This window comes from Molothrus ater, chromosome 2, assembly GCF_012460135.2.
Source record: "Molothrus ater isolate BHLD 08-10-18 breed brown headed cowbird chromosome 2, BPBGC_Mater_1.1, whole genome shotgun sequence".
NCBI lineage: Eukaryota > Metazoa > Chordata > Aves > Passeriformes > Icteridae > Molothrus > Molothrus ater.
This window is the reverse complement of record NC_050479.2, coordinates 11,510,854-11,582,942: the sequence shown is the minus strand read 5'-3', so window position 1 is coordinate 11,582,942 and position 72,089 is coordinate 11,510,854. Positions and strand designations below refer to the sequence as shown.

General features: G+C 39.2%; 2 protein-coding genes across 4 annotated transcripts in view; one reads left to right on the top strand and one right to left on the bottom strand.

Annotated features, from left to right (window-relative positions):
- The window catches only part of TASL (TLR adaptor interacting with endolysosomal SLC15A4), an 8,061-nt gene extending 5,287 nt beyond the window's left edge, over positions 1 to 2,774 (bottom strand). The window contains exon 1 of the mRNA XM_036388753.1: positions 2,716 to 2,774. The gene's annotated coding sequence lies outside the window, so the exon portion shown is untranslated. The remainder of the gene's footprint in view (positions 1 to 2,715) is intronic.
- A 20,685-nt stretch (positions 2,775 to 23,459) lies between these two features.
- GK (glycerol kinase) lies at positions 23,460 to 58,297 on the top strand. Of its 3 annotated transcripts, XM_036379431.1 has the most exons (21): positions 23,460 to 23,587; positions 31,172 to 31,245; positions 31,841 to 31,947; positions 32,495 to 32,572; positions 33,533 to 33,612; positions 34,585 to 34,722; positions 35,123 to 35,232; positions 35,941 to 36,007; positions 36,609 to 36,626; positions 38,469 to 38,504; positions 39,084 to 39,151; positions 40,488 to 40,530; positions 41,213 to 41,293; positions 43,150 to 43,228; positions 45,099 to 45,195; positions 46,754 to 46,838; positions 50,099 to 50,219; positions 50,407 to 50,550; positions 51,147 to 51,224; positions 52,642 to 52,728; positions 55,870 to 58,297. In XM_036379431.1, the coding sequence occupies exons 1-21, from the start codon at positions 23,522 to 23,524 to the stop codon at positions 55,875 to 55,877; spliced, it is 1,665 nt and encodes a 554-aa protein (XP_036235324.1). In that variant the 5' UTR covers positions 23,460 to 23,521; the 3' UTR covers positions 55,878 to 58,297. The 3 variants fall into 3 exon arrangements, with proteins under 3 accessions (XP_036235324.1, XP_036235335.1, XP_036235344.1); XM_036379442.1 differs by lacking the exon at positions 36,609 to 36,626; XM_036379451.1 differs by lacking the exon at positions 52,642 to 52,728.
- Positions 58,298 to 72,089: the final 13,792 nt, after the last annotated feature.

Genomic DNA, 72,089 nt, shown 5'->3' with positions numbered 1-72,089 from the left:
GGAAAGTTTGAAGGAGTTAGGACCCTTCTCCCTGGAGAAAAGAAGACGTGGGGAAGGGGACAGCTCATCATAGTATTCCAGTGTCTGCAACTGCAAAGAAGACAGAGGCTCTCTCTTCACAAGCAGCCACATGGAGAAGACAATGAGCACAAATTGCATTGGAATAGAATCACAGAATCACATATGTTGGAAAAGGCCCCTAAGATCATTAAGTCCAACCATTCATCCAGCGCCACCATGTTCACTGCTAAACCATGTCCCCAGTGCTCCCAGGGATAAGAGGTAAGAGAAGGAAATTTTTACAGTGAGAACAATCAATGACTGGAACAACCTCACCAGACACGTGGGGGAGTCCCCTTTGCTGGATGTTTTCAAGGTGGGATTGGACAAGGTTCTACATTGTGGATACCATGGACAGAGAGAAAGAAATAGCAAGCGTTTCTCACAGCAGCTTGTGAGAATTTTTAGGGAGTTGTAAGGATGTGATAACTTGTTAAGTATAAACAATCTGCAGGTGGTGTTTTTCTACTTCGTCTGTCTGCTCCGCTCAAGGACAGTGTGTGAGGAAGATGTTTTTGTTAGTTAGACAATCAAATAGAATCTATTGCATCACTCTGTATAAACCACACGGTTCTCTTGAATAAATCTTCTTTGGTCTTTCTACAATACTGCCTCCCGCCTGTTCCTGTGTCATTCTCAATGCATGAGTGACACTACATAATCTCATCTAGGCTTCCTCTCCCATGAAATGTTGGACCAGATGATATTTTGACGTCCTTTCCAACTTATGCTTCTCTCTGACTATAATTCTACAATAGCAGTGGCTGCTGTTTGATGTAGGAGTGGTTCACTTTGCCCACAGCAGAGGAGAAGATGAATAGCCAGAGGGTGGTTTTGCACAAGCATCCAAATGCTGCCCACTACATTTGTTATTTCCTCTCCCTGAGGCTGTTGCTCTGGAAGATCCAGGGAACAGGAGATGCACCAAGAGGCTCTTTAAGCAGTCATTGTGAGCCAAACCACTCTTGTCCCTCCCCACATCTCTCTTGACTCTCATCTTCTGTTCCTCCTGCAGGAGAAAATATAAGCCCTGTTCATCTTCTTTATTCACACGTCAACAGTTGAAGAGATGTAGAAAAGCTGGAGTACCTCACCCATGGGGGAATGTGAGCTGGTTCAAGGGGAACAAGTAGGTTTGAAAGAATAATAATCCTGTATATCAAGAGTATGAGGGAATCTGCTGGAAGGACAGGCTAAATGAAGCAAGAGGGGAGACATCTTCCCCAAGAAGTCTACTATACTGTTGAATGCTCTTGTTATACAAACGCCTACCAATTTTTGATCATGCTAAATGGATGGCAATGAGTTTCAGGAGCATTCAGCTTCTTTAATTTAGAAATAAATACATTCTCAGTGTATTTCTGAGTGCTGTTGTATCTTTAAATTGAGTTGGGGAGGACATACTTCCATTAAAATACAGTGAAAACTGTATTTACTGTTAGTAAATGTAGCTTCTTGAGCTCTCAAAGTTTTCCACCCAAGTTTTTTTTCCACCCAGTTCAAGTTCTTTAAAACATCATACAGACCAAGCCTGGTTCATAATTTTCCATACTTTTCTTCATCATCTATGTCTATACAAAGTTGGTTTAGGACCCCATCAATCTGGTTGGATAGCATTTTACATCTCATACCCACAGCTGTAAACAACAGCGTGAAATCTGAGGCAGGAAAGAATCAGGTTCTACATTGATAAGGAAGACTTGACTACATAATATTTCTACCCTGTGCTTTTATCATTTTCTTCCTGGTGTGGAAATAATTTCATGTCTCTGGATGTCTGTGTTAATTTTAATGAGTTGTTAGCTGTTATGACTGAACTACATGTACTGCAACATTTTGAATCTAAGCTTTTGAAGTAGAGAGGCAAAAAATTGACATGAACTCTTACAGAAGAGAACACACTTTCTAGAAATTAAAAGAATAAATGGTAAAGCAAGAAAGACAGAAAAGGATGAAAGTGTTTCCCAGAAGGAGGGAAGGAATGGAGGAGGCATGTTGTGCATGTATACCCTTGTCAAGCTGTGAATCTGCAGCAAACCAGGACATTCACAGGGAATTGGAAAAAATTAATTTCTTTGTTTATAATTTTAACATCATTGTGTTCTCAGACAAGTCTCATCTTTCTTCTTATGAACTTTTTTTTAAATATGATGCCCACAGTAATCTATTTTGGTGCCTGGTTTTATTTATAATCTACAAATAGAGTACTCCAGTTGGAGGACATTACTTAGTACAGTAACATGCACAGAAATTTCAATAACAACATCTTAATTATTATAAAAGAAACACAGCTAGTAAGACTCACTAGCTGAAAAACCAGTTTAGTCTGATTTTATGAAAGTCTTTAGAGTATCAGAGGAAAAATTTTGTTTTCATTTTGAAGTCTCATTGCAACCACAGTTGGTCATGGTTGTGAAGATGGCACCCTAGAAATGGCACCTTAGAAATGTTCTCATCATTTCTTAAGGCAGCAGTAAGTGTCTGTGGACAGAAGCTGAGACTCTGCAAACACATGTGCATTCAAAACAGAAAAAGTGCATTCTCATTCTACCAACGATCAACTGTGGTGCCACACAAACAGAACCAAGCCACTTTGATAAGCAAGGGCAACATTTTCATACATTTATATAATATGCAGAATATTTTAGTTCTTACCTCCAAAGATACAGCAGCTGGCCAGGTACAGAAAAATTGATGTCTTCTAACTAGTTTGAAGCTTCCTGTGGGTCTGTCCTACCCCAAAATGCAACGTTCTGTTTTTATTTCCTTTTTAATTGCACTTCGAAGATAACATCTGTTTTACTTCTAAACCTCTATAGCAAAGAAGTATAGAAAGAAAGTCCCTTAGGAAATGAGGGGGTTTTATAACTGACTGAACTGCAACACGCTGAACTTGCTTCCTCTTTTATGTCCAAATAAAACTTCATTGTGAAACTGTGTACTGTTAAAATAGCTGATTGCAAAACTGTCAGTCCAGGCAGATGGACTGTTGTAAGAAAAAAAAAGCCCTGGTGAGTCAAACACTCAGAACAATCTTAGAGAAACTGTTCATCTGTTGGCAGCTTACAGTGCACCCCATTTCAGCCATCACTCTCCTTTTAGCTGACATGGCGAGACATCTTGACAGGTCAAGATTGTCAGGCCAAATAGGTTGGAAGAGTGAGGTGCCAAAGCAAAAATGCATTGCACAGCAGACCTACTTTGTTGTCTGCAGACCCTTGTACATATAATTTTCCACCAAGCAGCACAGCACAGCGTCTTTCTCAGGTTTTGCTTTGGCAAACTTGACAACATTTGTCAGGACAAGTTAGATCTGAAAGTTAGGCCTTGTCTGTTTAAGCACTCAGTACCATAGCCAGGAAGTTTGTCTTGGGAGGGGCAGTGGATGAAAATACCTGGGGCAAGTAGGAATTCATCCAGCAAGTGTAAGGTGTGAGAACAGTGAATATGGCTTTGAGATTGGTGTTGGAGTATTCCTTATGGGCAGAAGACAAATACTGTTTGAAACACATAACTGGACTGTTTGAATTGATCCCAATAGGATAGACAGAATTTGCTTTAAAAGGCATCATTATGCATCCATACATTGCAATAATAAGAGAAATCTATTAGAAATATATTTTAATTCTCACTGAATTGTAACTTCCTCATTCAGTACCATGTGTTTTTCTCAGAAGCCTCCACCTCTGCCAGCCAGAAACAATACTTCTGTTAATGTCATTTTCCTAATTATTCACTATGATGCAACATACGATTGGGGATAATATCAGACTTCTTCCAAAGTCTTCTTAGACATAGGCATGAAAAAAATACAAGTGTCATTCTGTCCCTACCTACACATTTGTAGTTAATTCATAGAGCAGTTTAACAAGTGATATTGTACCCAGTCATATGCCATGCTAGGATCAACAGCATCTAAAACTGGACCAGCACAAAAACTGGACAACACTGGCAGTTTAATGCAAGTCTCATCAGCTATCTTTGCTGTAAAAGTTCTCCCTGTGTGGCCTAGACTGCAAGGCAATATGTATTCTATTTGCCATCTGTTAGAGGTCTGGCAGTTATCTTCTGTTAATTGGGCAGTTTTCTTTATATCTTCCACAAACCAATCCTCCCTCTGGAGAGACATCTTCTGTTAATAGGCCATCGACTGTCACTGAATGACTGATAAAATTAATCATCCCATGGGGAGAACCTCTGCCCAGAGGAAGGAACCAAGCATTCCTACCTGGATAATCTGAGATTTCAGGACACCAGAACAGCCTTTCCACTGAATTCTCAGAGGAACAGCTGCCTTTCCCACTGGATCTTCACAGGAAGAGTAAACCCTTCAACAGGATCACTGCTCCAACAGAACCACACCTGCCACTCCAGGAAGACTGCAGCCATCATTCCAATTGGACTGCTACCGAGACCCTGACCCCAAGGGTATCAGGCCATATTTTGACTCTGTCAGCGTTGGTTTGTATTACTGCATTGTTTGTTGTTGTTTTTTTTTTTTAATTTATTTTCTTCCCTAATAAAGAACTGTTATTCCTGCTCCCATATCTTTGCCTGAGAGCCCCTCTCAATTTCACATTTATAACACTTTGGAGGGAGGGGTTTTCAGTTTCCAGTTCAGGGGAGGCTCCTGCCTTCCTTAGCAGACACGTGTCTTTTCAAACCAAGACACAGTGGAAACAAAGCTACTGTCGTAACAGACCAACTCTTTTATGCTTAACATTAACATTAATACATTATTGTAATTTTTTCTCTGATCTCTCATTGGTACTATGGACCAATCTCAAGCCTTCTCACATTTATTCTGGCCCAATAATTTTTTCCCATGTTTCCTTACCTGGATGAAATGCATTGAGGAAAGTAAGAAATAAATCTCTGTGAGGTTTTACCTCTTTTGTAGATCCAGAGAGCTCTATATTCACTGAAGCTCAATATTTCTTATTAGACTGTTGGGGAAAAGCTTTGGTAGTATAAAAAAGCATTTCTGTAATGGTCCTCAGAGAGTTTTCAAAATATTTTTTTAATAATCTAAATCCATGCAAAACCAGGAAGATACAAATGGACAGATATTTTAAAGTGCTTCTATTGCCAGAATAGCACAGCTATCCAGAAGCACTGTAAAATCAATCTACTATCATAGATTTATCTAAGTATGGATTTAAGACTTATCTTCAGGCACTTAGATTTGCATAAAATAAGTGACCTTTTTTTGTCATGCATGTGGAATGTTTTCAGTTCTCTAGAAGAACTCAAACATTGTCTGCATTTCTGCACAGTAGCTTTGTGTACCTATGGAAGGGAGATATAAAACTGTAATTTCTTGTCGCTGAAATTGCACATTAACATCCTGACAGTCTAGGCTCTCAGGACACCCACGTATTCTAATAACCTTTTCCACATTCACTCCTGACATTGGAAGAGTTATCCTCAGCTAACAAGCACTGTCCTGTATGAATTTTTGCCATGTGGCTTATAAACTGCTCTGAGTGCAGCACTCTGAGGGCCAGATCCAGATCTGAATGGGCTGGGTACAACACACAAGCACCTGACCCCTTTTGCAAAGATCCCCACGTGGGCTGTGCCTCATGTGCCCAGTGAAACAGATGAGAGAGAGAAGGAAGCTTCAGCACCTTAGGGAATCTTTCAGTCAGTCTCTTCGTCCGTAAATGTAGCTCAGATTGTGAGGCCATGCCAAATTATTTTTGTCAGTGTAACTCACTACAGGAAACCCAATATATCAAGACTGTGTAACCCTATCCCCTCCCCCCACCAAAAAAAAAAAAAAAACCAAAAAATTTTCAAGTAAATTACCATGTTTCCTTCTCTCATTATTCTACTCATAAGGAATTTCCTTGAGGAAATTGCTTTAATTTTGATCCTAAGTAGTTCTGATCCTTAGTTTTTTTATTTCAGTTCAAGAGTTTATCTTCAAGACAAATGTGCCAGTTTTTTGCCCTCACTCTTCTTTGGCTGGCCTCTGCTTAGGCTGGGCCTGTTTGGTCAGAGAGTGCAAAGACAGCTGCCTGTCATTTGCAGGTGAAATGTTTATATTCTAGAAATGACAAATTGGGATCTTTTGATAAGACAATATTCCACAGCTTTTTGTTAAATTTAATAGTAGGAATAAGTGCATAAAATAAATCAGTTTGCCTGTACATATACTCAAGCAGGTATGTACACAGTAAGCTCTCTCTGGTTGTCAAACTATTTTAGCTCTACTCTTAATTGGTATGTCTGTACCTTTACCCACAAATTTTGAAATTTAAAAGGTTAAAGGTACCACCTTAAAATTATGACCTAGTTTATAAGTAGGTCCTATTTGTGCAATAGGACAAAGGGGATATTTTCAAACCTTTTGATCTTTGGAAGGAAAGATTTTATGGGAAGGAGATAAGCATGTTATCCAGTACTCCATCATAAAAACAATAATGAATTATTTCTATTCCTTACAGCAGCAAAATCAGACATATTTCAAGCTTTCCAGTGTATGTGGAAGTTTAACTTGATTTGAACTGAAAACCCAGTTTTCAAAGCATTCATTGCACCAGTAGAATCAATTATTTGAGTAAATCAGCAGTCTTTAAACAGGGAAGAACTTTCATCATATACAGTTATTTTTCATCTTTCTTTATTGCTGGTAGTAGGAAAAAGATCAGTAGAATTTTCTAGGTAAAATGTGAGGATTCCTATCTTACAAATGAGTGCCAGGCAAGTCTGGTTTTGAGATATCTCAGGCCAAAGGGAGTCTCCTGGATTAATTACTCCAGCCCTTTACTTGCTGTGTGGAAAAAAAAAAGTGGTTGTGACATCATTCTCTTGGCCATGCATTTCCAAGGAGGAAAAAAAGACCATGGATACACAGAGAGCCCTCCCATTCTAGAAAAGGTGAAAGAGTTTTGGTGCCCATCTGTATTTGCTTTTTCCATCTGTCCATGGCCAGTGATTGCCCGTGCAGCAATGAGAAGTCTGGCTGTCCTTGGGGCCCAGAGCCTTAACTCAGGAACTCAAGGAGCACAATACCTTCCATGTAGTTATATCCATCAAGGTCTGCACCCAGAGTATGATACTTCAAAATGAAGCAATTGTTTCATCACACAAAAGTGACCACTAAATCTTTTCATTAACTACAGAGGCATTTGTAATTCAAGTACAAATAGGGTAATAATAGGGAACATTTGTTGCTTTTCGTGCTCCTTCTAGTTCATTTAATATACAATTTATTCCTGTGTTAAATTCCTTTTCTCTTCTGTGGATCACATACATATTTAGTTATATGCAGACATTGCTACAGGTTCAATCTATGTACAAATCAAGGAAACAAAAGCAAGGCCTTTCATATGAGAAAATTATAAGCAAGAACATTGTACCCTCTGATAAAATCTCCAAGGCCAAGGGGAGTTTGCTTTGGGAGGAGATAACAGTATTGGATAAAGCATATTGAAGCTGATCTACATTATATTCCCAGCACTGATCTTTTGTAGTAACAAGTAGCCAATTACTGAAGTCTTTTCAGTTCATGTTCTTTTCTTCTCTCACTCATTTACATGAACTAGGAGATTGATCTTGCCACAGTTCAGAAATCTTTCCCTTCAGTCTCAACCTCTCTTCATTCATAGCCCCTTATTTACCTTGAGTAATCAAACTGTTCTGCCCATATCCTTTTGTTTTAATGGTCACAAATGGTCACAAATGATGTATCCTGAACAAAGCACATTATTGTACAAGTGATCCCACTGATGGCAGAGACTATCCTGAGGTTTCCATGCATAACCACACATGGGCACATAAGCCTTTAAGCCCTGCAGAGCGTGAATCATCCTGTAAAGTCAGAAGGCAGCAAGCTGGGCAAGCTGCTCTCTTTCCATTGTCTGTGTCTGGCCAGAAACCAAAAACTTCTCTTTTTTTTATTCTCTTATCTTTTTTTTTTTTTTTTGTCTCCTAACAAGTACCATGATAACTTAGAAATGGATGGTTTTAAACCAACCAAGAATATTTACATCTAAATGCCACCTACTTTTTAGCACCGTCAAATAACAACATGAATAAAAGGTGGTCTACAGTGTGCAGATACATAGAGCTGTATTTACTGAAATCCTGATGCACAGCACAGACACTGTGCATGGCTTGCTCTGTGCTGCTGGCTGAAATACCCCAGGGTCTGATGCACTTCAGTCAGCAGCAGAGAGGAGCCTGGCTCTCAGCACATTGTGCAGAGTGCAAACCACAACCACTCCTCAAGCAATGAAGCATTATTCCCCAGCTCAGCACCCAGCTCAGCAAAAGGCTTTATCAGCACCTATAACTCTCATGCTTGCACCTTCCAGGTCTTGTTATTCAGTACTCTGGGGTCACTTTTTAAGCTTCCCAGGATGCACACATTCGTTCTGATCCTTTCACAGAATTTGTGTTATGGTAGGCCTCATCATTCCTTCAGAAGTTGATTTTGGACAGGAAGTTTAGTAATTACCTTTTTTTTTGGGGGGTGATTTTTGCTCAAGATGTATTATTTCTCTGTAAGTATTTAAATTTTCAAATTATGTCCTTGTACACCAAGGGTTTGGTGGTTTATCTCAATTTTAGGTTTATTTAATGGTTTTTATACATTGAAAACTTCTTTAAATGCTTGAAATTAACATAAATCATTTCAGCAATGTAAAATAAACATTTTATAAACCTGAGTGTGCATAGCAAATAGAAATTATGAAAATTAGTGTTTCAGGTATCACACAAATAAAACAGCTGCCCCAAATCCCTGAACCCAAGGCATCTCCTGCAGAATAAAAAAGGTCTTGAGTTCCTGACTATGTCAGATCACTTCCTACCATAGGAAACCCACAGGGATGTTACACTGCATTCTTGGCTTCACAAGTCTGAAATGATCACTCACACATGCTCACTTAATTAAGTAGAAGCTAATTGCATCCTACTTATCAGATAGAAAGGTGTTAAATCTTTGGAAACCATTGACGACTGATAAAACTAACCTGTAGGTTGGGAAGGAAATATATTTGTTTCCTCCACCTTTTATTGAAGGAGTGCTTTTACAGCTGCAGCGTCTAAAGCAGAGATTCCAGCAGCCCACACCATCCCAGGGAGAGGGCAGCAGAGCTGAAGTGTTTTTACCAATTTTGACAGAACTTGAGTTCCTTTTCACAAGAATCTTTTTCTGCTTTCTTGCCTCTGGGTGAGCTCATGATTCCCTGCTCAGCAGGTCTCTAGATCTAATAAACTCTAAGCCTCAGCAAATCCCAGCTGATGAGAGGAGGAGCTTGTTCTTTCACCTGGCTGCACCTTGAGGACAAGGAAGACTATTCATCTCTGCAGGACAAGTGCACTACAGCACTTGCAGTGCTCTTCCTGGCTTTCTGTCAGATTCCCACTGAGGCTACACACACCCTCTAGGATAAAACAGGATATTCCTAAGGAAGAACTGGTAAATTATATTATAAAAGTTTCAAATGTCATTTCCAAGAACAATAAAGATTATCTGAAAGACTGCCTACCTGTACAGAATGCTGACATATGATACAATGCTTGCATTGGGTCTTTGTTAAAAATAAATCGTGCATCCAACTGCTAATGTACTTCTTGGTTCAGTGACAACTACCCACTAGTGGTCAGGCTTTACAGTCAGGCAAAGAGCTGTTATCTGTAAAACAGGACTGAGCAAGAGATAAGGGCTTTCTTTTTTAGTTTTTTTTTACTACATATCTGTGTAACAATAAAATTGAAGGCAGTCAGGCTACTAAGAAGGGAATTTTTTTTTTGTCAGTATATCAAAATACCACAAAAAAATTGCAGAAATCAAGAAGGGTAACAGTGGTCTGGTTTCTTTAGTTGCATTGGCACATGTCTGTAATTTCTAGGTAGAGCCATCCCATGATAATTGGGTGATTTTCATGGTTTTTTTTTTCTCAAGTACTGGCTCTTAAATTGACTCTGATTTCTACATTCCTCACTTTCTTACTCTTCCATCTTCCCAGCAGTTAACTTTTAGAGCTATTCTAAATTCTGTGTCAGTAACATTCATTTGAAAATTTTGTCAGAGAGTAGCAACAGAATAAGCAATTGATCTGCTGAGTACTTTTAACAAAATAATGATAGAAAACCCTCCTGCACTTTGGCCCATGCAAAGCAGAAGCCATCACTGCCCACAGTTTTTTTTTTTGAGTTAGGTAATCCTGGGCAACAATGCCATGAGTGAAGAAAAACAGGAAAAGCAGAAAATGTGAGGGTTTGGATCAAGTGTGGACAAATCACTAGTTCCATTTGCTAAGAAATGATGTTCAGCACAGTTTACTGCTGTTGAGCATTATCCAGGGGCATAAGACCTGCCAAAGGAAGTGAGAGGGAGGAATGTTTTAATGGAAAACTTTCTAAAAAGCAGATTGAAAGCAAAGGATCAGTGAGTTGATTTTTTTGAAAGAGATAGTTACAGGAAAAGGGCAGAAAAACATGAAATTGGGCAATTAGACGGGCATGGAGAACCAGGGAAGCTTTTTCAGATGGAGGCTGCAATTGAGATTTTGCAAGGAAGACTGGTAGGGAAAGGTTATTTAGTTACATGAATAAGAGCAAAACAATTTCAGAAAAATGGATCCAGCGTGGTTTCTGAAGAAAACAAACATGTTTACTTTAAGATGGAACTCAGTGAGTTAATGAAAAGTGTATATTTGGTGTGGTATTTAGGGGGTTTATGGAAGATATATATACATATTCAGGAAGACTGGGAGAAAAACAATACAAAGATTTAGAAATAAGAGCATTTAAAAATTTAAATTACAAGCCAGCAATGTGTCATTGTAGAAAGAAGGCCAATATTATCTTGTGCTGTATTAGGCAGAGCATTGTCTACAGTTTGAGAGAGCTGATCCTTCCACTCTGCCCCAGCCTTGAAGATACTCAAAACCAAATGAACACCATCCTGACCAATCTGCTCCCACAGACTCGTCTTTGAGCAGAAATTTGGACCAGATGATCTTCACAGATGCCTTCCTACCTCAGCTGGGCTGTGATCCTAAATAGGAAGGAGGCAGAAAATAAAGCATTTGGTACAACAATCAACAAATATTTCTCTGCAAATGTTTGCTGCTACTGCAGCATAAAAGAGCATTGATGTGTGAATACAATACAATGAAATACACAAATATGTGTGACAGTAAGCACAATGACACAATAGACAAAAGCTGGATACAAAACTAGACAAAGAGGTAGCAGAATAGCCACAAAGGAAGAAAATGGAAACGAAAGGTAAAGAAAGTTTTTTTCCTCAAAGCAACATTTGACATTTGAGAATTTGGGCTGTATTGGCAACACTGCCAAAATCCTCTGTTTCTGTATGAGATCTATAAATATTACATGACTAATTTTCTCAGCTGGTAAAATCACTTAATAGCAAGCACGGGTTTACATAACACTTCCAGGGAAAAAAGACAATCTCTTGGATTTGATTATACAAAAGGTGAAAAAATTCAAGTGATTTCAGTAACTACTAAGCAAAACACCAAAGACTGTGGCCATAGGCCATATAATTACATTTCCATAGTGAAAGGTATGAATGCTGGCATCAAGAATCCCAAAAAGCAGAGAAATTTCTGAAAACCAGTAAGAGGCAGGAAACATAGATCAGAACAACTGGATTACTCCTAAATCAGTATTAAGGAATGTTTGTATCTTTCTGGGCATTATAGAAATGTTGAAAAAATGTATGGCTGTAATGTCAAGTAAAATTGGTTATTTCCTTTTCTTTTTTTCCATTAAATTTTTTATCTTTTATTTCATCTTAGGTAGTTGGCATCTTTAATGACTTGGTAAAGCTACTGGTAAAGGGAAGAATGAGATAAATCATCAGAAATTAGAGATGTTCAGTATTTGTGTGATTTCTTCATTTTTTTTTAACCTCACTTTACATCAAGCTGCACAAACATCATTATTTACAGCACAGAAATTGTAACCTAAAAATTATAGTGATCTATCAGATATCTGTATCATCAAACTCGAGAGCCATTCATGCTAAGTCAGACAGGGCAAAGTAAAATAATACAGGAGGTCAATAAAATAATTATACATAGCAGATACCATGATAAGGAGCACTTACAGAGCATAATTCACATTTTGCTATGGATTTACTATTACCAGTAAGTGGGAAATATTTCACAATATCCTTGACTCACCCATGTGTGATACATGATGCAATCAATTTCCATGGAAATTTGTATCTAGCCTTTTACTAGAACAGTACTTTGAACTCCATATTATTATGCTTTGGCAAAATGCAGGATTAAGGCTGCTTGCTGTCAAAGGAGGCTGTTTAGCACCCACAGACTGGAGAGAAAAAAGGGCACATTACTGACAGTGTTCTGGTAACCCTGAGGAACTCTAAAATACAGCTGCTAAGGTCAGTGGTCCTGATCTCTGATGACTACCCTGATATGATGGTGTTTGAGGGAAGAGATGAGAATCTTGACTCATGTTTCAGAAGGCTGATTTATTATTCTATGATATATATTATAAGAAAATGATAATATATATGATGGTGTTTGAGGGAAGAGATGAGAATCTTGACTTATGGTTCAGAAGGCTGATTTATTATTCTATGATATATATTATAAGAAAACTATACTAAAGAAAGAGAAAGGAAACATCAGAAGGCTAGAAAGGAATGAGAATAAAAAACCCGTGACTGACCAGAGTCCCGACTCAGCTGGACCTGTGATTGGTCATCAAGTAAAAACAATTCACATGAGACCAATTAAAGATGCACCTATTGGTAAACCATCTCCAGACCACATTCCACAGCCATCAGATAGTTGTTGTTTACATTTCTTTTCTGAGGGTTCTCAGCTTCGCAGGAGAAAAATGCCAGCAAAAGGATTTTGATAAAATATGTCAGTGACACCCTGGAGGGTTGGGCTTTTTTTTACTGAAGTGTTTAAATCACTTAAGTCATTCTAAAGAGAAGACTGGACTCTGGATACCGTATCTGCACATCTCCCCAGTTACATCCCACAGCTTCTCTGCAGACCCAGCTGTACCCTCAGTGTGAAGCACAAGCTCCTAAAGAGCAGAGGCTGCTTGGTCACTGCCTTGCTGCCTTTCAGTTGGGGTTAAGGAGAGGACAGAGAGGAGACAATTTTGGCCATTCAGTTGTTGGCTTTGCTGCCAAGCCATGTGACCCCTGGGATGAACTGGGCAGGTCTGAGCAGCCCTGCACAGCAATGGATGGGCACTTCCCATGAACTCTGTGGGTTCTTAGAGCAGCCCAGGGAAAGGGACAAACTACGAGCACCTTGACTCACAGCCCTGGCAGCTGCGGAGGGCAGGGGAGGGGAGGAGAGAAAAAATAAAGCCCCTTTTGCTGTTTTAAGTGTTTAATTCAATTACTAGTGATTAGGACATACCTCTTACACGGTGGAATGTTTCTCAGTGCAATAAACATCAACTTGACATGAGGAACAGTGGGTATCTTTGTAGAGCAGGAAGGAAGGAGCTTTGTCCTGTCCTCTAAAAAATATATTCTTATGAAACCACTTGAGAATTGAGAAGTTGTTTTACCCAAAGACTGGAAAGACTTTTTTTCTTTTTTTCATTCCTTAATTCTCCAGCCCTCAGGCTCAAAATCACAGAATATTATTAGACTGACTGCTCCAGGTGACACTGTACATGTTTAAAGGCACAAAGGTCAGAAGGAGCATTTGAACCTGTTAACATTTGAATTAAGAGATAAGACTTAATTTATAAGATTTGGTAAGAAATGGACACTCCACCTTTGAACTGTTTCTATTGCAGAACACAGCCCAGTTCCTCATTCTTTGTCTTCTGAGGTAAATGAACTGTTCATGAAAGCGCAGAATGAACTTTTCACAACTGGTGAAATTCCCTATAAGCAAGACAGCCTGGGAACTTGAACCAACAAATGAGGGGCAGAGCAACTGTGGGAAAAGTACAGCATCCACTCACCTGCTGCTCTGTGTGTAAAAGGCCACAGCACATTCAAGGAAAGCATCTTCTTCCCTTTCTTCCTCAACAAACTCTTCCTTAGTGAGTGATTGTGTATCAAATTTACTCAGGAGGCTGATTGTTTAAAGTCTACCTGATGAGGGCTTCTCACACAGCAAAAAGATAGTGTGCTATTCTTAAATCCTCCCTCTCCTGCCCACAAAGCTCCCAGGAGAAATGTGCTTTGTTAGCTGGGACCACTTGTTTTACATACACTGTCTCTGTTGTCAAAATTACAAAAAAGTTACATCTTCTGCTGATGTGTATAAGGAAAACAGCATTTCAGCCACAGAAGAGTTCTGTGGTTTATATCAGGCTTCTAATTATTACAAAATTTTAAAGAGGAAGAGGCAAAAAGAAAATAGGAATCAGTCTTTTTGGAGAATATATAAAAAAAACCACCTTTTTTATTTGCATATTGTGTCATCTGGTAACTTAAGGCATAGAATAACTGAATGTCTAGGCAAAAAACAGATGGTCCTTTCCACCTTAGAAGAGGGTGATGGGGCGACTTTGTAAGTTCGCTCCCAACCTAAATTATTTTACTAAAATAATGACACTGAACTATTAGAAAGCCACTTACTACTTTATGCTATTTGATGTATATTGTGATGTTATTTTAATGTAATATCTGGAATTATTATATTATACAAAACTTTATCTCTGTTTTTATTACATATATATATATATATATAAGAAGACATTTACTCAATCATATCTATTATATCTATACCTATGTATATATCTATATCTATGTGTATTAACTATAATTATTTAGTGTACATACCTTTTCTTTTCAAAGTTTACATAATGAATTTATTGTGAATAAATAGAAATGTATTTCCTGATGTTTCATATGCCTCCAAGGTTTCTAATATCTTCAGTTCTTTTTTGTTTTAGCAGACTTGGGTGCTCCATCATCTGAGAAGTCTGTAGAAAATACACCATGGATGTAGGTCTTTTCTATTCACTGTTTTCATGTTGCTTACAACAACAAAACAAAACAGCAAGCAAAGATAGCAGAAAGAAACTCATTTTTATGTTAAAATTTTGGTCTTGTTTCTTTCTTAAGTAAGCAGTGCTAAAGCAAAGCAAACACACATCAAGCCTATTTTAGAGCATCCACAGGAGACGGGCACATCTCCTTGCCTTCTTAAATGCACTGCAAAAGCTTCCTTTGACTGCAGGGGGAGCAAGAATTTTCCTAAAGTATTTTTGAAGCATTTAGCTGTGGTGCACTCACTGTGCAGTGTCTTGCTCGTTAGCTAGATAATTATTTCTCCATAGAACAGGAAGAATGAACTACATACATAGCATATGAAATTTTTCTTGCCTAAGGCTGAGTCTCTGTAGAAACAAATGTATAAAAGAGGCTAAAGTCAGTAATTTAATTTCTTTGTATTATTATACCAAAAATATAATTTCATACAGAATGAACAGCCAGATATAAATTTATCTTGGAATAACAGGAAACTTATGTTGTTACAAAGTTAATTTTTCCACTTCTGCAATAAATAGATTAATTTTACCAGTGTTACACTGACATTCTTCACCTGCATGTGTAGCCTTATGATTTTATCTATGCCTCTATTATATTTTGTCCAAATATCCTCAATAAGGAGTATATATGGACAAATCATTCTTTTGTATTCATTATAATCTTATTAAACTACATAGAAGAATCAATGCAGCTTCTAGAAGTCAATGTACTCACAGGGATGACTCAGAAATAAGGCACCTGGAATAGTTTCCACCCCAGCTCTCCCTCTGTCCCTAAGAAGCTCCTGTTCCTGCAGAAAAGCACTGTAACCTCGAAAGAACCAAATGCTATGAGTAAGCTCTTCTGATAATGGACCAGGAGCATTACTGCAATTAGAAGTTGATAAGGAGTTGTAATATGAAGATTGACACACATTCTGTTAACAAACCACTGATAGGTAGATTGAAATGGCAAAGGCCCTGAGCCACAGTTATCAGGAGCTCACCTCAAGAAACCTGGGCAGGAAACTATGTTTTGAGGTACATTAAAGACAAACAGAAACCTGCTGTTGGGAAACCATTCAGACAATGTAAAAATTCAACATAATTTGACCATGTATAGAACTCCACAATAATCTATTGAAATAGCCATAAGTGATAGCAGAGGTGAAGCCATCTGCAAATATAAGCCTGTAAGAAATACCTCCTGCTGCACAAGTGTCTGTGCTTTAGAATCCAGAATGCAAACCTGAGCACTCAGCCTGCCTGCAATGCTCCCACTGAAGTGTTACCTTACGGTCACCCCAGGGAAAGTCACCTTATCTTCACCTCTGCTCCAGCATCCTGCCCAGCAGGCCTGGCTGTAAACCAGCTGGGTCTGACAAAGGCAGGTGTTAAGCCCAGCATTACCCTGGGTTTCCAGGACTGACACAGGCCTGGTGTCTGTGCTGGATCAGGACAGTAAGGTCAGCAGTTCATCCTCACCTTCCAGGACTGGGGCAAGAGAAGCTGAACTGGTCACTGTTTCAGAAAAGTGTCTTCTTTTTGTGTGTCAAGCTCCTCCACCAGTGCACCAGGAAAATGCATTCTTAGGTCAGCTTTCCTAAGTTTTGCTTAAAATACGTGGTCTCAGCAGATGCTCAGAAAGCAAGCAATAAATCATCAAAATGTCCAAACTCAGTCTTTGAAGATCATTCCACATATCCACTTTCTCTTTGGATGACAGGGCTTTCTGCCTTAATGATATCTACTAGATGTGTCACGGCTTTCTCATACCCTCCCCAGGATACTTTTGAGTTTACCTCACAAACTCAGTTATCCTCCACTACTAAAGAACCTTTTTCTCTTGGGCAGTTTCATTGATAGCTTAGTTATCTTCCTCTCTGTGTTTTGCTGAGAGTGTATTTTAGTGGATTACATCTGAGAGTTTCTTCTTTCTAGAGCAGGGTTGTTTCTTTCTCCATGAGCACAACTTTGAGGTTCTGCTTTCGCAACCACGGAAAGAAATATATGTAATATCTCTCAGATTCATTTCAAATGCAATTCAATTCTCAACAAAACACAGCAAGGCGTCTTTTATGAAGCTCGGCAAGGCTGGTGTTCATTTCAGTGTTCTTGGTGAGGTGTATTTTTCAGCTGTTATGGGTTAGGAATACTATTCCTCAATTTAGTATTCCCACTGTAAAGAAAACCACAAGATACTCCCTTCCCCCACTCCAGCAAGAGAGACAAAAGGCAGAGATTACAGGTTAAGATTTCCTGGGAACAGCAATGAGATAAGAAAATGAAAGTTAAAACAGCATTAATAACAAAAGCATACATAAAGTGGGTGATTTACATACGACAAGATGCTCACTGATATTCCAGGAGATCCATCTCCTCTATACTCTCCACTAGGCAAAGTTATAGGCAGCAGTGAGATGTCCCCTAGGTTTTCTCTTCCCAGGGCCAGGCAAACACATCTCTCTCAGCAGCTGTCTGTACATTACCTGTGAGTCCCCCAGAACTCCACCTGCAGGTAACGAACACCATTTTGCCTTCTGGTATAAGTGGAGCATAAAGAATCTCCAGAAGACCTCAGTGTAGCTGACCTCTCCCATCAGTTTTATGAGAGATACGCTTGTTTTGTGATGTAAAATTGAAAACATCAATGTATTAAAGCTGTTCTCAAAAGCAGACAGTACAGTCTAGTCTTCATGATAATAATGCAGCCATTAGCATCTCCAGAATTTCCTAATAGATGGCTAACATTTGATTTGATGATATGGAGGCTGAAGGTCTGTCAGCAGCTGAGGCAATCTAAGAGGTTGCAGCTGCTGAATATTTCATGCTGTCCCCAGTCTCCTCCAAATCATCTCCTACTTATTCTTAACCTTTCCCATGCTCCTTGCTGTGGTAAGCTCTGCTTTTCCACCAGCTCTGGCACTCATTACAGCAAGTGAGTCAATTCAGCTTCTTGGCAGAGAACAATCCACTTTTATTTTGTCTGGGTATGTTTTCTGCCATATTAATGAGCTCAGAGGACTCAAGAAATGATCCAGTAAAAACCAGACCCCTTGCACAACAAGCAGAAACTGCATGGCCAGGATCAGGATGGTAGTGGTAAAAACATCATCCTTTAGAATCTGTCTGAGGCTAGCTCTACTTACCCTGTGGAATCCTGCCTCTGCCAGTTATTACCAGTTTATTCTGTCCTGTCCTCTCTGAGGGCAACAGGAACAGTTACTGATTCCTGAGAAAGGCAGTGGCCAAGGAAAGCAATTGGACCTCAGAGAAAGCTGTGCTTTACCTCTGCTCTGCTAAGCACTTCCTAAGTGACCATTGGCCTGTAATTTAGCTGGCCCCACCTCCATATCTGTAAAAAAATGCCATAGGCATTACATTTTCACAAGAGGTTTCAAAGAGATAATACATAAAAACCCTTTGATGTTCATAGACAAATGTACAGTTCCTGAGGGCATCTAATTAGCTAGAGTAAATGACTAGGTCACTTTATAATAATTCGTACTGAATTCTCAGTTCCTGAGGATGTTGCACAGTAATTCAGTATGCCATCACCAAACTGAAACAGAAAACTAAAAAGATGGGATATATTTTCTTTACTAGATATGTAGATATGTATTTCCTTAGTAGAACATATATTTGACAGTATGCTTTAATAAAAACTGTCCTGTACTCCCTATAGACATGTGGCATCTTCCACTTGAAACTTTATATTCTACTCCTTTGCTTTAGCTCTTCTGCATGATGAAAGAGCTCAGCTTTGTGCAGGATTGAGCTCAGGTTTGTGGAGGATTAACGGAATTTAAACCCATTCTAGCAGCAGTCTCAGGTCTTCATGCAGTTCCACCGCTGCTTCTTGGTTTTAGTACCTTCATCACATATGAAAACCAGAGTCTGGAGCGTACACCACTAAATTTTCAACTTCCAACTAGGATGTAGAAGCAAAACTATCAAATATCAGCATTTAGAGCAATAGACAATCCTATTATTGTATGCAGCAATTTCACAAAAGCCTATTTTTGGAAATATCCACCGTGCAGTGCGGAAAAAAAAAAAAAAAAGTGAAAAGATGTCCTTTATGACCAGCAGTTGTCTTGCCTCTGCTAACTTAAGCTAAAGTACAGAATGAACCTATGAGAATCGGCCCTATCATCATCTTATGGATCACTAATTAGATTAGCTCTCTTGATTAAAAAAAAAAAAAAAACAACTAGCAAAGTACAGTTGTTATGAAAACAGTAGAAAACTAACTCATTTTTAATGTGTGTCTTCAATGCAGTGTATAGTTTCAGGAATAAATTTTGCAGTAAGTTGCCATAATTTTTTATGGAAGCATCTCAGTTAAGGATTTTGAAGCATGGAGTAGCTACTATACCACTAATGAACATTTATATTCTCTGAATTATTCATTTTAATTCTTATGAATATTTACTTTTATCTATATAAAATTCTTGTAGGGTGTTTTTTCTGATTTCCCCATTTTGATTTGAATAATAGGGCTTTGAGCAACCTGCTCTAGTGAAAGGTGTCCCTGGTCATTGGCAGTGAATTATCACTAGATGACCTTTGACATCCCTTCCAACCTAAGCCATTGTGTGATTCTGTGACTCTTGTAAAGACTTACTGGCTTAATAACTGCTTTTCAAAGGACTTAGCATTAGCTGTCTTCAAAATGTGAATTTATTTTTATGATTTATTTATTTTATTGTCCTCCAGAAGGGCAGAAACTGCAACAATGATTACTCGGGGTTTGAACACTGTGAGAGTGATTCTAAATATAAAATGTCATTCAGGGAAAACTATTGTCTAATACCAGGTCAGAAGTAAAACATACCCAGGGAAACATTCATTGCATCACTGCAGTCATGGCTTCACAATGAAATGGTTCTTGCCAAATGGTGACAGGGTATTGTCATGTACTCTTTGGCATGTGCCAAAACAAATGTAGGAGACAGAACACAGAATGGGTCACTGCAATCCTGCCCTCCTCGGGATCTACAGAAAGGTTTCCAGCACACAAAGGGTGCTGCAGATGACCTGTAGAAATGTGAGGGCACTGGCAGCCAAGGTCACAATCTGTTTGTGCTGGCTCCCTGCTCCAGAGCAACGGAGTTTATCCACTTGTGCAGGCACAGGCACCCTCGCTCATACCTCTCATCTTCCCAGTAGGCAAAAGGGTGCAAGGGGCAGCGTGACTCGTTAGCCTGGTGCCCTGGACACGTCACAACTCCACCTGTTCCAGCCTAGCTCCAAATACGTGCCTTCTGTCCCTGCTGGGGGAGCCCAAGGATCCCACATCTGTAAGGAAGTGCAGGATTTGACAGCCGAGCCCTCTCTGGCACTATGAGGCAGAAGGGAAAGACACGGACCTCTGGCATCCACTCTTTAATTCACACTGTATCACATGCTTGGAGTAGCCTGACACAGTCACATTTTGTCCTTAGCTTGAGGTCAGTAAAGAAGAATCAGCCAAGAAGAGCAGAACGTAATTGCCAACTTAACTCTGCTGAGATTAAAGACAAAAATCAAACTGAAACTAAAAAAACCTGAACCAAAAGCAAACAATTGGGTTTATGTGCTGTTGAAACTAGTTATTTAGGAACTAAATTATGTTGGCTCTGAAAAATGCACTGCAAATATTTATGTGCTTAATTAATGTCTTCCAATGTGTCCACTACCTTAAAAATATATTTAAAAACAAGCAGTGGGGCTGTATTCAAAGATGGAAAAACCTTCAATTTGAGTACAGTTTACAGAACAAGAGGTCAAAAAGCTGCATGTGGAACAAGAGCAGCATTTACAGGAATCTGCATTGTGTGGGCAGTTGACAATAACCAGCAACTTTATAAATGTTACATTTTGAGGAACTGAATTCAACTTTCTTATAACTAAGTCCTCCAAAATCAATGAGATCTCCATTATTTCAGGCTGGAAATTGTTATAGCAAGTCTATCTAAATTCCACAATCTCTTCTTCTGTCAAGAATAATATATACAAGGCTCTCAACTAGCACTTGAGCTTTATTTTGTTGTTTTTTTTTTTTTTCCGTTTTGCAAGTTGTTCAGCAGGAGAACAGAACAGCAAACAACTTGATCTGCACTGTGTAGACTTGCCTCAGTGAGATCTGGACCAGAAGCAGAAGAAATCAGTCCACACGGATATCCACACTCCCTCCTTTAAAGGAAGCTAATTCCTTCAGAAGTGTCTCAGCCGAGTGTGGCCTCACACCATCTTACTGTAAAGGTACAGCCAGAGCTCCACCCTTCCTTCCCCTGCAGGCTTCCCTGGGACAGCACCCTCTATCCCTACTCTGCAATCAGTATTGCATAATAAATACTACAAGAAAAAAATGTTCTATTGAAACAGTGAATAGGAATGTGAAGGAAGCGAGAGCACACTGTTGAATGGCTAGGAAGAATAAACTACTCTCCCTGAGTCAATATTTTCTGGTTTTGGACTAAATTATTTCCCCCTTCTGCCTGTCTTGCATGTCTGTTGAGGGTTAAGGAAATATCACAGGTTATTGCTGTCACCTCTCCCGTTCCTGGTCTGTAAACATTCACAGGCATTGCTAAAGAACACCTAAGGAAATGGCACCTTCTAGACAATTTCTGTAACTCAGTAATCCTTAACAGTACAGTGGCATTTCATGTTTTGCATAAATGTCTGTCATGATATTGCTTCCTCCCTTCTTGGATCTATAGTGACCTCAACCTTTGCTGAAAATTGTCACATCCTATCTTGAGCTAAAATACACCCAGAACACAATGCTGCAGCTTTTAAAAGAGAAAAGAGAAATAACACAAACCCCACACTTTTCCTAGGAATTATACTGATTAATTCAGATTTAACTAAGATCTCATGGGATTAATTCCTTGAATTCCTAATCTACATGGAGAAGATGTAGCCTTGGATAAGTTTTCCTGATGAACTGCAGTTCTTGGCTTTAGTGTGGAAGCTCACTGTGACAAGAGAGGAAGTAGAGGGGGGATCTCTGACAAAGCCAGGAGGGACTATTATGACCTAGGATAAACTCTGTGGATCTTTTTCTAAGGGTTGCAGCAAGCTCTTGAGCAAGATGATCACTAAACTATAGCTAGGTTCCAAGAAAAAAAAGAAATACCAGTCTTGGTGATAAGATTTAAGAATAATAGAAAATCTTCGATAATATTTGGCAAGTGGTCCACATGCTACTTCACTGTCAGTCTTGAAAATGTGGATATGGATCTTACCACAAGACTGTATTTGTCTCATTTCAGATGCTGTAGTTAAGGGCTGCAATGAAATCCCCTGCTATTACACATGAGCCGTAAGTGCTGTTCACACCCCAACCAAGGCTCCTCGATGCCAGCTGAAGCACTAACAAACAAAAAAATGAAAGAGCTGGGTAAGGTATCTCGCAAAGCTTTCCCAAGTGGCAGCAATCAGATTTTGCTCATCACGGAGCAATTGCAGCAAAACACCCCAAGTTTAGACAACTACTAGTAACATAAATTAATGGCAAAGGCAAATCTTTTTAATGGTGTCTGTGGGGGCTGGTTTACTGGCACCGTGTGTCACTAGTAACTTTTCAGGCCCTTCAGTCAGCATTGTTGGCTTTTGCAATTCCAGCCCGGCTCTTACAACACCAGTGGTTTTTCTGGAACCACAAGTTACCAACAACCATTAAAGGAAGGAAGACCGAGATTCCATTTTTATAAAGCCAATGAGTATCTCTGCATGACGCAGGGTAAATATTTAAAAGATAAAAGAAGCCGCTTTGGAGATGTATCATAAATACGTAGAACATATCTCGGGTCACCCATGATCACAGCCTTGCACAGTTCCTCGGCAGCATTAGCTCTGAACAAAAAATTTCCAGGGACACCCAGGCTTAGCAATTCCCCAGCGGAGTCCCGCCTCAGAGAGCGGGGGGTTTCTTTCCCCTCTCCCCGATAACGAGCGGGACCGTTTCGCTCCGTGGAACGCCGCCTCAAGGCACAAGTGACCCGAAAAAGGGACCTGAAAAGAGTTCCGGCTACTCTCCCAGAGCGACCCGGGCTGACCTCACAGCCAGCAGCGCTGCCCTCACAGCCAGCAGCGCTGCCCTCAGAGCCGCCGGCGCTGCCCTCAGAGCGGCCGGCGCTGCCCTCAGAGCCGCCGGCGCTGCCCTCGGCACCCACGGGGCTTTCCCACCTCCCGAGCCGCCGCCCGCACGCCGCCGCCTCAGGGGCTCCGGGGCGGGGCGAGGAAGGGGGCGCGCCGCTCGTCACGTGACACGCCCATCTCGCGCCCCTCCGCAAGCCGGGCCCCGCCCCCAGAGCTCCGCCCCCGCCGCGCCCCGGGCTCTGATTGGCTGCGGGCTGACAATGCGCGAGGCAGCGCCCCCCGCCCCGCCCCCCCCGCCGGCTTCACCCCGGCAGCCACGCGCCGCCGGCCGCGAGCTGCCCGCGCGGCGCCGGCGCGGCCGTTACGGGAGCGCAGCGGGCGCTGAGGGGCCCCCATGGCCGCGTCGCTGGGGCCGCTGGTGGGAGCCATCGATCAGGGCACCAGCTCCACCCGCTTCCTGGTGAGCACAGCGTGGCGATCGGGGCGGCACCGGGGGCGGGCGGCGCCCCCGCGGCCTGAGGGGAGCCGCGGCTTCCGCGCCTTCACTCCCTTCCATCCCGGCGGGGGCTGCTGCCGTGCCCTTGGGGAAGGGCAGGGGAACGGGCCCGCAGGGCTGCGCTGCGCTGCGCTGTCCCGGCTGCAGCCTCCTGTCTCCCGGAGAAGCGGCGCCGCTCGGCCCGGAGGTGCCGGATCCGCCGCTGTCCCTCAGTCGCGTTCCCGCCGCGGCGCGGGGGCAGCGCCCGTCCCGAGGGGAGCGGTCCCGGGGCGAGCCCGACACCAGCGGCTCTGCTGCTGCTCCAGGGGACTGCGGGATCCCACTGCTCCGAGCAGGCTGCGCTTGCAATCTGTCAGGCTTTCAATCTGTCGGGTACCTCTCCCCGAATGGAATCAAATGGACGAGGTCCTGAGGCAGCGGGGAAATAGATCCATGCGAGCTGATTGACTGTGATTAGCTGGTGTTCAAACAATGCGATGACTCCGCTGTGTTCCCCGCTAAAACCTGCCCGGGGCCTGCTGGAGTGACTGCTGCAGCTCCAGCCCTCATGTCAGTGCATCTTGGGCACTGTAGGTATTCAGGTGGCTGAACCTGCACACCTTGTGAAACACTGATTTGTTTAAACACTAGGGAAAGATAAGTTTAAGGATAGGAGAATTAATATATTAATCATATATTTGACCCTTTAGTTGAAGGATCTAGTTATTTCTGTATTATGCAATAGGCTGTAACTAATGTTGTTATATATGAAACTTACTGTAGATACTTCTGGTTTGCAAATCTCTACAAATGTACTGTCCTACTGTCCCCTAGTCAGTTAAGTCATGGTAGTTTGACTTAATTAAAGGCCTATGACAATTTCCTCCATGGAATAGAGATATTTACTAGATATAAAGTGTTGTCAAATGTGCAAAGTATGAATTGGGAAGATGAATGTTTTGGTCTGCCCTTGCTGCTTTTTTTTTTTACTGCTTCCCCCGTGTGAAATGTTCCTTCATGAAGCAGGAGACTGGACTGTCTTCTTGACCTATGTTACCATTATTACTCAATATCACGACCTTCATGCGATTGTCAAATGAGAAAACAGCTCTGGGGGCGGAGAGAAACTCCAGACTGACAAATGACACCAGTGAGCTGTCTTGGATGCCAGTCAGGAGTCATTTTTGGGAACAAACTTGAAGAAGGTCCCTGTAATGCATTAAGATACATTCTATCTGCTTTTATATATATAAAAAGTTAACTTTTTTTTTTTTATCCTCAAAGGATAACACTGGTAGAAGTAAAACTAACACTTTTTACAAGTGTTTTTACAAGTTCCTCTTAGGAGGAATTTCTTACACTACACACATTCATCAATGGCTTTTATGCAGGTGGGGAGATTTTGCCTGCCTACAAGAGGATTCAATTGCTTCCTAGTTTTTTTCAAGTATATTGTGTCTGCCACTTTTAAATTCTTGTATCCGTCTCAGTGTCTCTCAATTCATGTCAACATACAGCATTGTCTTAAACTTGGCAGTGTGATCATGTCATTATGATAAAATTACATGGGCTTGAGCAAATAAGATGCATGATCACTGAGTTAAATAAGAACACAGGGGAGAGGGAGAGAAGTGGGCAAAATGTGCAGAGATCTGTTACAACTCATCTCAGTCATTCAGATAACAACACCTGTAAATGGAGAATTTTGCTGGAAAAGGATTGCTGCAGTTGGAATAGAGATTTTGCCTTGAAATATTTTAAGCCAGAATATAATGTATTGTTGTCTGTACCTAAATTATTTCCTTGGCTCTGTTGATCTTTTGCTTTTAATTATTTTGGTTACGTTTCTTAGTGATGTCTCTATGGTTTTTTTTAATGTAGTATTTCCAATAGTTTTTGTCTTCACCAAGTCACAAGTCAAAATCAGCCTGCTGCTTGCTTTGCACTTGTGTATTCAGTAGTTCAGTGCAACTGTTATCTAACTTTTTAAGTGGAAAACATATGATTTTGAGTAGGTTAAAGAGTCCTCCTGGGTGAAAAGCTGTCTGGTCCAATGGGGCCAAAGAGCAGTGTCAGCAGTCCAGAGTGTAAATTTACAATTACAGGCGGCAGATTTACCAGTGGTGTCCATAACAGTCAGTAGTGAGGGCTGATACTCTGTGTTTTCCTGGACAGCCATGGGGATGGGTTGGGATGTTCTCTCTGATGGGGGTGGCCAGCTGACTGAAATTCCAGTTGGAGAAGGGGCCTGCCAGAATATTCATACGGTTAAACAAAGTTTAGCACTTGAGACAGAATGCTAAGAAGCTGCTTCATGAAAAAAGACACACTACTGCTGGAGTTGGATATATGTGAGCAATGCATCCTTGTGGTGGTGCACATTGAGAAAAGTTCAGAAAGTAATTGTTGCCATCTGTGCAGCACTTAGGAAGCAGCATCTGGAACAGTGGGTCTGATGTTGGACCCTGCAGAGGATGAGCGTTGGAAGAACTGGGTTTCATCCAGCCAGAGGAATCCCTGTGCTGCAGCACAAGGCCATGGGAGGAGGGTTGGGAGATCAGGGATTCTTTCTTCACAAGAGAGGCTTAAGGGGTGTCCTCATTCCACAGTTTGTGGAGAACACAGAACCAGCCTTTTCTCAGACATGCACAGGAAAAGACAGTGGGCAGTGAACACGAGCTGCAGTAACTGTGGGATCTCTAATAGATGTAAAGAAACAATGTTTCACTGGGAGGGCTCCAGATCCGGGGCTGAGAAGGTGTGTGGAATTTCCATCTTTGCAGACACTCAGTGCCTGATTAAAACAGGCCCTGAACAGCCTGGTTTTAAATTCAGGCTTACCTGAGCAGTGAGTCAGGCTAGGTGACCTCCTGAGATTCAGAGTAAATTATCCTTTGTGCAGACACAAGTTTTGTCTCTCCTGCTTGTGAATGAGGGGGCTGTGTGAGCACAGAGGCTAAAGGAGCACCAGAACTCAGGTACATTTCTGTTACTGTCACTCCTTCTTTAGCCTTGCCTCTCACACAGCACACATGGTAGTTTTATGCTGTAGCTTTATCCTCCACAAACCCTATTTTGGATCTTTACCTTTATTAGCTAATTTTGAAAAATGAACTGCAATTATTTTTGAGATTGGAACTTTTCTGTTAAGTTGGGTTGAACATGGGTAACAGATTCTGAGTTACCAGGGGGAGCACAGTGCTCACAAGACAATTGCTTAAAGCTCATTTTCTTAAAAATATCAAGCAGGAACATAAATTGGATAAGCTAAATAAGTGCACCCAGATGACTGAATTCTAGCTAAGATGTTTCATTGAATATTTTCATCAAATACTTTCATCTCTTGTGTTCCATTTTGTATTATTCAAGAATCATAATAATGCACTATAACTTCTTTTGTGAAAAGTCTTGGGATCAGGAGCTAATGGCCAGCTGAACCATTGTTTGATCTCTTGAAAGGTATTTGCTGGACAGTGTTTCTGTCGTTTTATCCAGGAACAGCAAGAATTGAAAGACACAGTGAAGTACCTACACAGTACTTTAAGTTATAAGTTTGTCAGTCAGACACAGGACAGTTTTTTTTCTACCTTTGCAAAATATTTATTTTTTTCTTTACTTTGTCTCCAGAAGAAACAATCAAATAAAGCTATATCGCACTGTAAGCATTCTTTTCAATAAACAAAACCTGATTTTAGGTAAGGAAAACATTCATATCCATCGAGCTTTCTCTTCAGAGGGGAATTCATTTTACCCCTCTTCTGAAGTAACATGACCTTTTATGAAAAACTTGATTGTATAACTTGCAAGAAGGGTTAAAAATACTGTAAATACAGGTTTTCCCCCTAGCTCTAAGCACTTAAAATACAGTGTAGTTTTACTTTTAAATCCCATAATTGTAAGCACCTCCTAGATGGCGACGGAAATCTGTTCATCACGAGCCTTCCAAGAAAGGTAATTTCTAGGAGGCTTTAAACTTGGACTTATGCATAAATTCTTACTGTGCTGCTCCTAGTTAAATACCGGAGAGGGAAATTATTGTTTGTCTCTAATCCTTGCCACAGCTGAGTTGATTTCGATGCAATTTCAGAACTCCAGCTCTGAACTTGTTTTCCTGCAAAGCCATGACTGTTCCTGCTTGCCAGAAACTCATGAAGATACAGCATAGCATAACAGAAATAGCTTTTCTGCAGGCAGAGTTACATGACAAGGATCGAGAGATATGAAAAGTCACTTGTAAAATCTGTTTTCATTATTGTCTTTTCAGCTGTGCAGCTTCTTTCATCACTTCCATGAGCCTCATATTTCTGTTCATTCCTTGAAAATTGTTACAACTCATTGATATTAATTCTTTTCCACTAAGACAACAAAACATAAATGCAATACACAATAATATGCAATAATATGTAACTGTACCCCTTTATGTGATGTATTATGTTAAAGACCCTATAAAAAGCTTCAATTGAGTGATCAGCCCCTGTGCCTCTCTGCTTGTTCACATACAGGGCATCTATGTAGGTCTTTCTTCTCTGCAGTCCTGAGACTCAAGGATCAAGCTCTGATTCTCTGTTGGGAGTAGAGGGAGGATGTTATTTATTCCTTTTCTTTAATCTCTCCCTAGAGAATTCGGTACACATCTGGTGGCTTTCACTTTCATCTCTGTTCAGAACAGCTGTACAAGTCCAAATAGCCTAGACAATTCTTCATTACTACTGCTGATAAAATTAGGGCAAAGCTGACTTTGGCTTTCCCCCACGCACAACTGGGAGGTCAGTAGCATAAACTTAAATCAGTTCTTAATGAATATGAAAGGATTGAAAACCTCTAGTCCCAACAAATTACAGAAATACACTTCAAACCTGTTTCAACAGGGATGTATTGACCTTATCTGATTTATTTGTACTTATTCTCACTTATTTTTCTGTCTCTCCACTGTCAAACAGGGACGACATAGGGAATTTTTTTGACAGCAGTAGTGGGTTTTTTGGAGGGAGTGGGAAAGAAAGGCTTTGAGGTTCCATATGTTCTATTTATTCCCTATGTTATATATAATTTTGTATGTTTAAATTTAGTGACTCATTCATCTTTCCACATATCAGAATTCTGTCTATCAGTGTAGAAGTCATAGAATCATAGAATGATTCTTTAAGGTCACAAGGGACCTTAAATATTATCTGGTTCCACCCCCCACCATGGGCAGGAACAGCTTCCATTAGATCAGGGTGCACAGGGCCCTGTCCAGCCTGACCTCAAACAGGGATTGCTCCCAGTGAAACTTTTTAATCCCTTGCCCTGAATAATAGGGAGTGTCTGTTGCTTTTGTTGAGAATGTCAGAAGCTTGCAGGTTTGTTTGTGATGGATTAGCAGTGTTTGCCTAGTTCTTCTCTATGGATATGAAAAAAATCTGTGCATTCGTAGAGTTATTGCTTCCATTGAAAATGTATTCCTGTCACAGCTTATTGCTGTGTCTGCAAGCCACACACTCCACATTCACTTGATGGCTTTGTCTCATTGAATATGTGCTTCCTGCTCCCAGTAGGAATCCTTTGCATTACCTTCTGATTCAAGAAATACTGAATGATTAGTGGTGAATGATTGCCACATGATATTTAACATTGCTAGTATGTCAGATACATAACATATTAACATACAGGTTAAATAAAAAGTCTTTTATCTCTCTGTCTTTATTTTAAAAACCAAGTAAATTTGACTATGCTTTTGGCAGGAAGGCAATTTCTAGTAAAGCAATCTTACTGTCTATATGCAAAACAGCCTCTCCATTAAGTATGTTGTGTAGCATTTTGAGATCCATATCCCATTATGCAGGTTGCTTCCAAATGTGTAGTACTGACAGAGCTTTTTCTTTAATAGGATAGATTCCTGTAAAGCCTGAGCTGGTAGATGAAACACAGATAAGTAAATAAAGTACTAATGATTCAGTGGTGCTCTTTCTATGTCATCTTTTGAGCTGATCGTAGAAAATAATGTTCATGTACCTTTTAAAGACTTCTTTTCTGGACAATGAAGCTTTCAATGCTTTCCAGAGTTTGTGCTGTTTTCATCCTTGGAGGTTTTAAAGACTTGCTTAGAAAAGTTCTTGAGCAACCTGATCTAATCTCATTGCTGATCCTGCTTTGAGCAGGAGGTTGTACTAGAGATCTCTCAAGGTCCCTTTCAGCCTGAATTATTCTGCAGTTCTAATATATAAGTCAAATGTTTCTAAACTTCAAAGTTTCACTCTAAAAATGCTCTTTAAGGTTCCAGAGAAACTAGAGAATCAGAACTCTCCTTTTTGTCAGAGTTGTTCTAATAGTTTCTGGGTAAAGTGCACTGTGTAGATGATACCAAGAGTTTATGGATTAAAAACTTTAAGAGAAACCCCTAAAATTTGTGGTATGAAAAGAGAGCATTAACAAGTACAGAATAGATTCAGTTGTATCCTAGAGGGTGGATGGATATAAATGAATTTTGTTTCTTTAGCATGTGAGTAGTTTCTAAATCTGGCTCAGCTCTGCTTGCCATGAAAAGGTAGGATGGTGTCCTACTGATATGTTCTGCAGTTCACCTGAACCTGCTGCTAGATTTTACTTTCTAGGTCCCAGAAGGTTCTTGACTCAAAAGATTCTGCGCGGTGCTGTGGAGAAAGGGCCCTTCCCCCAGGATTGCCACCACTGCCCAGCCAGGCTCTCTGGCTCACACACTGTTCACTTCAGTTGAATCTTTCACTGGGTGTCCCTAGCTTGGCCTCGCAGAGATTCCTTTTGGGAACAGGCCACTGCTGGTTAATGAGGCTTGTTGTGCATTCTCCATGAGCTTCTACTGCACCTCTAACTTGGGATTCCTTGAGAACACCCATTGATAGAGTACTTGTGATTCTCTACTCTGCTGGTTTTTATTGTAGAGTGTCCAAATTTAAGTTACTTTTCTGCATGTTCTCTTTTTGATGGGTTGTGTTGCTGCAGTGGCATTCTTTTCTTGTCAGATTGTTCATGAGCTCTGTACTTTTAGTTTGTTTTGAAACAAAATAGGTTTTGCCTAGGTGCTTTCTTGTTCTTTAGTTTGATAGATTTTGTCATAGATTTTCCCATAGATTCACATAGATCTATTCACCCAGATGTCCCATAGATTTTGTCATAGATTTTCACTCTTCCTAAAATGTGCTAACCCAAGAAAACACACAGATAACTCTGGCAGTAGAGTGGCACAGCAAGAGCTAAAGAAATGCTATTATCAACAACAGTGGGTATTTTACTGAGTAATATTCTAATTGCATCAGGAGTCTAACTTCTATAACCACCACAGGAAAAAATCTGGTTCTTTTCCAACCTATTAAGGAAAAAAAAAGCAGTTAAAATTGACAGAGTGACAGCAAAGTTTGCCAAAATAATCTTTGCCTACCTTAATTTTAAAAATGTATATATCTGAATTCTTGTTATATAGATGTTGGGGTTTATGATAGAAAATTACTATCTGTTGTCACAGCACAGCATTTGTTCAAAATAATAAATGTTAATTATTGTTGTATAAACTTCTGTGCTCATAGAAAATTCAATTGTGTAATTAATTTGCAGGTTTTTAATGCAGCAACAGCAGAGCTCTTGAGTCACCATCAAGTGGAGCTAAAGCAAGAATTCCCTAAAGAAGGGTATGATTTATTTTTTTTTTTTTTCATTTGTGTAGAGTTTAGTAGGGCATGTGAATTTTTATCTATGAGTCATCAAAACTGAAGCTGATTAATAATTCTTAGAAGCACAGCAACTGCTATAAAAGACTGGGCAGAAAAAATGGCATGAAATAGCTCCCACTGGGTGTCCGGAACGTGCCTGAGTTACGGAACTAAAAGTACTTGGTGTTTGGCTCTGGTCACTCATTTACATATTTAACATCTAAACTTTAACGTCTAAACGTTGAAGTTTAAAACTAAAGTTTAAATGAGACTTAACATCTCATTTAAGGTAATAAAACTGGTAATTTTTACATTTGAATCACAGTCTTCAGCTTGGTCATAGAAATATCTTCCTTTGTTTTCTGAGTTTTTCTTTGTTTGTTTGTTGGTTCCTAAATGACCTACCATTTGCTGCCAATGCCCTCTGTATAGAACAAAACAAAACTCTTTGTCAATATGTAAAACATGTTTTGTAGCTATATTGGTATTAAAATCCTCAGCTTGTTTTTCAGACTAGTATTATTTTTTCTTTTTATGTACGTTTTTATTAACTGGTGTTTACTGTTTGTTAAAGATGGGTGGAACAAGATCCAAAGGAAATATTAAACTCTGTCTATGAATGTGTGGAAAGGACCTGTGAGAAAATGAGAGAACTGAACATAGACATCGCTAACATAAGAGGTACTTATGGGTAGAGGGCTTTAGCATGCTATGGTTGAGCAATTCAGGTACCATAGTTTTTAAGTGAATAAATAGAAAGGTGGCAGCATATGCCAGCCTCAAACAAAATGTTAAATTGTATTTGAAAATAGTTTTTTGGGGAGGAATAATGATAAAATAAGTGTGTGTATTAGCAATGCAGAATCTACAAAGTAGACTTAACCTGATCTTGTAAAATCGCAGAGACAAGTGATGAAGAAATTCTGAAATTAAGTTTAGAACTTTAATTTAGGAAAGCTGTTTTCCCCTGTCAGTGTTGTTGCTGTCTCAGTTTGTGGCTGAAAAAGAGAGAGGTTTAGAGCATATAGGTTAATCAGCAAAGATGAGTTCTTAGAAGTAATATTTCTAGATTATGCCTTGAAAAAATTGGAAACTTTTTATTTCCCATTTACTTTCCTCTTCTGCTTACCTGTTCCTCCCTCCTCTCCACCTCTCCATTCCCTCCCTCACCCCCCCAAAAGGGGAAAACAAACCTTCTGAAAAGGATACTTTCTGTTTTGTCCTGAAGCCATTGGAGTCACCAATCAGAGAGAAACAACAGTGGTTTGGGACAAGACAACTGGAGAACCTCTTTATAATGCTATTGGTAACTATGCTTTCTGAATATGTAATATCATAATATGATCATGTTGTGGGAAAATGCTTTTGTAGTTTCCTGTGCAAATCTGGCTGTGGCCTAGCCTACTAATTTGTTGGATTTTTTTGATATCTGTGTTGTAAAATATGTGTTTGCATACACACCAGTGCAGTTTAAAAAAGCCCGTTCCATAAAAATCGTTACTTAAATCACTTTATTGGTTTTAAAAAAACCCCACTACGTTCCTGAGGAGTTCTGGGCACAAAATGCTCTGACTTGCATCCAATCACTGTCTGAAATTTTCAGGGTGCTGGTGATTTAACTTTAAAGGAAAATAATGTTAAGTAGGTTTAATTAGTGATGACTTAATGAATACTTATTAATACTCAGAGTTTCATTTTCAACTTAGCTTTTCAGATATTGTCAGCTGAAAAATGGTAATTGTCTAGACTTGGTTTTCTAGGTCAAGAGCCAGATATAGTTTGATATAGTATGACTGTAAAACCAGGAGTCTTCTATAGTCAAATAAATGTAGTTAACAGCTTTATCTTGAACCCAGCTATACCTTGATAACTACAACACAGTCTTTTAGTAGAAAGTTTACATAGAAATAGTAAATAATCAGCCTGCTATTTGTTTTAACCTCTTAGTTTAATCACAGTCGTCTGCTGTGAAGTAGCATTAGTCACTTGCTTGTATTCTGATAAAGTAAATACCCTACTTGTGGAAAATCCTGCTTCTTTCTCAAATCATTTGTTCTTTTAAATCAAATTAATTTCTCTAACCATTTTAATTTTTACAACAGTGCCTTTAAAATACAATGGCAATACAATATTCTTTCAACTACATGAAAAGATAAAAATAGACAGGAATTCATTGGCAAGAGCTGTGGTTTCATAGAAGCAGGCTGAACATGTCACTTTTTGTGTATTAAATCACATGATCAATTAATTTTATTCATGGTTTTAGTGTGGCTTGACCTGAGAACCCAGTCAACAGTTGAACATCTTCTTAAAAGAATTCCTGGAAAAAACAAAACTTTTTCAAAGGTAGGAGACATTCCAAACATTTCAATGGTACCTGCTGCAATGTATAATGTTTTGGATATATGTGTTTAAAATTCTCCTAAACAAAGTCACTTGTAGTTTCTAGTCCCTTCTTAGCTTGTCAAATAATAAAAAATGAGTGCAAGACACCAGTCTGAGACTAGAAAATTTTTAATTTCCTTAAAATAAATGTTTAACACTTATTTAATATCTCACTACGGAAGTGAGACCTAATCCTGTGCTATCTAGCCAATATAAAATAAACATTACACACAAAAATTAGGATCAAGTAGAAAAAAAGAAAGGGAAATAATTTACTGGTATGAAATGTATTATCCATTCTCGTGCCTTAATATTGAAATTAATTGCATCCAATCTGAGAACAAGGAAGATCATTCATAAAGAGCAAGTTTTCTTTTTTTGTGAACATATATATAACAAATTGAAAGCTAAATGCTTGTAAAAAAGTGTCACAATTGTTTGATTAATGTTGTCCTTTACTAATACAGTAAATAGTATGTATTTTTTATATTATATGTTTTCCTACAGGCAGGAAATGGATGTCAAAAAGTGTATAAACTTACTTATTTTCAAGTTCTAGTAGAGTGCAATTTTCATCTTTCCTGTGTTGTCCTGCCCATTTTTGTTGTTGTTACTTATTGTCTAGTCATATGGAGATATCCTAGATAAGACAGGCCTTCTGCAAACAACTTTTTCCACGTAGATGATCTTTGAACTGCATTTAGATCAGCTTTGATCTTTATCTATTATTGCACTGGTCATTTGATTTTGATGTTTTCAGACTTGTGTGTTGTATGCTTAGTACTTATTTAAATAATTACAGAAGTTCATGGAATTTTTCTGAGTTTTGTGTATTTTCTTTTTCCCTTACTATCACCATTTTTTCATATAACTACAGTATTTATGGAAAAGAAACTTGCATGATGTTTAAATTATTTTTTTTTAATTTTACAGTTTAAGACCGGTCTTCCACTTAGCACTTACTTTAGTGCAGTGAAACTTCGGTGGCTTTTGGATAATGTGGAAGAGATTAAGAAAGCAGTTGAGGATGGAAGAGCTATGTTTGGGACTATTGATTCATGGCTTATATGGGTATGTATTTGTATTTCTTACAATAAATTCCCATATCATGTAAATCTCCATGCATGTGATACTTGATGCCCACTGATGACACGGTGATGTCAATAAAATCTACTAAAGAAATTCCAATGAGGTTCCTTGCAAAATGAACTTTTACTGTCCCTATACCATTATATTTTTTTCTTGATTCTTATTTGTAGTTTACCATTATAGTTTGCTGTATAACTTTGCTTACACTTTCAGAAAAATCTTGGACTTTAGAAAGGTGTATTAGGTCTGCCTCTTTAGTTGTTGCAGAAATACCAGAGTTCCTAATCCCAAGGTGAAAACTTTTTGATCTTGAATTTTTTTTGTAATTTGTTGGAGTAAGCCTATATTTCTCCTTGACAAATGCTGTGACTTTTTTGTTCAGAGTTTGACAGGTGGAACAAATGGAGGCATTCACTGTACAGATGTCACCAATGCCAGTAGAACAATGTTGTTCAACATTCATTCCTTGGAATGGGATCCTGACCTCTGCAAGTAAGCTCAGTTTTTCACTAATGCAATTATTTAAATAGTTTCTAACTCATTTAAAGGTAAGAATCTCTTATCTAAACTAAGATCAGCAGGTACTGTTCTATTTGCTGTTGACATTAATAACTAAGATTCATTATTCTCCAGATGTGCAGTTTATGGTCTGGATTAAATAAAAGTAGCAGAATCTTTCTGTAGGTGGAGGCCTGGTTCATGGAAACAATTTAGCTTAGTTGATTAAAGCATGATGCTAATAATGCCCAGGTTATAATAATGATGTTAATAATGCCCAGGGTTCTGTCCCTGTAGGGGCCAATCACTTCAGATCCTTGTGGATCCCTTCCAACTCAGAATATTGTGATTTAATAGTGTCTTTATTACTTAATCAAATTTGTACAGCAGCTGGAATGATAGTGTCTCTATTTGAGATTCGAGTTTACTAACAAATGTATTATTAAGATATTGTTGGAAGAGGCATGAATTTCTATGTAAAAGAGTTGGATAGGTCCTCAAAGATTGAAATATATGCTGTTTTCCTCCAAAATTCAGTGTCCACTGTAACAAGTGGAAAAACATATAGATTAAAACCTAGAAATAAAAGTCCCTTTTATAGTTTTTTTTCGTTATGCTTAAACTTATTTAAGAAAATAAATGCAAAATGCTTTCTGATTTAGCACTGACTATATAATATACATTATTTTTTGTTGTATTCAGGTTCTTTGAAATTCCTATGGAAATACTTCCAAATGTACGAAGCTCCTCTGAGATTTATGGTGTGATGGTATGTTTTCCAATATTTGTGTGAAATTCATGATGTAAAAATAGAACTGTATCCATTTGGATTTGACAGATTCCATAGATTAGGATTAATGGCTTTTTCTTGACCAGTATTGTTTGGTTTATGATTAGTAAGCTGTTATCTACTGTTATATAATGTTATAGGAAGTTGAGTATTTGATTACTTTAATGCAGCACCAATTCTTCTGATACAGTGGCATCTAATTAATGAACTTCAAGATTGGATAAACTGGATGCTGGGATTTTGCATTCTTTTTTTCTGGTAATTTTAGTTATTGTTAATAAGAATACATGTATTTTGTAGTGAAGACAAGTTACAAGATGGATTTTTTTTTAATAGAACTCTAACTTCCCTGAAATATTTTTGCTAATGTGTTAATGGAAATGCCACTAGAAGTCATTGCTGACATTTATTTATGTGAAGGTTGGATAAAAGTGAGTTGTATTAAGATGAATGAGCAAGGTAAATGGAAAAAGATACTGCCTGACCACCAGAACAGAATTGCTCTTCACTTTAAATGTGAACTTCTGTTTCTCTTCCCCTTTCCATTTTTTTTTCTTTTTCTTCCTTTTGCTGGCTGTAGAAAATCTGTCCTAGCCGGGTGAGTAGAGGCTTCCATTAGGCTGACCACCTTACTCATTCTGCTCAGATGCTGTGCATTTTCATTGGTTTAAGGATTAGAAAAAGTGCACTCCTAGGCCAATAAATTTGCTGTGTGTTTCCAAATCTGAGAAAAAAATTAGAGTTCATGCCAAAATTATTTCTAAAATGTGATCTCAATGTATGTGTTTGTCCTAATTTCCACACTATTAAATATTTATTTTATAGTGAGCTAAAAAATACAGCTACTGGCTAATAAATGTTAGCTATAGCATTTTATAAATGAGAAAAACTGTCCATTTTCTCTAAAAATATTAATTCTATGGTAGCTAAACATCAGATTCATGTAGAGCTTTTTAGTGCATTTATAAACACAGTTACCTTAAATACAGTTAATTAAAATGTGAATAATTCAGATTGGAAATACACTTGCATGGCTTTACTGAAAATTCATTTTCACGACTGCACAAAAAAAACAATTTAAGGAAACAAGTAGAAATTAGTCAGAAAATAGTTAAATAATTAAATAAAATTTTCAGGTTACCCTCACTAAGTTTGCACATGACACTGAGTTGGGCAGAAATGTTGATCTGCTGGGAGGGCAGGAAGGGTCTGCTGAGGGATCTGGACAGGCTGGAGCAATGGGCTGAGACCAATTCTGTGAGGCTCAACAAGGGCCAGGCCCTGCCCTTGAGTCACAACAACCCCAGGCAGAGCTACAGGCTGGGGGAAGAGTGGCTGGAAAGGTACCTGGAGGAGAAGGAGCTGGGGGTGCTGGTCAGCAGCAGCTGGACATGATCCAGGTGTGCTCAGGGGGCCAGGAAGGCCAAAGGCACCTGGCCTGGATCAGCAATAGTGTGGCAGCAGGACCAGGGCAGGGATTGTCCCCCTGTGCTCGGCACTGGTGAGGCCACATCTCAAATCCTGTGTCCAGTTTTGGGCCTCTCACTACAAGAAGGGCATTGAGGGGCTGGAGTGAGTGCAGAGAAGGGCAGCAGAGCTGGGGAAGGGTCTGGAGCACAGCTCTGATGAGGAGCAGCTGAAGGAGCTGGGGGTGTTTGGCCTGGAGAAAAGGAGGCTCAGAAGGGGAACTTGCCACTCTATAACTGCCTGACAGGATCTTGTAGCTAGGTGGGGGTCAGTCTCTTCTCCTAGGTAACAAGTGATAAAACAGGAGCCTTCACAGCTTGTCAAATATTGGAACAGACTGCCAAGAGAAGTGGTGGAATCACCATCCCTGGAGGTACTTCAAAGATGTATAGATGTGGCACTTACAGACATGGATTAGTGATGGACTTGGCAGTGCTGGGTTAACAGTTAGACATGATAATCTAAGAGGTCTTTTCCAATTTAAATGATTTTATGATTCTGTAACAGGAATGTAAATGAAAACTCTGGTAGTGTTTAGAAGAAAGCCTTCTTGAGACTTAAAATGCTGTATCTTAACATCAGGCATCTCCCTTTGCTTAGGATGTCACCACAGCCATGTTTTTTTCCTGATCACTTTACCATTTTGCACTTTTGCATTTTACACTTGGCATTTACTGCACAGATTACACTGAACTGGATTTTCTGTATAGTGTTATTTCAAGAAAATTTATACTAGGAACTTTTGAGGTCACATAAACTATATTTGTAAAACTTCCTGCTCTTCATTTCTTAGTGGTTTAGACGTGAGCTGCATTAAGCTGAAACAAAGTGTACGCCTGAACTAAGCCGTGTTGCTTTCATGACCCTTCTTTGTTTTCCTTTGAGCATTAGAAGTTTAGCTTATTTTTCATTGCCTTCAACTCTAGTCATGGAAAACTAACTCTGAGTTTTTCTTTCTCTTTTTGCAAAACAGGAATCTGGAGCTTTGACGGGTGTACCAATTTCTGGGGTAGGTCCTACTTCAGCGTAGATTCTGGCATGAAAACCTGGAACTGCATGAACATAACTTCACAGGAAAAAGCTTTAAGGATGAGTGAATCCTGCTGTGAATTAAGTTTTTAGTTTTTTTCTTTGGGTTAAACAGGAAGTAAACTTCTGTAGATGAATCACTATTTGGCTTGATCCATTATTATGAAGATCTGGCTGTGGAAATACAAATGAGAGCTTTAGTTGGAAACTTGGTATCTCTGAGTAAATGAGTAACATTACAAAATGGAATCAAGCTCTGCTTCATATATATAAAAAAAGTATATACATAATCCAGAAATGCTGGGCAAATTTTCAGTTTTTTCCAATAACATGTGTAAAGATAGTAAATTTTAGTTTCTATTTATATAAATTACTCACCATAAGTAGCACATTTCATTTGCAGTTCTTACAGAGGGAAGAGTAATAAAAAGCATAGCTTTTCTCTGTAGGTTTTTCCTTGCTTTTAACTATCCATGTGCTACTAATAGATTAGAGTTATAGACAAATATGAAATTCATGTGAGGACATTTGCTAAAGGAAAAAAATCTCTCACTTTCAGTGCTTGGGTGACCAGCATGCTGCTCTTGTTGGGCAAATGTGCTTTCAAGATGGACAAGCAAAAAACACGTAAGTTATTAGGAAAGTAATAAGATAAACACCCTGCTCTGTTTTGAATTTAGTATTATGTTCTCTTTCAAGCAACTGCCAAACTCTTTTGTAATTAATGTGTAATTACAGATCTACCTTTTGAGTGTGTTGACCCCATGTAAACCATGTCTTGACTCTTATATAAAGTAAAAAGATATTAAAGTTACATGGCTTGTGAGGTATATTTTGGAATACAGTCACTGTGAGGAAAATCTCTGTGTGACAGTGGGGTTTTCATTTTAACATTCTTCAAAACACAGATTAAAACAGTTGCAGTGTCATTTAAATGGTGACCTAAGGTTAAGCAAATACAGTACAGTTAGATTGCATTGACTTGAATGACACAGCTTTGCTAGATGGGAAAGGTCCATTTCAATTGCAGTGCTTAGTTTTGCTTTTATGTCTAGCTCAGAGTGGAGAATTTTATGTTTGCTTTTTCCTGATTCTCAGCCTCTTAGTGTCCTTTGTTTAAAATAGCAGATCAGTTAAATCAGGCAACTGGTATAATCAAAAAATCATTGGAGGAGAAGCTGTCTGCTGAAATGACTTACTGTTCCATGTACAACCAGGTGCTTAACTAAGCATGTAGGGACATACACACTCAAGTATGGGAGTTTCACAGGTATGGTTACATATTAGTCTATCTTGTTTTAATTCATTTCTGTTATTGCTTTACTATTTCTGTTTCCAAATATAACTGAAGGACTGGTTTAAGATATTAGTTTTGAGGGGTTTTAAAAGGTAAGGAATATATTTCTCAAGAATAACTTCTTAGAGTAAGTTGGAGTGGTTTGTAGTATTTTGTACTCCTTATATTAAACTGTGTTCTTGTATAAGTGTGTATGCATGCACATATATGATTTGGTCTTCAAATGAGAAACATGCCATTTTTAGAAATTTTTGAATGGGATATGTCTAAAGAAAACCCTCTTTTTGACAGGAACAAAGTTTCTTAAAACTTCCCATTTAATATTGTGAAATATTTATTTTATAAAGTTGATCTCGTAATCAGCTTAAATTGAAGTAGGTAAACACTGCCACCAAAGAGGAATTTACACTTAGTTTTCAGCCACATCTCTCCTTGATCAAGTGTTAGACAAAAGAGAGAGAGAGAGAAAGACATGTGACTGGATTTTTCAGCTTCAGGCTGCATTCCGGTCAACTTTTTGAGGATAGTTGTATCATCAGTTAATGTTAGCAAAACCTTCAAGGGTCAAAAAGTGGTGTCCTGACTCTTCACAGGGGACTCATGGATTGCAGTAACAGGTTATTCTTTAAACATTCTGGTTTTAACTTTGCTTTGTTTTCATGCTAGGTACGGAACAGGTTGTTTCTTGCTGTGCAACACAGGTCAGAAGGTCAGTTGCATTTTTGAGTTGTTTGCTTTTTTGTTTTTCACAATCTATTTAAGTTCTGAAACACAACTCTATGTTAGTCATTCTTAGACTTACTAACAACAATTATATTGCCAGACAAAGGGAAAAGCACGTACTGAAATCTAAAAGAATGAAAGTAGTAATTTTTTTCATGGTGTTTCTGTAAGACTCCATTTCCTACCTCCTTAAGTTTCCAAACAGAACTTTTCTTAACAAGTTTCTTGCTCTTCACTTGTATATGTTTTTTGTTGTCACCCAGACAGGATTAAGTGTTATGTTATTTAACCTTGTGCCTTCTTCCTTGTCTTGGCTGTTTTATTTCTTGTCTTCATTTTCTGTCATCATTTCTTTGTAGTTGGAGTTGAATAAATAGCACAAAACTGTGGCTTCCTTCTCATTTACATCTCCCCCTAAAGACCCCCAATTCTTTTCTATTAGAAAGATGGAAAGATCTGCAGCAGCTTGTGGAAACAAGAATTAGCACCAGCAATCTGAGTGTTCTATCTTAGGGGTTTATTTAGAGTTACTGATAATTTACTTTGTTTAAACTTTACATATTTCATTTGAAGGTTTGGTCCCTTGTTTATTATTATTTGAATGTTTTTATTTCAGTATTTTCTGCCTCTGTTCATGCTTTACCTTTTTTTCCCCTTTCCCCATTTAGTCTGTGTTTTCTGAGCATGGTCTTATAACCACAATAGCTTACAAAATGGGCAAAGACAAACCTGCTTTTTATGCACTAGAGGTAAGTTCAGTACTTTCTTCCTTTTTGTAATGATATATGTCCTTATTTACTTCTGTTATCTGGTATTTTTATGGTGTCCTCAGCTGTGCAGAAATGAAACTAGCTCTGTGTTATGCTTGTGTGCCTGAAGGCTTCCATGTGGTTTTGGCTATTCCTGTCTCAAATCTGTCCTGAAATCTAATAAAAAATATTTCTTCATTGCATCATTTATACTTTCAGAGCTAGATGGCTACAACATTTTTTCTGTTACTCAGTCTCTCAAATCTTTAATAAGTACTATAAATAAAAAACCATAAATTTTGTAATACTAAATAAGGTTTAAAAAAGAAGGAGAAAGTACTAATGTTTCAGTTATTACCTCATAATAAAGTCATAGCTAATTTTTTTATTTTGTTCTAATGGATTTTACTTCTAACTTCTAAAAATGTGACTCAAATTTCTGGGAAAAAAATCCTCTAATAATTTAGGTTTTTTACCTCTTTCATTTAGGTGCTTACTTACAGAATTTAGTTTCTCAGTTCTCCAAACAAGCCTAAGGGCATCCAAATTATATAGAAAATTGTATTTATGCTTAAACTTTGGAGTTCATTGTTCTAAAGCTCTGCTTCTGAAGCACAGATCAACTTAGCACCTATTTGGTGCCAAAGCTTTGTTTAGAACAACAAAATTATTATTCTTCCATCTGTGTTGCTTAATGTGCTAAGTATTGTAATATAATAATTATTCTCAAATCACATGCACTGAATGCCGATATTGAGGTTTTGTAGACAGACTGTGTTTTCCATGTGAAAGACAACACAGGATTTTCTTCACTGTGAGAATATTTTGTGGCTTATGGTACTTTATTAGGATGTGGGAGGCTGCATTTATTTCCTTTTCCTTCCCTGAGGAAAGTGAATCTTGCATTTGCCATGACCTGGCAAACTCTGGGATTTTTATTTTGTGTGGGTGTGTGAGAGGTTTGTTTTATTTTCAACTCTTGTTCTTAAAGCGAGAACTGAAACTGTCTTGAGAGTGATTTGAATTCCTGCATGCTGAAACACCTGCACTTTGCTTCTTCTTCATCTCCAAGTCTTTAATGATATTGTCTGAAAACATGGCTTCAACAGAAGCTATTAAGTGTGCTTTGTCCATTCTAGAATCACCTACAGTCTGCTGGTTGAGACACTGCAGAGAGACAGAAAATGTGGATTCAGCCTTTTCCTTTAATCAAACTGGTATCTTGTAATAGCCAGCTGCTTCGAAAACACCCCTGCCCCTTCCAGCAGTGGCTTGGAATGAAAATATAAAGCTGCTACTGTTTTACTTGAAACTTGGTCTACTGGACTTGGCTTTGGGGTTAGATGGGAGCCATGCCATCCATCTGTGATGTGATGAAGCCATGCAGGGCCATTTCCTGAGGCAACAGAACAATTTTGCTGGCAAATGCACAAGTGCCTAAATTTTCTGTCTTTCTGGATGTTTGTATTTAGACTAGACGTAATTAGTCTTGTTTTTTAAAATCAAAACATAAAAATATTAATGTGTCAGGAAAGGAAGTCTGAGGCTACTGAACCTCATAACTATATATTTAGAAGACATAAATTAGAAAGACAAGACTACTTAGGAAATGTCACTGTAACTTCCCCTTATGGAAAAAAGCATACAATATGCACCTTTTCTAGGTGGGTCAGTGTAACAGGCTGCCCTTTTCACATGGTAGTTTCCAGATGCCAAGAAACTCTGTGGTTTGGTTGTGAGCTGTGACTCTGAGTCTGCAGGGGGAGGCAACAGCAACCTCTCCTCCCCAGGCTTTTTAAAAGCAGCACAGAGCTACCAGTTGCTGTCTCCTAAAGAAGTGATTTTGTTTCCTTCAGGGATCTGTTGCAATAGCTGGGGCTGTTGTTCGCTGGCTGAGGGACAATCTGGGTATTGCTAAGTCTTCACTGGAAGTTGGTGAGTATGGAGCTGGACAGTTTTTTTTTAAGTTTTCCAGTGTCATGATTTCTCTATGGGTGAATTAAAGCTCAAAATATTTAAGTAAAAAGCTGGAAGGTGCATATATTTTGCTGTGTTTAAACACAACAAAAATTTACTTTGCATCCATGAGCTGACTGTTGTTGATACATGTATTTCATAGAGCCTACCAACACAGTCTTGGAAAGGCTTTGTGAGTTTTGTTCTGTTGCAATCTGTACTTATTAGTAGCTTCCCTGGTAAGCAGATATTCAGGAAGATACTATAGTTGCAGAGCATCTCCTGGTTTTATGCAGTGTTGAAGTTTCCAGAGCCAAGAGTATTTAGGTCTGTATTACAGAAACCAGCATATATTTGATCCTAAACTTACATATTCTAGTCATAAACAGGAAAACCTGAGGCCCTGCAAGTGTATGTAATATTTATGTTGTAGGTTTCATATCCATTGAGTTAGGGATCTCAGTTTGCAAAGTTGCCTCTTAAAGAGATGAGGAGGAGGGTAATCTGTTTTGGCTGAGAATGCAGTAATCCTTTAGCATTTGTGTAGCTGATGTTTTCTAATTCAGATGAACTGAAACAAACTGGATTGTAACATAAAAACTAGGAACATATCAAAATTTGGAAAATAAAAAATGTCAGAGACATGCAAAGGCAAAAATTTGAAAGTGACTGATTTAATGAGATTTAGGATTGAAAATAAATTAACTACATATTTTTAATAAATTGATATCTTATTCAAAGGTAGGAAAATTTAGAATTGAAATTTAATGTAAAACTTCAAAGAGTCAGCGAAAACTTAGAGCATCAGTCTGTTTTTCTGAAAGAAAGCTGTGAAGATCATACAGAAGAATATAAAGTAAATTAGCCATAAACTAAATCACGTAAATTAGCCATTTGTTGAGACTACAGTACCTCTTCATAAGTTTGTCAAGACCTTTGGGAGGTTTAAGTTTCAGGACCTTTAACTTTGTCAGTGTTATTAAAGTCATGTAGGGATTCCATCATCTCTTCCTGTTTCACTGAACTTGTCTTTCCTTCTGCATTCACACCTTTTTTTAAGTGGAGTCTGTATGAAAGAATCAATTTAGAAGGACTTCTTGAAGCTGTTTTACTACTTCTTTCCTATACTGCTATGTTTCTCTGATCAATGCAAACAAAAGAAATTTGCAAAAGCAGAAGGAAAATGCTCCTTTATTGTTATAGGAAAGAGCTGTTCATTAGCAATATCTCTTTTGTCATTATAAATGTCTTAATTTTTTTTTTAATTACAAATACTTTGGTATTGAGGAGTTCATATATCCACAGTTATTATTCTCATATCAAGAAACTTCAGATTTCCTTCTAGCTGGCTTTGTGATTAAATACATAAGCTGACAATTTGGAGCTCTAAATCCATTTGAAATTAAAGGGAATTTAGTTCTTAACTCCCTTTGGTCTTGATCCAGTTTCACTTATTTGCCTTGACTTAAATGCAAGTAAAGTGTGACCTTTTCAATTGCTTTGAAGGTTGCATTCTTTATCCACATGATAGATAACATTTGAAAACCTCACAAAATCCAGGTCAGAATATTGAGTGCACAGTTTTGGGTTTCAGTTTTGATTTTTCATTTTGCATTTCCCACAACTCCTTATGCTCCATCTTCTGTTTATATTGTTGCAAAAGGAAAACTGGTTAGCAAGGCATAGAGTGCCAGCATTATTTTCTAGTTGTATACCTGGCTGGATTAAATTTGTAGCTACCCAAGATATCCTGAATATTTTTCTTGATTAAATAATAACACTTTTAGTGATGTATTTAAATGTTGGTATAGTTGTGAAAAGCTAAGTAAGTGTTTTGTGTGTGTATTAGAAAAACTGGCTGCAGAGGTGGGAACTTCCTATGGCTGCTACTTTGTGCCAGCATTTTCAGGACTGTATGCACCATACTGGGAACCCAGTGCAAGGGGGTAAGGATCTGACTGAACACTGCACTTGCAGGGGGATTTAATAATTTTACAAATATTCCTTCCAGGTATGTGAAATTTTCCTTTTTGTTGCCTTGATGTGTCCAGATACATTATTCTCTGTGGTATTTTCATGAGCTATGTTTCTGTTCTATATTTAACCTGATCAAAACAGCAACTGCTACTGGGAGCAAAGGAAGGCTTAGCTAGCCCAGCTATTGATCCTCCTCTCCTCTCCTTGTCCCCCTCCTCAAAAAAAAAAAAAAAAAACAAAAAAAAAAAAAAAAAAACCAAAAAAAAAAAAAAAAAAAAACAAAACCAGTATGGGGCAGGGAAAAAATTTCTGGTTTTGAAAGGGTTTTTATCTCACTACAGTAAAAGAAGTGGTCTGCATTCCTGTGAACTGTCAGGCAACAAAAGTAGTAAAGGAAGAATTTTGTGCTGATTAGTGTTTTTGAGTTCAGTTTCAGGCCATGTAATTCCTTCCCACTTGGCCTCCTTCCCCTTGTACAGCGCTTTCTTTCCAGTCTATTGAAAAGTCCTTTCTACTCCTTTTTTTACAGCCCCTTTCCTGGTAGCTCAGCCTCAACCACCTGGTAATAGTTCAAGCAATAGGTTTTGTCTTTTTTGCTGTTGTGAGCTTGCCTACTGTTGTTGGAATCACAACATGCCATAGCAGTCATGGAAGCATAACAAATATAATTAAAAAACAACTTTCCTAGAGTGGGAAAAGAAGTCTTAAAGGCTAGCTTGTTCCCAAGGTTTCAGGTAGTTGCATTTTTAGAATTCAGATGCTTCTTGTATGTATCTTTTTCTTTAAGGAAAAAGAAAAATCTCTGAATTAGATGTTTTTACAGTTTTTCAGAAATATCAGAATACTTTACTTTTAATGGTTAAAAACTGATCTTTGGAATGCTAACAATAAAAAATGTCCTTTAATATCTTTGAACTTGCATGTATCCAGCAGTATTTCTGTGTAGTACTGTGCTGTTCCTCAGCTGTTGAAATAGAATAAAAGATGGTTATTTGCTCTGCTTTTCAGAGTATATTGGCAGAATTCAGCTTACTCATAGTTAGATGTAGCATAATTCCCATACCCAAAAATCTCTTTGAAGGTTCAGAAGCAACTAATTATCAGACTAGATCTGAAAACAATTTCAAACATTTAGAGAACAGCAATGACCCATAACAGCTTTTCCTTAAGAACTGAAAATATTATAGAATTCATTAAGATTTTTGTGATCATTTTTATTGTTTTAAAAAGAAATCAACCTCAATCAAGCCTTTTTTTTTTCTCTTAAGCCTTTTTTTTTTCTTTCCTGTGGGAGTGTTTGTGTGTGTGTACCGATGATTTATGGCAACTGTATTGAATGGACCCTTGAAAGCACCTTGTCAGAAAAATTAGAGAGTTTAGATTTTAAAAAACCAAGCTTTTTAATATTAAAAAAGTAGTCTTCATAGAACAGAACCGAGTGAGATTTGAAGAGGACCTAGGTGTGAAGGATGGGTTTATGTCTGATAAAGAAGAGTGTCCTAATTGGGTTTTTTCTCTCTTCAACAGCATCATCTGTGGCCTTACTCAGTTTACAAATAAAAACCACATTGCCTTCGCTGCACTAGAAGCAGTCTGCTTTCAAACACGAGAGGTAAAGGCAAATGGAGTCCTAAATTCATTGTAAATTAGTGTGATAACAGGAACTGTAGCTCTTCAGGAAAAGAGGAGATTTAAAAGATTTAATGAAGATTAGTTATATGCTTTATATTTTACTTGGATGCTATTGTTGTCTTTACTTGTTGCTAATGTTGAAAAATTGCTCCTGTGGACTTAGCTAAAATTGTGTGGTACATTTTTTTGGAGTGGTAATGCTGCTTTTTACCAGCATGTAAAATAAGGTGAACATATTTTGTGAATATTTTGAGGGGCAGAACACAGAATGTTTAGAATGGCAGGGCCAGTGACATAACTACAAAGTTTCATTGGTGTAGGAAACTACACTTTATGGTCTGCTGTGACAGAGATGGCTTATGTCACTTTTGGTACACAAGAATAAAAAGGAGTTAAGGCAAGACAGCAGCAAACATACCAAGGGAAAGCTGGCTTCACTTCCTGCCTGTTCCATCCTTCACTGCCTCAGCTGGCATTCAGTAACAGCCAACTAAACTTCTCACAGAGGAAATTAATCCCCCAGCCAAATTAAAGAGGTTGATATCAGTATGAGCGTTGAATCCTTATATCACCTGTGTTTGCAGTCCCTGGGTTCTGTGCAAATACAGGAAGAAATGAAATCCCTAGACCTTGCAGGATAACAGTCAAGCCTTAATTTGATTACCTGAATTAAACTGGTGATATTTAAACATACTGATTTTCAAAATAGCATCCTGCTCAAAACATGTAAGATGAGGGAAGCAGTGTGCTGTTTCTGTAGTTATTTGGAATAAAGTACTTATTGAAATAGACTGACAGAGATTTCACCCAGGCTTCTGCTTTTGAAGCTGTGCTGACAGCCTCTGAGCCCTCAGAAGATTGTGAAGGAAATTGGAAGTAGCATTCTAATTTTCTAATTCTTGTACTAGAAGTCAGGGTAAAGTTACAGGCAACTGAACTGATTTGTTGTCTGCTCCTCTTTCCTTGTCCATCCTCCCATCCATTCCCTCTCATGTGACAGCTCAGTGAACTTTCCAGCAGAAAATTATCCCTTTTTTTGCTGGGCTATTTTTCTGCTGGATTAATGACCTCAGCTGCCTCATAGAGGCATTCAGCAAATGTCAGAATGCAAGGCAGGGCATGTGGCTGGAAGTAGGAGAGAGGGGAATAAAGCTGTCAGACTGAGTGAGGGTGAAGTTCACTCTTTGAACAGACCTAACACTTCCCCCTACTTCAGTCACTCTTGATTTTATCACAATGACAAGAGTGCCTAATCAGGCACTGGACACTCTCAAATGAGCAGATTAAATCCTAGCAACACAGGTAAAATATATTTATGTTTTTCTAAAGATACATCATTAGTTCTGCCTTGTCAAAAACTAAGCTCTTTCAATTCCAGTGAGAAAGGAAGTCTTCAGGAAAACCCTAAAACCCTTCATTGGAGGTCACCTTCATTGGAGTTCTTGCCTGTTTGTGACATTCACTCCTTCTGAGTACCTTGTTATCCAAAAAGCTTCTTCTTTATGCGGACAGATGACTCTTGTTACATTTTTTTCTTCCAGAGGGAATTTTGGAAAAATAAGCAAATTTTCAGTTCTAAGAGCTGTACAATGCTGTCATGAGGCAAAATCTGCATACTTGGGTCCTTGCTCTTCATCCCATCTCTGTACAATAGAGAGCAGCAGCATGACCATGATGTGTTTTGTTCCTTCATCCCTTCCTGGCTTCTAGCATTCCTTTTATTATTTTCATCTCTGCTGAGTGCATCTGATCCAACATTCTCTTACACAGTGGTAAACAAACCAGAGCCTCCAATGGTGCTGAAGTTCTGAATGGTAAAAAAGGCAGATAATACCACCTCAGACAAATGTGAAGTGATGCATTTGAAGGAAATAAGTACTAGTATAGTACTGCCAGCAAACTTTCTGCAAGAATCCTGGTTTTCAATTTATTTCTAGCGTATTGAATAGTGTGGCACCATAGGCAAATGCTGCTACCGTGAAAACTGTCCTTACTCTTCTTACCTTATAATTTTTAACCTTTATTTATCTTGGGCAGTTCCTTTGGTTCCTTTAAAGATTTTTCTGGTAAGGGACCTTGCTGGCTTACTTTCTGGAAACTAGGAGAATCTCCTGGATAGTTCATCTCCATGTAGTTTTCACTGTCTTGCAAGCCTACAATTTTTTGTTCTTTTTTAAGTAGCATGTTGTTTGTTCCTGGTAAATATTGTATTACTGGGTACTTTGTGAGCTACAGAACAGGGCAGAATGCACTGTAGTTTTAGTCTTTTTTTGTGGTCTGTGTTACTTTGTCATTTAAAGCTGAGAAAAACACGCCTCTTTTTTATTTAAATACACTGAAAAATTACAGAGAGGAAATCCTACTGTACTTGTCAATGCCTAACTTGTGCACTAGCTGTATAAAATGTAAATGAGTCATTTAAATGACTGCTTTTACAAAACCCTACAAAAACCACTATTCTGTATTTATTGGTGATTATGGGGCAATGCCATGGTGTTACCAGTAACTAAGGTTTGAGGCAAGTCTTAGGTTTTAGGAAAGCCTCTAAAAAGCATATTGAGAGGTATCAGTGAATTAAATACTCTGTCTTAGGTAATTATCCCTTGCAAACACTTCAACATTTTTCAGCTAGAGACTGTGCCCAAATGAAGGAAACATAATTTTATTAAAAATGGCACTAACAGTTTATTTTTGCTCTCTGTCTTGTTTGAAATAAAATTCTCCTGTTTTCAACAACTAACTGAAAATATTTGAAGAGGCTACTCTTTCAAAACATTTCAACATTCCTCAGTTCTTATTGAAGAGTCTTCCAGATTGCCAGTTCAAATGTTTTAATTCTTTAAGTCTTTATTCCATCAAATTAGAGAAACTACCTAGACTAAGGATGATCAACTGAAGGACTCCATTTATTGCTGTTTCCTTTGTTAGCTTCGATAAATGTTCTCATCAACTTTTCTTAAAATTCCTCTGAGGCCACACAAGCAGCACATAGGATACATCCAGAGCACCTGAGGAGAAAGGTGTCCTACACTAGGAATTCTGTAATGAAGAGAATGCACGTGCTGTGTGTTAAACAAAACTGTGTTGTCATTATGTCTGTTTTGCCTTTTAATATATAGGAGAGAGGATTGATCTACTTAACCCTCTTCAGCAAATGCTGTAGTATCAGTGTTTTACCCTCAGAGGGTATCAGAGCATTTCTGTGCAATTAAATTGTAACATGTATTACTCTTATTTAAGATTCTAGATGCTATGAACAAGGACTGTGGGATTCCACTAAGTCAGTTACAAGTAGATGGAGGAATGACCAATAACAAAATCCTCATGCAACTCCAATCAGACATTCTCTGTATTCCAGTAGGTAAGGTGAATTTACAGGTCCTGCTTTCTTTTTAAGGCTGAAAACATTAGTTTGTAATGGCTGTTGAGAGCAAATTGGGTAGATTGCTTTGCTGTTGTATCTTGATAGATATGTCAGTCCTTAGTTCTGATGTCATCGAGGGGATTTCATTAAAAATCATTATGGTCTTCTCTGTGTTTTGCTTCAGTAAAGCCTTCAATGGCTGAAACAACAGCTTTAGGAGCTGCTATGGCAGCAGGAGCTGCAGAAGGTGTTGAAGTTTGGAGTCTGAATCCTGGAGATTTGACAGCAGTGACATGTGAACGATTTGAACCACAGATAAACCCAGAGGGTAAAACCTTTTTGTGTTATCTGAGTTGCAAACTTATTTTTTTTACAGATGTTGATAGGACTTGTTTTGGGCACTCTTCTTTTGGCTTTAAAAAGTCTATATTATTATTGCTTTTTAGCTAGCTATCTTTCTCATCAGTTCTTAAGTGCTTGTAGAAATGGAAAGTGTGCACTTGACATAATTAATCCCTGTGCAAGATAAATGCTTTTTTGTCTTTTCAATTATTTCTTTATTTTTGGTACATAATTTTGTCTTACCATTTTGATTACAATTACTTCTAAAATCCCTACTTCAAGACAGTATTTGAAGTGTTTCTACATAAATATCAATTGTTTAATTTTGTCCTGCTTGTAAATCTTCTTATTGGTGAACATGAAGAAAATTTCTTTTATTTCTTCTTAGTATGCATAACGGTGGGGTTTGGGGTGGAGTTTTTTTGTATTCAGAAAAGGATTTTATATTACTTTCTCTGTTCAAACAAATGATACTGTGCAAAAGAGTGAAAAACTCATATTGCCATATCTGGTTCTTAAATATTTGTGGTTGCATTCCTATGCATTGAGAGGCTTTTCTGTTTTCTGATTTCTTAATTTCAGAAAGTGAATATCGCTATGCCAGGTGGAAGAAAGCTGTGATGAAGTCTATGGGATGGGAGGCATCTGCCAGTTCAAATGGTAAACCAAAAATTAATGCAGCTCAAGTGTTATTAATTAGCCAGTTAACCTAGGCAGCTCATCTTGCTTTTGTTGGCCTTTTCTGTTCATGCCATCTCTGGACTATCATAGTGATTTAAAGGTCATTACTTAAACTCACTGTGGAAACAAAGCAGGAAAGCCTGGGTCTTCCTCCTGAATAGCTGCAGGTTTTGCAGGATAGCACTGGTTTGCAAAAGAAAAAATCTCACCTGCAAGACAAGATACAGCACAATGCTTAGAGCACAGGGACTTTGTAAACCTTCTTATACCATAACCTCATGCTGCAAAGGAGAAAAGTTCCATCCTGTGGTTTTGCTTGCTGTATCTGCCTTCATTATTTGCTGTGTAGGAAGGAGGGTTTCATATCTCTATTAAAATCTATTTGACCCATAGGGGGTAAGAGCAAGGAGTTATCATAAAGTAAAGAATTACACAGACCTATTGTTTACATACAGAAAATATGAAAACACTTTTGAAGGACTGAACAAGAATTTTCTTCAGTAGTAGAGGGCTTTCTCATCTGTCATGTTTGAATTAATTAAACCTGCAGTCTTCCTGTGATCTATAATTTGAATGTTTATTTTAGTACTATTTTGGGATAAGTTTTTAGTCCTGAATAATAATATAATGCATCATTTATGGGCTTTATCAATTATATTTAATTCCCCTTTTATTGGAAAAATTATTAAAATTAAAAGTATTAAGTAAAGAATCCTCAGAATTTAAACTCCCCCCACAATCCAAAATCCACAGTTGGAGCTGTCAAGCTGCATGTGGCCACTTTCTTCTTGAAAGCTAAAATTTTCCTTTTGCCATCCTATGTGTTGGTTTAAATATTTTATTTAACACTATGGTTTACAAAGAATTCTGCCAAGGCTATTGAGAAGGGAAACAGGTGAATTAACATGAGCAATATGTTTCCCTTCAGTATTGATCTTTATGATTTAGTACCCTTACATCTAACTTGATGCTTATCTTACTAGGATAAAGAATTGTGCCTCACAGTAAATAAATCTAGATGTTTTTTCTTCAGTTTATGTGAAGAGATATGTTTATCAAAACTTAATTTAGTGATTTTTCTGGTCTAACACCTGGGGGGCAAATGTTATTTTCCTTAGTTCTTTGATACTTTACGGGTAGGTTGGGATTGAAGAAAACTAGAAATGGGCTCAACCTATATTGTGCTGATAGTGGAATTTGGACTTGAACTCTTACAGAGAAAACCTTTTGAATTATTATGGGGTTTATGCATAATATTTTTTTAGTTCTTCTGCAAATGTCACTACATTTGTTACTTTTTGCTTTTCATATATATTTAACACATATACTGCAATTTATATATATATTTCTCTTTTGATTTGCTTGACTGGAAACACCATTCCCTGGATGCCATCAGGTGACAGTAGTATCTTCTCTAGTCTGCCTTTCAGTGTTTTTATTATGAGTAGCATGCTAATGTTAATCGGAGCAAAGTACCTCTCAGGTTAGTTATTATTTGAATTAGATCACTTTAAAAACTATCTGCATTATTTTAAGTTTTGGGTTTTTTTGTATTCCATCTGTTTGTTTCTAGCAAAAATGACTGATGCTTTTTGTTGTTCATGCACACAAACGTTTGAGGGTGTGAATCAGGCATAATGTGCCTAAGGGAACCAAGGGAATGCCATCTCAAATCCATCCTCATGTGCCATTTAATTTGTAGTTGTTGGATGCACATGAAACCTTGGACTCTCCTTTGTCTGTCTGTGCAGATTGCACAGTTTATAAAAGGGATACAGGTTGGAGCAGCCTAGCAGAGTTATGCATGGCCTGCTTTACAGTGTGCATGGCAGATAGAATAAGGTTCCATCCTTTATCCTGTATTTCTTCTTGCACTGTTTTTAATTATTTTGAGGACCTTGTTTATATTAAGTGAAAACTATTTCTTCTGTCCCTGAAAGACTTCATGCACCCATGATTTTTCTGGACCCCTTAAAACTATTGTATTGTTAGAAATCTTCATCTACTAAATCTATAAAACATTCTTCTTGTATTTTGCTCTTGATGGATAAGTGAATTAATTTAGTCTGAAAAGAAGAGACCCTAAAAGGCTTAACTGCAAAACTGGGAAGGGACTGTGTGCATATGCAATGAAGATGCATCTTCAACCTGTTAATGTACAAGTTATTTTAAAAGAAATCTCTTAATGTAGATGACAGTTACTTATGCCAGAAGTAAGGCATTTCATTAAGATATTCTTACAGTAAGAAAAGGAAGTTTGTTTGATGATGTCATTTATTCCTTATCTCGGAATTTCAATGCAGAGATACTATTTTTACTATTTTACAGTAGAGGCATTGTTGCTGCTTAGTAAACTTGGGGGTTGTTTAGTTTTCTTTTTTTGTTTTGGTTTTGGAGGGATAAGCAAGGAGGTGTTAATTAAACAGACAATTGAGGACTCTAGCATGCTCCTGTGGTGATGTGTTTGTATTTTGTTTCTACTCATTCAGCCTGAATTAACTATTCAATTTTCCTTGCATGGAAGAGATGGTTGCAGCTTGTAGGAGAACTAAAATCAAGCTAAACAAGTGCTAGGCAAAAATCAAAAGGAACAAATGGATTTTCAGTTATTTACTAACTCTGGAATGTATCTGTGAGTGAGAAATATCTATATTATGAAGAATAAAATAAGGCCAGCTGTGAATAAGTGGGTAAATTTTTAGCAAGCTGAACAAAGTAATATGAATATAAATGAATATAAATTCCAGGTCAGGTGCTTCACCACATAGAGGGTACTTAAAATAAGATGGAAAACCAATGATAAATGAACAAATAAGCAACTTGAATGTTGGAATTGCTTTTTAAAATCAACTAATCAGTAACCTGCATATTAAATTTGCACTGCTGGAACTCATAGGAAAAGATTTCTTTTTCTCCCTTTTTTAATCTTGTCAGTGCCTTTCTGACCCACAGTTGGGAAACATATTCATCTCAACTCACTGTGACCTTTAGAACTCGTTTTCGACCTTGTTTTGAGATAACAGTAACTATCAATATGGTTACTGTAACTAGTTGTGTATAGTTGTTATACATACCAGTATGATTACTTTACATATGAATATATTGCTTCACTATTTACAAGCTTGGGAAGATGAGAAGTTTCCTGTTCTTTGTTTTAAAAATGGTGAGGTCTCAAAAGGAACAGCAGCAATGATGTCATGTACAGGTTGTAGTTTTGCCCAGCTGTCATTAGTGTAGAACATGAGATAAAGAATTTGCATTGTCCATTGGAGCACAGCTGCTTCCCCCTCAGACACTGGCTCTGGTAAATATCCTTTTGCTTTTAAAAGGCTTTTTGACCAGGCTTTCCTTCCAATTCTGGGCAGAAACTCCATTTAATTAATTTGTTACATTTTATATTTTAGTGAAAAACTGTAACTCCGATGCAGTCATTGGAGTAGTAGGTTTGAGGGTTGAATTTAGGGAGGATTGAATTCATCCTTCATGTGCTGAAACAGCAGTAAGTCTCACATGGCAACAGTGCTGATGTTGAACATGTATCTCTAGGGCTGGGCCATGATTTTACAGCTACTGAAATGTGAAGGAAAAATCTGCTGTGCCAGAATAGAGAACACTAGCGTAGCAAAACCCCATTTACAGGATTGCTAAGCTGCCTTTTTATGTGGCACCTGATGACTGAACGATACTCTATTAATTATATAACTTCGTAATCTCATCAAAATCATAATCTTGTACCTTATTTTATGATCTTCATTCTTTTCTCCTGGAGAGAAATGGATGGTATTTTTCACTATTGAAGCAAGGTGCATAAAACAATTGAAGTCCTTATGCTAAGATTTTTTTAAGTTTTTCACACTCATTTTGGAAGTTGACATCAGAGAGATTTCAATGTATTCCATACCTGCAGTTTTTTTGTTTTGTTTTTTTTCGGTTTTGTTTTTGCACAGGGTGGGTAGGAGTTAACTGAAAATTATCCTATATTTTATTAGACTCAAATTTAAATAAGTGCCTTTGTGGGCTTAAATTGGCATCTCTCAAGTCAGGTATAGTTGGGATTGGCTATATATGGGGTCTTATGTGTCATCTGGGGTATAAAGTTATTTGACTTTATTCTCACAGAATGAGGCATCAGTGCTTATCAGCAAAACTATATTGTCCCTGCTTAAATACCCTGTTGTTTTGTGGTTTGTTTTTTTTTTGTAAGATTATGGTTTTCCTTTTTAGTTTCTTTTGTTGTGATTGTTACTGCCAAATTGCTTACTAATTTATATATAGGGATCACTGTGCAGTTCTGCAAGATACTTGCAATAATATTTTCCAAATTTCTGAAAGTTGAACTCATATTTAGAAGAAAATAAGCTTAAATTACCTTCTTTCATTCCTTCTACTTGTTAAAAATTTACCCATCTTAGCAGTGTGGTCTCTGCTTCCCCTACTGTGCACATCCCACACACTTAAGAGCTGGCTTATCTGGTGTCACAAGACATATGTAATTTATAATTGCAGTAGTTGAAAACAAAAGTTGGTTTTACTGAATTCCTCTTATAGCTCAGTTGTGTTATAAAGTGTTACTAATATTTTAAAATAAGTTCTGTAATCCTAATGCACACATTTTTTATTTAAGGTAAATGAGGCTACTTAGTGGACTCACTGGATGCAGCTGATTTTTTTGTTTTGGTTTGTTTTGTTGTCTGAAGAGATTCCACCACCAACATGATTATGCTACTTTTGTGGTTCAATATATTCACGAATCCATCTGTCACCAGTCCCTGCATAACTTCCCAGTGGTGCACTGAAAATTCAGTCTTCAGCCCTTCATTACTCTGTTCCCTTGCCCAAATCAGCTCCAACTGTACTGGAAGCCTTTGTGTGGACGATCTCACATCATCCTCCAAAATCTCACAAGCCCTAGCTTTGTCTGAGAAAGTGGTATGAAAAAAACCTGCAGTCTCTGAGGTAATGATGGCAGATGTTTAGCTGTCCTTTTCAGGAGTTTGGTACTTCATACAACATACTTCAGAAAGTTAATGATGCACTATGGAACTTTATAAACATCTTACAATTCTTCCAGCTGCTGTGAATTACTTTTCATATGCCAATGGTTGCCAAAGATGTTTTCTTGTAGTTGCCACTGGTGTGAAACACCTTCCATGGTACAAACCTTTTAAACACTAGCCCAAGATGGATGACCATAGCACACATTGCCTCTGGTTTGGCAATGAGGAGTTTGCTGCTATGGTCCAGAGTATTGCTGAAACATTCAGTTGCAAGGTTAAGAAGTTGAGTTTGCTTCTGGTACATGCAGTCACTTGGCCCATCATAAGTATTTATGACACTAAATCCTGTAGTTGTACCTTTAAAGAGATGAGAGAAAATAGTGTTTTGGTTAAGGCCATGTTTCATCCTGTGGTTTTGTGCTAGCTTGGAAAGACAAGTTTGGTGCAGCATGCTATTGACAGGACAGCTGCTTGATAACTCAGCAACTGATAAGTTTTCAAACTACTCTGTATAGTGCACTTTCCTTGACCAATACTGCATATATCCTGTCATCCTGCTTAAGTGACTATTTGTTAAACTTTAGAAAGTTGAAGCTAACTTAGTTTTCATTAAAGAGGGTCCACTTAAAACTAAGTATCAGTGCTTTAGTTCTTGATTTCATTTAGTATATCTCAGGGACCAAAATCTCCCTTTCAGTTTCCTTGTCCATAGTTTTAACTGCAAGTTGTTGATATGCTGGGACAATCCAAAACCCTGGCTCAGTAGAGTAAGTACTGGCACCTGAAATGGGCCACTGGAATTTACAGACAATGGTGACAGCTGAATCCCATCCACTTTGAAATCCTTTGTTTTCCACATGAAAGGAGTGAGGTAATAATCTTATCTTCAGCTTTCCTGTTTGTACCAACAGCATCCTAAATGCCAGCCTTATTGGTTAAGTCAAGGAGAAGGTGTTCTTGTGAAGTGATGTTAGACCAGTATGGAATGGCAGCAAGGTTAAATGTGGGAACAACACAGAGAATTTCAAAGATGTGTTTAAATGCACTAGGAGTTAAAGGGAGAGGTTTTTTGTGTGCATTTGTTCTTAAAGATTTTTGTCTTTAACAAAGTTTTTCTTTGATTAGAGGCTTAGTTTTTAAAAGGATGTTATATGTCTGAAGCAATGAATTGCACAGAAATTCAGGTCTGTACAATATATTTAATATCAAATGCATATTAATTGCCTTTTTATTGTCAAGTGCAATGACTTTTGAAAATGTGACTTTTAACTTAGAAGATAGAGAAGGAACATTTTTTTGTCCTGTGGTTGCATGTATAACTTCAGCAGAGAGAAGGGATTTTGTATACAAGTGAAAATATAACAGCATCATTCAAATCCTGTCTCTCCTGTAAATACTCACATGTGAAGCGTGACAGCCAAAATTTCTGGTGTTTCCAGTTTGTATTGGAGAAGTGAAGAGTGAAAAAAAGAATGTGATCCCATAGAAAAAAAATCTCATACTCCTTACCTTTACTCTGAGCTGTTTCTGATCCCACTGTACCCCAAGGAAGAGGAATGGAGCAGCTGTGGAGCACAGGGAGCAGGGGCAGCACACACCTCAAACTCTGGACTTTGGAATATGACCTCTGAGTCTTGCCAAAACCACTGGAGTGCTGGACCTGGGAACGAATAATGCTGAAGTGTGGCCTTTGCCCATGATAAATGTGGCAGGGGGAAAGCTTGTACCTAACAAGTAGGAGAGGGAATTTTTGCTGCTTTTCTGACTTATCTTTTACTGGGAAACACAATTCCTATTAATTTTTCACTGAGTAAAAATCATTATTTTATTTTCAATTGCTGTTGCAAATGTTTTTTAAGAGTTTCACATCACTGTTAACTTTCTACCAACATAGTTGAAATATATTGTAAACTGCTTGTTGGCGGGGAGGGGACAAACTGTTAAAGTTAGCTTTTTCTGAAGCTGTGATTTTTTTTTTTTTTATGAATTACCAGTTTATAAATTCTTAATTGAGAAATGCATTAACTTGGTATTAAAGTACCATAAATGAATTGATGGAAGGTGTCAGTTTATTCTTGCACATCATCTTTCAGACACATTGTCACTAACATTTTTACATGAGGCACGAGTATACACTGATGTATATAAAGCAGTAAAGCAGCCACTTTGAGCCATGCTTTAGGTTGCTCAGATGTACAGGTGAAATACATGCAGTTCTGCATTCTGCTTCAGTGATGCAAGGACTCAAGGACTGGATTAGAAATTGCATTTCCTCAAGTCCCTCCATGTTCAGGAAAAAGCAGGAAAACACAAGTAAAACAACAGGAAGGAACATGGTCGTAGTACAGGTTTGATGCAGAGGTGGGGTGGGGCCAATACACCAAACAGATTTTGGTCTTATGCCATAGTCTGGCAATTGCTACAGATTCAAAAGCCTTTGTGAGCTGTGGGGAGAAATGTTCATGAAATTGCAAACATTGCTGGGTGTGATAGCTGGGAGCAGAAGGTGCCTCTGTTATTTTACAAAAGGAGCATGAGTTCTATCTGATGGGTTTTTAAAGTGTTTTTTAAGTGCATTTAAGGAGTGCACCTGCTGGATTATTACTCTGTCTCTTTGTGGCTTCCAGCTGCCTTCTACACATCCAGTCTCCATGATTATCCAAGGATATGGCCTTCATCCATAGCCTTTACAAATCCTTAGCCTTTACAAATCCTTAGTCTCCTCTATGGAAATCAGTTGTGTGTGTCAGAAACAAAAAACACACACCAACACACACCCTGGAAACAAAAACACATTTAAGCTTCACATCAGCACACAAACACTTATCACTCAATATCAGGCTTCTCCCTCTGCCCATGAGACTCCAGTGTCTTCCTTTCACACAGCAGAATTGCAGCCTTGCCCTTAGCTGCCCTGCACAGGAGTGTACTCATATTTCATGACTCATCAAGCTGGAGTACTATGAGATTGCAATTTTATTAATTTAATTAGTTTCAGAAGTTTATAAATACTTTTTTTTCAACAATGTCTGTTACGGAGACTCCGTGCAGTATAAGCAATCTTCTTAATATCCACGTCAGCATCCAAGCTCTAATCTTTCCATCTAAAGAGCCCTAGATCTGTATCAGCTATTGGAATGTTGTGCCATTATCAGCTGTAGCTGGGCCCACTATGATTGCTACATGTACATGTATGGTTTTTTTAATTGCTATATATATATTTTATATAAATTACTGGAATTTATGGAAGCAGTATTCATCAATCATGGAGATAAAGATGGGCAAATGAGTGGCAGCCCTTTAAAGCTGGGGAGTGGCACAGGAGCATTGCTGGAATGATTTGTCCTGAGGGATCTCTACAGGCTGGAAAAGTGGGCTGGCAGGGACCTGAGGGAGCTCTGCAAGGGGAAGTGCCAGGTCCCAGCCCAGGAGGCACAAACCCTGCACTGGGACAGGCCAGGGACCAACCTGCTGGGAAGCAGCTCTGCAGGACAGGTCCAGGGGGCTCCTGATGGACACCAAGCTGAACCCTTGTTTCCAGCAACTGGCCAAAGAAGGCAAAGAGCACCTCGGGCTGGGTCAGGCAGAGCAGCAGCAGCAGGCAGGGGAGGGGATCCTTCACTCAGCCCTGCTCAGACACAGCTGCTGCCCACAGAAGCCGTGGATGCCCCAACCCCAGAAATGTTCATTGCCAGGTTGGATGGGGCTCTGAGCAACCTGCTCTAGTGGAAAATGTCCCTGGCCATGACAGAGCAGCTGGAACTACATCATCTTTAGGATCCCTTCCAGCCCAAAGCATTCCATGATTCTGTGGTACCAGGAGTGCTGCATCCTGCTCTGGGACTGCCAGGATGAGAAACACAGACATAACAGAGGGAGACCCGTGCCAGGCCACAGAGATGGATGAGGTGTTAGAGCATTTGTCATGGGTGAGAAGTTGAGATGCCTGGGCATATTCAACTTGGAGAGAGCTCACATATAAATTCCTGGCACAAGGACTGAAAGCCAGACCCTTCTCAGTGCTGCCCAGTGATAGAACAAGAGACAAATGACACAAGTGAGCACAGGAAATTTCATTTCATTCTTCAAACAAAAGAAAACAATGTTTTATGCTGAGAGTGGTCACACAAGGGAGCAGGTGGGATCTCATCCAAGATATGCAAAACCTGATGGACACAGCCCTGATCTCTCTGACCCTGCTCTGAGCAGAGTGTTGGCCCAGACAGAGGTGCCCTCCCTGGTCTATCTGTGGGGCTGGTTAGATCAGCCAGAGCTGAACCCCAGCACAGGCTGCAGCCTTGAGCCAGCTCAGAACAAAGGCTAGGGGAAAGTCCATGCTGGTTTATTTGGACAAATCCAGTTCAGTTTGTATGAACCAGCTGTCACCCACTGTTGTATTTCAACATTCTTCAGCTGGCAGTCTCACTGTGTATGTATTTGCTTTGGAAGAGTCAGCCCGACTGTGGGCTGCTTATCTTGCTTGGTTTACTCCTGAGAGACATTCTCTTCAGCAGTTGCAGTGGGAGTTTAAGTAAAATTACTCTTTTTCAGATTTCTGATTGCTTTAATCTAACACCCTATTATTCATAGGGAATTACACCACCAGGTGGTTCAAAGAAGCCTAGAAGGCAAGCATGGGATAATGTGTTTCCAAAGACATCACAGTTAAATTGCAGTTAGCAAAACCTAAAAGTATGGGTTCCTTAAGTTTTTGTAATAGGAAGACATGGGTATGGGGTAATTAATTTTTTTTCTGTAGTGGTTTTTTCCTTCAGATCTGTGGGCTGCTGGTCTAGGAGTTCCTTCTCTGATTATCCTTCAAAGTACATCCACTTCAGCTGGAGGGATCACCCACACTGTTCCTTCTCAGTTCTTCAGGAGCATACTGGGAACTGAGGCTCCAGCAGCTCTAGCTTCCTGATCTCCTGACACACTCCCTAGGTCTTGTGCAACTAGAAACAGACAGGATGGCACTGGCCATCAGTTGTCACTATCTAGAACAAGCATTTTCCCTCCCACCACTACAGCCAGTTGCAGTTGTTTTCTGTTTGTTTTGTCAAGAGGATGAGTTAGCGTGCTCAACAGCCCGCACAGATCCTTTGATACTCATAAACACCTTCAGGAGTGGAGGCTATGTCACTTCAGCTGCTTATTTTTGCTAAGCTTTCAGTCTTATCCCTTCTTCTGGCATAGGTTGTCTTGCAGGTGGAGCCACTGCTAAAAAAATTGCCACAGAGCTTATTGTTTGATACAGATTCATGAACTCATTAGTTTTTATGAGCACAGAAATCTCTTTGTTATTACTTCTCACTCTGGAACACCAGGAGTCAGTTGAGAGGATACATAACACAAATATTAATATCCTTCCCTACATGATGTTTCAGTATTAAAATCTCTTTCTTCTACAAACACTGAAGTCGGGTGCTGCTTCAATATGAAGGAAGGTTACTTGAAAAACTGTAAACTTCTTCAAACTCCATCAGCTCATAACTAGACTCTAACCTCAAGTCTTCTGTGGGCAGCATTTTTGGGAAATGAATGTACCATTGCAGCTTGTCAACCTTCATTTCTCAAGGGCAATAATTCTTCTGTTGTACAATTCTGAAGAACTGACTCTTCAGCAGAAGAAAGTGCTTTAACAAAATAAAATGCTTTTAGAGATATCACAGTAGAAATACTGGAGACATCAGATATTTTCCATTTTTTGGGGTTTTTTAAGGAAAAAGAAGAAAAGGAGGCAATCTGGAACATGCAAGAATCATGTCACTGTGAAGCAAAATACAAGATGGTAACATAATATTGTTCTCAGCTAAACTTCAAGACATGTATTTTTAAGTCTCTCCACCAGGAAATAGGTATGTATCACCAACACAAGCTATTTTTATGTGGACTCTAGTCCTCTAAAAGGTGAAGACCACCTCAAGTGCAGCATGGTGCCTCTATCCTGCGACTCTAATGCATAAACCTTAAAGAAAACAAATTGCACCTTGTCTTGCTTTGGATTTCAGCTCACTGATGGATTTCCAGCTCAAGTCAGGGGCTGCCATACCCAGTGACACATTTTGGACCATGCCATCATTACTTTGACTCTTACCAGACTTTTTTGTTTGACTTCTGATATCACATCAACAAAGAACTGCATACAAGGCAGGGTTTGTCAAACTTGGAAATGTTAAGCAATGTTCAGCAATGCTAAGCACAACTCATGTCAATATAATTAATGATTAAATTAAATGAAACATAATTGTGCTGAAAGATTTTATTTGCTAATCTTGAAATAGGTTATTTGCTTATTCATGAGGATGTGAAATACTGAGTCACAGCTGATGTGCAGATGAGCTACTCTGTATATTGGAATATGCAGGTAGGGTTTTATTATTCAGTGTGTGAGTAAGAACTTGGTAAAGGTAGAAAAAAACACCTGAATTTTAGCAGTTCAGAACACAGTGTAACACAATAGTAGATCAATATAACAAGCAACAGGATGGTTAAAGGTCACTACAGTAGGATGACACTGGTTTACAGAATACCCTTGATATATCTGAAATTGTTGGGAGAGTTCATTATAGCTTCGTTAAAGAAAGCCAATCAGTTATTCCCACTTGCTTTTCAAAATCTGTTGAAATTATCCCAGCAGCATTTGGCACATTATTGTCAAAATGAAAATGTTGAAATCAGGATTTAAATATTTATGCAGAAACATGAGTCACAGCTGCACTACCTTACAATAGAAACAAAGATAACATCAGCATGCAGGCAGCTCACTTACACACTGTAGATCAGCACTGCCAAACAAGTTTGCACTAAACATGTGGTACTAAACACTTATGAGGAAAGACAGGGAGGTCTTTCATAATAAAATTAAAAAAAAAAAAGTGGTGTGGTAATTCTTGTTTACAGATATTCCCTTAAGATTGTTCATATTATGAATTTCCACCTAAAGGTCAGGAAGTTCCAGCACCAAGGTTACACACAGACCTAGTAGCCCATATCCATTGAAGTATAATTAGTAATTTCTTTCTCTCAATGTGTATTTCATTTTGGACACTGCCTAGACTTTGAAATGACTGGTGTTCCATAATGAAGGAAATGGATGTAAGTGAGATCCATGGATCTCTTGCTTATTTTGAACTTAGAGGTTTTGTAGAGCATAAGACATGGGACTGAAATGACACTGAGCCACAACCTTTGCAGACACACCTCCAAGGTAGCTCTCCCTCTGTTCTGGCACTGTAAACAACACAGACATGTTCAGAAGGCTGCTGGCAGTTGTTGGTTTGTTATTTTGGGTTTGCTTATCTACTCCATCACTCTGTCTGGACTTGGCGTCAGTAAAAGCATTTCTGTTTCAGAGCAGGAACAAGGAGCTGGGGTTTCTCCATCTGTCCCCTCACCCTGCTGCTGTACTGATACAATGTGTGGCAGTCTTAGGGCACATGGAATCACACACAGATGCCAGGTAATATCCTACTTTCCAAGCACATTTTCAGACCGTGTACTCCTCTCTCCACCTTTATCATGTATCCCTTCTCTTGTTGGACATCCCTGTAGCTCCAGCCCAATAGAAAGAGGGATGAGCTAAACAAGAGTTCTGCCAAAGTCCACACATTGAGTGTTTGCTGGGGTTCAGGGTGGTATCTTAAGGATTTTTTGACAGGTCTGGCTTACATCAGTCAAGAACAGAGTACTGCTTCTGGAAAACAGCACTGGGGAGTGAAAAAATAAGTGTTTGCTGCACTGCATTTGTGTAAATTCAGACACTCCCTCTCTTTGCCAGGCTCAGTGCTGAAGCCAGGCCCACACTGTGGCCCCTGGCCAGCAGAGCTGTGCTGCCCATGGCCAGAAGGATGCTCTGCTGGGTTGCTGTCCTGGTGCCTGCACACCCCACACAGGATGGCCCTGCTGTGCTCTCCCTGGCTTTGGGGGCTTTGGGGTGGGCACTGATCTAAAACCTCTGTAGCAGCACCACAAAATTGCTCTACTGCTGTTTCTCTGCACTTAGAAAGGCTTTTGTAGAGCTGCCCTTGGCATCTTGGGCCTGAATAAACCAGGCTGTTATCAGAGCAATTTCAACAGCTGATTTTTCAGGGCAAGTCACATAATGCTTCTAATTTAAACAAGTAAGAACAAATGGAGTCTATTCAAAACTACTCTTTCTTCAGTGAACAAAAGCTTACAAATCATGCAAGAAAATAATTAACAGTAAGAGTTTACAAAAGCCCCCAGTGATAGAATCCCTTTATTTTCGGTGTGTGCACAGGTAAGACCAATCCATTCCTCAGTCCCCTTTGTCCTTACATTCACCTTGAGTAGCATCCCACATGGTGGAAATTTTCCAAACAAAAAATAGATTTGTCACCACTGTCATTTTCTTACCAGAGCAGATGTTAAGGAAATGTAGTCCTGACTTAAATATGAAAATACTGTTTGATCACTCAGATAACTACATTCCTGGCCCCATGTGTGGGGCTTATCATTTAGCAACGCATATTTCTTACACAGAAGTCATTAGCATAGATATTTATTATTATTATTATTTGTTCATTTCCAACAAGCCTATATTTGTGTTGCTTCTTTGACATTTTCATCATTTGCTAGTGCCACCTGGGTTAACATTCAGTTAATGACACAAGTGACTTGAAACAGTAAATAGTTGTGCAATTTATAAACTGCAATATAAACAAAACAAAACAAAACATGGTTATGGTAAGTCCTGCTTTGAATCTGAAGCTTTTGATTGATTAAAAGTTTAAAGCACAAATTGTATTTTCTGAACAGAGGAGCTTTCTTAATCACATTTTGCCTTTGCTGAAAAGTACCATCTGTTTATAATTTCAGAAAAGACACTTGTTGATTGTGTTAATTTCTCAAGAAAGCTCCATTCACTTATAATTAAGGGTGCTCACTTGGCAGTTTGGTGAACAGCAGTCCTTTGTTTATTCACAAAGCCAGCCATGTGCAGGCAGCACACTAAGTCTTGCTCTCTTACCCTCCTTCATCACATACCCAAGCAGATTCTTGCTGCCAATTAAATCTGGGCCATCTTTTTGGGCAGAGGATGTGTGGTGAGATTACAGTTTGTCCTTGTGTAAAATCTTTTGGATGAATATGGAGGAGTGTTTAACACCATCATCAGTGGGTGGGCAAACACCTCTGGCTTTGTGTCAGTACCCTGTGGCTGGATCTGTCAGGCAACAGCCTGGCATCATCCTGGATCCCATCCACTCACCTTCATTTATTCTTCTCTTCTCTTCTCTTCTCTTCTCTTCTCTTCTCTTCTCTTCTCTTCTCTTCTCTTCTCTTCTCTTCTCTTCTCTTCTCTTCTCTTCTCTTCTCTTCTCTTCTCTTCTCTTCTCTTCTCTCTCTCTCTCCTCTCCTCTCCTCTCCTCTCCTCTCCTCTCCTCTCCTCTCCTCTCCTCTCCTCTCCTCTCCTCTCCTCTCCTCTCCCTCCATTCACTGACTGTTCTGGTATGGGGACACCCTGTTTGAATGCCTCAAAATGAGACTGACAGCAGTGACCAGCAGCTGGCTCTAAACTCGTGCCCAATGTGCACCACAAGCTGGTACTTTGGGAGGACTTCAGGATCTTTGAGGAATGATTTTGGACCTTCAAAGGCAGCAAGGCTCCAGGCTTGCAATAGGACTGAAAAATGCACCTGGGGTCACACCAGGATTCTTTTGCTCAGGGCTGTCACTCTCAAAGAGAAGGACCTAAGCAGATGGGTGTAGCCTGATCAAAGACCAAGTCCTCAGCCAGCCAGGATGGCAGCCACAGGCAGCTTCTACTCAGCCATTCACATCATGTCAGCTTTGCCCAGGTGACATGTAGAAACCTGCCAGGGTCTTTGACAAAAATGAAGCCCATTTAAAAATCCAGAGTACTGCAATTGCTCAGGTTTATCAAATTTATCAAATAAATTGTGTGAAGGAAGTGGACTGAAAGCACTACAAAAGTTTTAATTAAAATTTATTTCAGTGCATAAAAGGAAACAACCAACTTTTATAATTAAATCTTGGCAAAAGGATTTTAATGAAATGCCAGCGCACAAATTGCATTAATTGTGAAAAGCTACTCAATATGGCTTTCTCTGCTGCTTTGCTGATAGAGTAGGAAGAAGGATGAAAACACCATGCCAAAACCTCTCTGCACAGGAGTGGATATTAGTCACTTCAAATTCTTTCCTGTTTAATAGAAGGCATTAGCTTAACTTTCAGAGGGAGGAAAGTAATGTTCTCAGTGGTGAAAAACAGCTGGGTATCATTAATGGCTTGAAAGTGGAGGTGGTGCTTTCAGCACTTCCATTTCACTTCCTCCTCCCTTCTGCCTCGTTTTCAGAGCCATAGCTTTATTTTCCCTGCTCTCACTTAACTGACTCCTAATTACAGCCTTCTGGCAAAATGAAGCTGGATTTTTGGAGGTTTCCTTCTATATCTTGTCAAGCAAGGCACCAGTGGCATAATGTTCAACAGATTTGCTTTTCCTCTGGGTTATGTGTCTTTTGTTGTCTGAACCACTTCACAAAAAATGTGAGAGAAGCTCTTCTACATCACCTGTGCTCAAACCCCCTCACTCCTGACCCCTCCACAAGTGGAGCTGTAACTTTGATATCAAAAGGAAGGACTTTTATTATGTTCCCTCTTTCTCCATCAATGGCTCTTGCCCCCACGATGGTGGCTGCAGCCCCTGTGCATCTGCTCTGCAGAGCCCTTGCTCTCCCCTTGCCCTGCCCCAAAGCCACAGCTGGAGCTGGGTGCTGCACATCAGAGGGGACATTTTCCTCCTCTTGTCCCAAATCTGTTCATCGTCCTTTCTGCGATCCACTGGCAAGAGGAAAGGCAAATAGAAACACTTTTTTATGTGGCCTAGTCTTTCTCTCTACTAATTTTTTGTGCTTGTCTTTGCAGATTAAGAAATTTTGATGGTTTCTGAGAAATAAGAAAGGGAAAGGCTCGGCCTTTTGCAGCAGGAGTTGTCAAGCAAAGATGAATTTCATTGGGGCAGTGCAATAGCTGAAGACCAGATTTTGCAGGGTTAGCTCCAGTCAGAGACAAAACGCCATCATTAAGGGTATGTCTGGAAAAGGTCATAAAACAGAATAATTGTCAGCCTGTGTCTATTTGTTCCCTCCCATGGCCAGGATCCAGTGTTATCTGGATATTACTGTTCAGTCTTATATTAAAGATGAACTTTCCTGTTCCCTTCCATACTCCTCTACCTGATATGTGCTTTTCTCCTGATTACTGCTCATTCCTTTGGCAATAGCAGACCCTGATGCCCTTTGTTTTATGCATTGGGAAAAGCCCTGGGGGCACTCCTGGGAGATCAATAAATGAGTCACAGCCCGTGGCACTTAATTATTTACAGCTGTGCCCCAACCAGGTTTCAGTGATGCAGCTGTGGTTGAAGGTAAAGCTCTCAATTAATAAATGGCTCATCCCAGAGGGATGGGGGGTGGATGTTCTTCACTGCCACCAGCTCCTCTGTTACTGCCAGCCTTTCATTGGTGAGGAAAGCCAGGAGGTCTCACCACTGCCCCAGGGATGGAGCATTTACCAAATGAGGCAGGTGCACATCCCAAGGAACACAGGCAGGATGAAGGGTTTATTCCCTTCCTCCAGGGACTACAACTGGTTTCTCAGCCACTGAGGTTTTGCTGTTCTACTTTCTCCTTCCCTAGGGATCACTTTTCCACTTAAGGGGATTACCCTTGTTAACTTTAATTATTTTAATACTAGTTTCTCAGTGCTTAGAGTTCTGGATTAAAGGTATCAGTTGCAGGTAGAGTTATGTGTATATTGTAGTATATGGTAGAGATAATTCATGCTATTTATGTATAAAATATTGTAAAATCCAAGCTATGTCTTTCACCACCCTAGCTGGGAGCAGAGTCTTATATTTACTCAATTAGTTCCCAGACAATGTTAAGAATCAAGTCTGTTAATGTATGAATGGAACCTTCCCAGGCCATGATTGCTGACTTCCCTGGCATGTCAGGGCCACTCACAGGGACCTGCACCTGGGAGATTGCACCTACCACACTCAAGCACCTGGTGCCACTCTGCTGCATGTGAATGCAGGCTCTTCCCAAGGCTTCAGACAGCCATCCAGACACCTGGACTCACTTTTGTCCGTTCCTGCACATGGATGGCCCCAGTCCAAACGTGAAGGGACACAAAGGAACATTTGGTCATCCCTGCCTCAGGCAGAATAAACTGTATATAAGCTGGCTGCATGGAGCACTCGGGGTGACCCACGGGGAGACGCTGGCACTTTGTGGGTCTGATCCAGGCTCACCCAGCGCCGCCACCCGGGGCTGGCACTGCCTTGGCTGTGGTGGTTTTTTTCTCCAAATTCTATTTTGTTAACGATCTAATAAATCATTGCTAAATTTTCTTATAAATTTGGTTTCCGATTTGATCATTTATAACATATGTATGAATTTTATAGTGTATATGTACGTATTTTATAGTTTCTCCTTTTCACCTCTTTTCAAGCTTCAAGGAGAAGATAAATATATTTTTCAAATCATGTAGTGTTTGTGTTGTTGGACTTGGCAGCATGTTTATGTCCTCTAATTGGACTTTGGAAGACAACTCTCAGACAGAAGGTCTGTTGGGTATCAAGGGACTATCTTCTTTTACATAACTTTCCTTTTTATCTGTGATGTAGTGTGAGTGTGTCAGGATTATTCTACTTTGTTATAAATGATCAAATCGGAAACCAAATTTATAAGAAAATTTAGCAATGATTTATTAGATCGTTAACAAAATAGAATTTGGAGAAAAAAACCACCACAGCCAAGGCAGCGTCAGCCCCCGGGTGGCGGCGCTGGGTGAGCCTGGATCAGACCCACAAAGTGTCAGCGTCTCCCCGGTGGGTCACCCCGAGTGCTCCATGCAGCCAGCTTATATACAGTTTATTCTGCCTGAGGCAGAGATGACCAAATGTTCCTTTGTGTCCCTTCACATTTGGACTGGGGCCATCCATGTGCAGGAACGGACAAAAGTGAGTCCAGGTGTCTGGATGGCTGTCTGAACCCTTGGGAAGAGCCTGCATTCACATGCAGCAGAGTGGCACCGGTGCTTGAGTGTGGTAGGTGCAATCTCCCAGGTGCAGGTCCCTGTGAGTGGCCCTGACATGCCAGGGAAGTCAGCAATCATGGCCCGGGAAGGTTCCATTCATACATTAACAGACTTGATCTTAACACTGTCCAGGAACTAATTGAGTAAATATAAGACTCTGCTCCCAGCTAGGTGGTCAAAGACATAGCTTGGATTTTACAATATTTTATACATAAATAGCATTAATTGTCTCTATCATATACTACATACTTGAAGTTTATTATTTTTACATTCCCTCCTTTTATGAAGTGTTGAAAGAAAATCTTACAGTTATAGTGCTTCATACAGTTTTAATACATCAAACAGGTGATTTTTATTTTTGACTCCCTTTTAAAATTAAATGGTATTTTCTGCTTTTTAGGATTTGATCTGTAACATGATGAGTCATTGGAAAATTGTAGTTTGATGTTTTTATTCTGGTGGGGGCACAGGAAAGTGAATACAGCAGTTCCTTGTTAGAATGCAAGAAGTTCGCAAATTATTCTAAAATCAAAATGTGAGTAGGTGGATGAATACACAAACTCCTGGCAATTATTGTGCTTTCCAGACTGCATGGTGGGACTTGTATTATTTATATTCTGTCACAGATCTATTACCTGCTACCTGTGATGAGCCATCAGCCTCCAGATTAACTTTTGAGCCAGTGTGCTTTTCCTTGCATGATCATTTTTGTTTCAAAATAACCCTCATTCTCTTCCTGCTGCTCCTGATGGGGCTAATGAGCAAAGCTTGTCCAAAATACCCCAAATGCAGTTAAAACCCCAGAATTTAATTGCTGGTTAGAAAAAAACTTCTGCTGAGAACATTTCTATTCCAAGCCCTGAATAGTCATTTAAAATCACCCAAGTGATGTTTGTGTAACTCCTTTGGGATAAATATTTTATAGTGGGCCATTTATTTGGTCCCTAAATGTCTTTGGGGTTTGCTCAGGTCTTCTTTGTCATGAATAACCCAATTTACACCTGAATAACTTCTTTGGTCATTTTTCAAATACTGAAGCTTCATTAGAGAAATTGGGGATAAATGGGAATGAGGGATAAGTGGGAGTAGGTTTTGGGGGAATGAGGGACAAGTGGGAGTAAGTTTTGGGGATGTGAGCCCATGCCTGGGTTTTGACTGGGCCCTGAGTAGCTCTAATGAAATGTTTGCCCCAGCAGTTATCAACTCTATGAATTGGGATCAAGACAGGATGTTTTCCCCTTATTTTCCTCACTAGTAAGAGCAGTTTGGCAGTGCCCAAGAACATCTTTTTTCTCCTTCCCATAACTAAATACGCTGGTTTGAAAGTAAACCGGTGGGAGAAATGGGCCCCACACAAAAACCTTGTCAAAAACAGTGGTGCTCTTGTGGAAGGTCTGGTCCTCCTCTGGATCTGCCCAGTGGTGGCTGTTCCAAGTCCCCAAAGTGCCCAGATTACATATGGCCAAATTCAGGCAGGAAGGTTCAATATCTCCCCCAGGACAGGGAATTTCACAGTGGAATGATGTAATCCTATGACTCACAGGATATTTTGGGGGCTCCCTGATGGCCTCCGTGCTTACAGCTGCCCACTGGGGCCATTGGCAGAGCTAAACCCCTCAGGCACGGGGGAGCTGTCACAGCTGGAGAAATTTGTGCAGACAAAGAAACACTGCCCTGCCAGAGGGTCTGCCCCTTCCCCTTATCTGACACCTGCTTGCAGGGTCTGCCCCTTCCCCTTATCTGACACCTGCTTGCCCCGGGCAGCTCCTGGGAATGCCATTGGGAGCCATCAGGGATAATGCAGTGGGAGTAGGAGCCATGGTCTGGTTACACCCCAGTTGTAACCCAGCACATGAAACAATAGATGAAGTGTAGAGAGTGGAAGTAGAGATGATGAAAGTAATCCACTGGAGGTTTCAGTAGCTCTGTTCCCAGAAAATCCTGCGCAGTCACCACGGGCACAAGAATTGCTTTGTGGTTTTTGGTTTTTTTCTGTCACTCCTGGCTGGTGGGACTGGGGATCTGCTGGGCAGGGCTGACCCTGGTGGCACTTCCCACTGCCTGGCATCACCAGTCATCCTGCAGGCTTCAGCAGGCTGGGGTGTCCCTGGCGAGGCTGTGTGTGCACCCCATTGCACCTTTGCTTCAGGTGAGGGCTGCTGGTGGGAGGATGATGATGGACTGAAGTGAAGAAGAAGCTGTCAGTCCCTCACCCCAGTCACCCTTTCTGCCTGACATGGACCTCCCACAGCAGTGGTGCACACAGGATTCACCCTGCTCCTGCCCAGGCACGAGCCTCTAACAATGCTACAAATTCTGCATTTACTGGGCAATCGTTCTGTTCTTGTATTACCTGCTAAGGGAAAACCTTTTCTTGTTTTGTTCTTAGTAAATGCAACTCAGGAAAAGTTTTACTTCGATTTTAAGAGGAAGAAAGTTATTATCTTTTCAGCCTGGGGAAGAAAAGGATCAGGGAGATTTCAGAGTGGTATTCTAGCATCTTAAGTGGGCTTATCAAAAAGAGGGAGAGGAACTTTTTATATGGGGACAGAGCAACAGGACAAATGGTTTTAAAGTGAAAAAAGGCAGGTTTAGAGCAGATGTTAGGAAGAAATTGTTCCCTGTGAGGGTGGTGAGGCACTGGCACAGCTGCCCAGAGAAGCTGTGGGTGCCCCATCCCTGGCAGTGCCCCAGGCCAGGCTGGATGGGGCCCTGAGCAAACTGGGATGGTGAGTGGCATCTCTGCCAGGGCAGGGGAGCTGGA

Coding starts and splice junctions, on each gene's coding strand:
- GK (XM_036379431.1), top strand. CDS start 23,522: ATGGCCGCGTCGCTGGGGCCGCTGGTGGGAGCCATCGATCAGGGCACC. Junction 35,233..35,940: donor TGGGATCCTGACCTCTGCAA/GTAAGCTCAGTT, acceptor TGTTGTATTCAG/GTTCTTTGAAATTCCTATGG. Junction 50,220..50,406: donor CATTCTCTGTATTCCAGTAG/GTAAGGTGAATT, acceptor GTTTTGCTTCAG/TAAAGCCTTCAATGGCTGAA.